This window comes from Linepithema humile, chromosome 7 (assembly GCF_040581485.1).
Source record: "Linepithema humile isolate Giens D197 chromosome 7, Lhum_UNIL_v1.0, whole genome shotgun sequence".
In the NCBI taxonomy this organism is placed as follows: domain Eukaryota; kingdom Metazoa; phylum Arthropoda; class Insecta; order Hymenoptera; family Formicidae; genus Linepithema; species Linepithema humile.
Window position 1 is genome coordinate 13198227 of NC_090134.1, and position 60948 is coordinate 13259174.

General features: G+C 35.6%; 2 protein-coding genes and 1 long non-coding RNA gene across 3 annotated transcripts; 2 read left to right on the forward strand and 1 right to left on the reverse strand.

Annotated features, from left to right (window-relative positions):
• The first annotated feature begins 30855 nt into the window (after positions 1-30855).
• LOC137001013 (uncharacterized) lies at positions 30856-33728 on the forward strand. The gene has a single exon (XM_067358909.1). It carries the CDS (start codon positions 32768-32770, stop codon positions 33494-33496), a length of 729 nt encoding a protein of 242 aa, XP_067215010.1. The 5' UTR covers positions 30856-32767; the 3' UTR covers positions 33497-33728.
• A 140-nt stretch (positions 33729-33868) lies between these two features.
• Positions 33869-43297, forward strand: LOC137001014 (uncharacterized). The gene is made up of 3 exons (XR_010891174.1): positions 33869-35283; positions 38719-38814; positions 39083-43297. It is a non-coding gene; the product is annotated as an uncharacterized lncRNA (long non-coding RNA).
• An 8349-nt stretch (positions 43298-51646) lies between these two features.
• LOC137001202 (protein FAM200A-like) lies at positions 51647-60427 on the reverse strand. Its single transcript, XM_067359582.1, has 4 exons — positions 60423-60427; positions 59369-59503; positions 58232-59270; positions 51647-52114 (listed from the first exon to the last, which is right to left on the reverse strand). The coding sequence occupies exons 1-4, from the start codon at positions 60425-60427 to the stop codon at positions 51647-51649; spliced, it is 1647 nt and encodes a 548-aa protein (XP_067215683.1).
• Between the last annotated feature and the right edge of the window lie 521 nt (positions 60428-60948).

A 60948-nucleotide genomic window follows, 5' to 3' on the forward strand; every position in this document is an offset into this window, starting at 1 on the left:
TTTCGACGGGTCGTATACTGGAACCGAAAAAGTGGCACGAATCAGACTCCTCGGTAAACATTGTCAACGTAAACATTATAAGAGTGGAATACAGCATTATCGTGGGTGCGTACGCCAACGACAAGTCGATGCACACGATACACGAATTTTCACCGAACGTGCCTTCGGGATATAAAGTCTCGGAAACACCGGCGCAAATCAGTTACCTCCGGGTCATTGCGAGGAGCGTTACCGATATCACCTTGCGTGTGGTGGATCAAGACGGACGATTGATCGATTTTCGCGGAGAGGAGATTACCATCAGACTACACTTGCGGCGACGCGGTGCGAGGAAATGCTCGTGTTGAATGAGCAGCGAGTGATTGAGAAAACAACGAAAATTGAGAAAAAATCGCCATTCAAGAGGCTCAGTACGACGAACGTAAACTTTTTACAATCGTTGGAATTCGTTGTGAGAAACGCTTAAAGAGATGGATATACTCAACATCGCTGACGAGCCCGTCTTCGACCAACGTATCGTGAAATATGAGATGCACACGTACAATCCGTACGCTAATATACCGGCCAACACCACCGCCTATTGTCTCATTATACACGATCGACTGGTCGAATATAATCCACTGAACAACATTGTGCGCAGACTCGTGTGAAAAGTTATAAATTAGACGTGTGCGAATGGGAACGTTAGTTTTCCGACGATCGTCAACGATGTCGAACGTACCAATTTTTGTCGACTTGCAAGGTTACGCGTTCAACAACATTTTTATTGTGAAAGAAGCAGCGGTACTTTGAGATGGCGAAACGCTATCTCATTACGTATTTCGTGAACACTTATCGTGGTATTTGTTGACGAAATCGGAAAAATCGCTGGTGTGTTGGTTACGGATACACCATCACGGCTTCCGATGGGAAGATGGACACGTCTCGTACAGTCGGATGAAAAGCCTTATCAACAATGCCATTGGTACGGAACCGCCTCTGATATACGTGAAAGGACTCGAGAAGAAAAAGTGGCTGCGTGAACTGTTGGATGAATTCGTCGAGATTGAAACAATAGATGCGGATTACGAAGATATCGCACGCCTGATGAACTTGGATGTAATCGGAACCTTGCGCTGCGGGTATCACACGAGTCATTGCGCTATGCGGAATGTTTGCAAATTGTACAAGTGGTGGTTTGAGCGTAACAAACGTGTAAAACAACAATGATTTATATTAATAAAATGATTTATATTAATAAAATGATTTATATCGTATGACTTTTATTCCACCTCAGTTATACGATCCTCATGACATATGATCTGTCGCTTATCTCGCAGTAGGATAGGACGTTGAATAGGATGGGGAAAGAGTCTGGTAAAAAAAAAAATCAAAAATTAATTTGTTTAATATGAATAATATTTATTAAAAAAATGAAATTTCCATCTTATAAACACTTTCATAAATGTTTTAGATCTCAAATAAAACATCTACTCAACACTTCAGCAAACATATGTATATATATATATATATATATATATATACATTTGAGCAAACAGAATTTTTTCAATTGCATAAAATGTTCTTCCGACGCCTTTCCGTCGCCGCCGCTACCGCATCGATATCCCTCCACTTGCCTCGTTTCCTCCTCCTCCTCCGTTCTTTCCTCGCGAGGAATCGACTGGCGAAACCGACGACTTCGAAAGCGCGCCGCAGGAACCTCGCCCGACCAAGTTTTCCTCCGACTCTTCTTCTCCACCACCACCTGTTTAAACTGCAAAGTCAAAATTAAAAAATTAATGAATTAATTAAAAAAAAAATTTGAGTATGAAAATATAAAATCGAAAAATTTGTAGTGTTAAATCAACTCACCTCTCGATTTTCTTCTTTTTATTTTACTCCCCCGTTTGATAATTGTAATCGGGAGAGTAAGACATCACAGGGGGGCTGTATCCTGTGAAAATTTTATTGTTTAAAAAATAAAATTTGAGCATAAAAGTAACTGTAAAAATTTTTAATCTTTCTTACCTTTGTCACCCATTCCTCATCCGTCTTGCGTGTGGTCTTCCTCATCCCCTCCTTCATAATACCTTTCCTCTTCCTCAGTCTGTATTTCCTCTTCCTGCTCTTCCTTCTCGCAAAGTGAGCTCGTCGATTCGTCGCTCACGAGATCGACGAGCTCAGGCGTTAGAATAATTCGAGCGCGAGCTGAAACATTAAATTTTTTTTTTGAAAAATTTCCTAATATAAAATCGATTGCTGTTATTTTATTTCGTATAAATAATGTATACAGCGACTTACACGAGGGTTCGGCCTCAGGCGAGGTATCTGCTCGACGTCTTATCCCGAGACGTTGAGTAGCTCGCTCGTCATGGTTTTGACGCGTACCACGCGCCACACCCTCCACCACCATGGTTTTTTTCGGTGTTGGATATTGTAGCGTTCCTAAAAAATAATGATTTTAATTTTTTAAAACTTTGTTTTAATATTCATAATAAAAAATAGAAACTTACCATTTTTTACCGCATCATTATAGCAATGCAACAGCCTGGCGATATAGCCTCCCGCATCCTCTTCAGCATCACTGAAAATACGTCTCATTTCGACAATTTCCCCAGCAATAATCAAAAGCTGGAGATAATTCGAAAAATGTCCCAACCGAAATAACACAGCGAGCACCGCGCTAGGGCACGCACCCGTAAACTTTGCGAATACCGTATAATTATCATCGTCGTTGTCGGACAACGACGATAAATAATTATCAATGCATAGCCCGTTTAAGCTACGCGCCAATCGCAAACACGAATCGATCATTTTCCGACAACTAGACATTTTTAAACGAATAACTAGCTCCCCAAATAATTTCCTACGTTCCACTCGAGCCTTGAGAACAACGAAGATCTATTATCGATGCAATAGTTAATCCCGGCTTATATACCCTTACATCAAAGATGCCGCTAAATCTTATTATAATCTTATTATATTCGTCGCTAACTAACATTCGTATCAATATCCACTATAGTTTACAACAATATAATTCTTTATAATATGCCGAAGACGAGATGATTCGCTCGACAGTAGCATTTCCTTTTCGAGGAATAGTAATCGCGGATCTAAGGTTTCGCCAGGACGATAGGCGCTAAGCTATTTGTCGCTAACTAACATTCTTATCGATATCCGCTGATAGTTTACAACAATATAATTCTTTATAATATGCCGAAGACGAGATGACTCGCTCGACAGTAGCATTTCCTTTTCGAGGAATAGTAATCGCGGATCTAAGGTTTCGCCAGGACGATAGGCCAGCGTATGATATTTCCATCTATTCAACGTCTATCGTACGTTTTTGAACGTCTCTCGTACGTCTATCGAACGTGTATTGAACATCTATAGAACGTTTTTGAACGTCTATCGAACGTCTATAGAACATCTATCGTACGTCTTTGAACGTTTTTGAACGTCTTTGAACGTCTATCGTACATCTTTGAACATCTATCGAATGTATTTTAACGTCTATTGAACGTCTATAGAACATCTATCGTACGTCTTTGAACGTTTATCGTACATCTTTGAACATCTATCGAACGTCTGTGAACATCTATAGAACATCTATCGTACGTCTTTGAACGTCTTTGAACGTCTATCGTACATCTTTGAACATCTATCGTACGTCTTTGAACGTCTATCGAACGTCTTTGAACATCGATCGTATGACTTTTATTCCACCTCAGTTATATGATCCTCATGACATGATCTGTCGCTTATCTCGCGAAGAGATTATTCGTAAGAACATTTATCGTACGTCTTTTTAAACGTCTATCGAACGTCTTTGAACGTCTATCGAACGTCTATCGAACGTCTCTCGTACGTCTTTGTGTTGAGCTGTATATAAAGTGTGCGGAAGAGAGAAATTTATCTGTTCAAAGTGTGCACGCGGTGGAGAAAAAAGTATAGAAAATGGAGCGTGATCAGAATAGAAAAAATTCCGAATACGAGAAGTATAAAGATTGCGGAGTGTACCACAAGCCGATAGCTGTGGTCGAGCCTCGTCCAAGGATGACTCAAGCGCCTCCCGTCCCCCCTCGTAATCGTGAAAGGCGTTAGAGGCTCAGTTGAAACAATTTTTTTTTTTTTCATCTATGCAACATCTTTTACAAAAATATAAATAAAATTTGTTAATATTAATCTTATTGCGATTTTTTTTCCTTTCACCTCCCATCCTTAAATTACATATTAAGCTTAGATTAGAGTTCCTATTAAATTTATATTTTACCGCGGATAATTTGTATTAAAAAAGAAAACTTGAAGTATATTATTGGTGTTTAGAATAAATGTATAACTTAATTATTTCACTCTATATTATTCGTCGTAAATAAAAGAAAAAAATGATTTATATCGTACGACTTTTATTCCACCTCAGTTATACGATCCTCATGACATATGATCTGTCGCTTATCTCGCAGTAGGATAGGTCAGTGAATAAGATGAGGCACAGGAATAATAATTCAAATTATTTTATTTAATATGAATAAGTTTATTTTAATAAAACTTTTGAAATTGTTTATTTAAATGGTCCGCTACAACGGTGTAACTTGACTCGCGCGCTGTAGGATAGGTCGTTGAATAGGATGGGGAAAGATGGAATAATAATTCAAATTATTTTATTGATAAATAATATTTTTATTAAAAATGATTAGGTTCGCATACATGGTTCAGTGCTGCATACCCCGTTCTCCCGGTTCTACAAAAACATTGTTCATTCTTTTCTTGCACCGAGGTGTTGCATATTCCGTTCTCCCGGTTCTGCAAAATGTGGACGATCGATGTTTGATGTTGAGGAGTTGTGTGTACTTTGTGTGAATGTATCGCTGTCGGCACCTTCTCCGGATGCATTTTTCTAATTTTTTCAAGTATCGCGGATCTATACTGCTTCGGTATCGTATAATGTATATAGTTATAGTAGCTTGAAGATATCGTTGATTTTAGACTATCCTGAGCACATAACGAGCACAACTTTTGCATCAATATCGGTAGGATAGATTCTCTCAAAAACACCGAAAATTTCTCCTCGGAGTCTTCTAGTACACTGTCGTCAATTTCACTCGTCCATTGGATAAATTGTTGGCGAAATATAGTATCCGGAATATATGGTTTAATGAAGGCGGGAAATGTTGTATACTCTTTTCAATTATTTCCTCACTGCTTTTATACTTCTTTCTACATCCCCGACATGTTGTTAACCAATCTGTTAGAGTACTCAGATTTTCCTCTCGTAAGGTGAGACTGTCTTCCATCTCTGTAACAAATAAAAATTATTAAAATAAAAATATCCAATTAGTTATTGCGCATTCGAGAAATGTGTATTAAAGATATTTTAAAAATGTGTATTTTACCTATTTGAGTTTGCACTGAGTGCAGTCTTTCTTGTACGGTGGGGACCTGTCGATGTGGTCGCGCTGCCACGGTTGGTTGTAGTGCAACGAGCACCGAAGATAACCTTGCACTTCCGGATCCGCTCTTAAATGTTCCGGTAGCCTATCCCACAGACACTTAACGTACCGAGCAAAGTTTTGTATAAGAATCACTTTCGGCACGAATTCTAATTGCTCCGCTGTCAGGCTCAGAATGTCACGTTCGTCCGATAGCGCGATGAACATTTCGACTGTTACCTCGACTTGGTCATGATGGACCTTATATACCCGTTTGTTGCACACAACGCCAACTATAAACATAACGATGATGCATTCTGACAACATGGCGCTCTACTTTGATGCGTAGAAAAAACCAAAGGATGTAAACAGTTCTCGGAATCCTTTAACAATGATACATTCTGACAACATGGCGCTCTACTTTGATGCGTATGTTGTGCCCTTGGTGATAGGGCACGGGTTCGGGATCTGCCAAGGAGTTAGGCCGGGAATCCGGGAATAATCCTTTGACGTTTTTTTAATAAAAAACAGTCTTCCACATATTTATTGATCTCTTGATTCATTACAAATTCCCTTACTTCTATGTAATCTAGGTTCCGTCAGGAATCCTTGCCTTAGTGTAGTATCACGGAGCCCCAAGTTACTCTTATTCACTTTTAACGAATTGTTATAATTCGCGTTCTTCTAGATTTGTGGTCCCAACGGACATACGTCCGTTTCTTGTGACTGATAGTTTTAGACCCGCCGTCGTGATCTCGCGACGGCGATTTTATATATGTGAAACTGCACTTGATTGCAGTTTTAACGATCTAACTTGCTGACGAAATTCGATCGTTCGTCAGCATTGTCGCGTAAAAAGTGAATTAGGTTTTAATTTTCGCTGCGCGATTTATCCGGTGTCTTGCATGAGCCGGAAACTGAATATTAGATATCTTAATCTGATATGCAATAGATATTTTCTTATATTTTATTAATATATATATATTTTATTATTAATAATTGGTTGTGGTTCTTTGGACCCACAACATCCTCCCCCCGTTGAGAAAAGAAAACGAGGAGATACGAGTTTTCGTAACCTTGAGGCTCCATTTATTTATTCTAAAATGGATTTCGTTCTTTCCATAGTTTTATTCCTAATATAATGGCAAGTATTATGGCAATTACAACAGCTATGCTACTTGTTGTCATAGGATAGACAAATGCTTGTTCTGCGAATGGATTTTTTAGATTGTCGTTAACATCTTTATTTATTTCCTCAAGTTTATTACTGAGGTCCATTAATTCTTTCGGATCTTGTATAATTTTTTTAAATTTTAGTCCTTGCAATGGACTTTTCTTATTTTGTGTATTCTGATCTTTGCTAAATGTTAAATTAAAATTTGGTAAATAAGTTTGTATATTCGCGATTTGCTCAACGTTTTTTGTTTTTATTGTCATATCTGTTACAATTACCTTACAGTTTTCTTTTAACGTTATTTTTCCTGTTCGCTTAATTACTACAACAGTTTCTTTATTATTTTTACAATGTATATATATTTGTTGTTCCTTAAGTGTAGAGTACAACCATGTATTTGGTGTTTTTAATGCTATCCATAAAGTTTGATTACTCTTAATTTAACGCTTATCGCAATTATCCGCATTTTTTGTTATATGTGAGTACGTTTGTATTTCGCAAAGAGAATTTGTGTTTACAATATAAATAGGACTATAAGGTTCGCATAAATATGTATTGTGTACATTGATACATTTATTTAAGTTTTCTTTTGTTATAGTCATGTATGTCGGTCCGTCTGTACTTATCGCGATTATATGTTGATTTACTTCAGTGAAAACGAAAATATTGTCATGGTCATGTATAGGTAAAGGAATTATTTTTATTATTTTGTATTTAGGAAATGTTATCAAAGGGAATTGTAGTATAGTATAAATATTTGTATTGTCATAGTATGCGCTTGTGGTAATTAATTTTTTGATGGTATTCCATTCTTCTATTTTGAGTCCAAAGGGAAATTGTGTTCCTTGAGGCAAATGAGGCGTCGCTTCTTTTAATTCAGAAATTATTTTTTCTATTGGTGTTATTTTTGGATTTAATATTCCGTTTTGTATTTGTGTCAGAAAATCCATAATATCTTGAATGTCTCTCTGCAGATCAGTTAGAATTGCATTTATTATTAGAAAGTGTTCTAATATATCTTCTCGTTTAATTTCATCTGAGATTCGATTGTAAATATTTTTTGTAGCGTTTTTTAATAATTTGTTATTATGTTCTAGTGTATCTTCTAGCTTATTTATGTGTGTAAGCGTTGTGTTTAATATTTTTATTTGCGTTTTTGCGGCGTGTTGTGTTATTTGTTCGTTATTTTTTATCAAGTGTAATTGTTCCTTAATATTTTTCTCGTCATCTGCGTCCATGGTTCCAAATAGAGTTTTAGCGATACTACCTATCCCGTTTATTAATCCGCGTCGTTTGTCGGAAGGTTTTTTATAAATGGTATTTATATTTGTTTTATCGATTCCGTCAATTGATTAATGTTCTTTTCGATTATTAACTTCATGTTTCGGCATGGTTGTTTAGTGGATTTATTATTAATTTCATTACAAATTTCATCCGTATCTTGTATTTTTTCCTTAATACGTTTAAATCTTATATTTATTGCCGTAATATCTAATTTTATTACTAGTTTCCATTTTGTTTCGATGAGATTTAGTTCTCCTATTTGTTCATAATATAGCCCTGGTTCTTGTGAGAAGTACTCTATCTTGACTGGGGATATTGTTTCAGTTCTCACCTTGATTAGTTTATCCTTTAGTATAGCGTACCTGGAAGTTTTATGCTACGTGTTATATTATATCAATAGTGTAGGGTGTTACGATAATTTTTTATATGTGCGTGTTCTGCATTTTGTCCTTTGAAAGGGTCTTATGGTTTGTGCGAGTGCTACTGTGCATCAGTTTTCGTTCGGCGTCTGATTTGTTACCGTGTCTACCATTATCATGGAGTTCGAGAATTTAGTGGTTGTTTTACGGTCTGAGACCGATGATAGGGTAGTGATGCGACGAGAATTTTCTCTTGCGGAGATATTGGAAGAGTTGGTGCCTGCCTTCGTGCAAAGTTCTCCTGAGAGACTTGTCATACAGCGACAAAGGAGAGCCCTTTGTCGTCAGCTCCTTGTTGGGCTGCGCCGTGCTGTGTCGCGGCAATTTCGGCCATTTAATGGTCGCCGTCGCCGGATTGGACATTTACAGTGGCGACGTGTTATGTTACTGATTTCGGAGATGACCTGTGTTCTCAACCGGGTGCAATGGCTCGCGGAGGAGGAGAGCGAGATCGAAGAATATCCCGATTCTCCATAATGTGGTAATTCTCCATAGTGTGATTTAATTTTCGGTAAAATGCTTAATGCGGTTTGCATGCACCAGCATTGTTTTTCGCCCCTTTTTTATGATGTAGTTAACGCTTGATTTTTTCTCAATTACTATGTAAGGTCCTGTCCATAACGCGTCAAGTTTTTTCGAGCGTCCTCGTCTTAGTGTTTCGTCGTATAATAATACCTTGTCGCCTGCTCTAAACGTGCTTATATTAGCCTTTTTGTCGTAGCATTCTTTTGACTTTGCTTTCTCCTCTTGCATGTTCGCTTTCGCTACCTGGTGTGCTGTACGCAATCTTTCTTTGAACTCGGATATGTAGTCATCATACGTATACGTTAATTTCGGAGGACATGTCAGGGCCGTAGGGAGCGTAACCTGGTGTCCGTACAACAGTTCAAATGGCGTATAACCTGTCGCTGTATGTGGTGTAGTATTGTATGTAAACATCGCGTAGGGCAGCCATTCGTCCCAATCGGTCTGATCTCCGTTTATGTAGTGTCGCAAGTACTCTGCTAGTGTCCTGTGCGATCTTTCGAGCGCGCCGTTACTTTCCGGGTGGTACGCGCTTGTACGAATCTTCTCAATTTTTAACAGTTTGCAAGTGCTCTTAAACACTTCGCTCATAAAATTCGTTCCCTGGTCGGTGAGAATTTTATCAGGCACTCCGTATTCCAAAATTATTTTTGTAACGAATGCCTTCGCTACTGTACCAGCTTCCTGATTTTCGATGGGCATTACCTTGCTCAATTTCGTGAAATGATCTTGGAATGTTAGTACGTATTTGTTTCCGGTTAGAGTTACGGTTAACGGTCCTACTATATCTAGTGCGCATTTTTCGAATGGCCTATCCGGAGTATCGGTAATAATCATTGGCGTTTTACTTCGCCGTTTTAATTTATTCTTTTGGCAATGCTCGCATTTGGCGATGTATTGTTTTACGTCTTTTGTTAACCCTTTCCAGTTGTGAGTTAAACGGATTCGATTTATGGTGCGTTGCACGCCTTGATGCCCGCCTATCGGTGCATCATGATACTCATATAATATTTGCTGTTTCTCTTCCTCCGTGTACCTTTTTATCTCTTTTTCGCTATCTCTTTCTTCTTCCTCTTCGTCACTCTCTTTCTCCTTGTCGATTATATGTATAGCGTGAGCGACGTTGCGACTTAGTGCGTCAGCATTTGTATTGTATTTTCCGGCTTTGTGTACGATTTCATAGTCGTACTCTTCCAATTTCAGTTCAATTTCGCAATTTCAATTTCAATTTCCATCTAATTAGACGAGATCCTGGATCGGTCACGTTAAACAACCAAATTAGCGGTTTATGGTCGGTGACAATTTTAAATTTGGTCCCGTATAGGTACGGTCGAAAATGTTTGACCGCCCACACAATCGCGAGTAATTCTTTTTCCGTCGTGTTATAATTTTGTTCTGCACGAGAAAGAATTCTGCTAGCATAAGCTATTGGTCGGTCTTGTCCTATCATTCCTTGTGACAAGATACCTCCTATCGCGAAATCCGATGCGTCGGTAGTTAGTATAAATTCATCGTTGAAATTTGGGTACTGCAAGACGGGGGCGGTAATTAGTTTCTCTTTTAGATTGTCAAAAGCTTTTTGCTGCTCTTGTGTCCACTCGAATTTTACTCCCTTTTTAACTAATTTTGTGAGTGGTTTGACTATTTTCGAAAAATTTTCGATAAACCGTCTATAATAGCCCGCCAGTCCTATGAATGATTGCACATCCTTGACTCGTTTTGGCGTAGGGAAATTCTTTACTGCCTGGATTTTTCCAGGGTCAGGCATAATTCCATGTTCGGTAATTATGTGTCCTAAATATGCCACTTCTTTTCTAAGAAATTCACACTTGTCCGGCTGTAATTTCAGATTATTGTCGCGTATTTTTTGTAATACTTCTAATAGTCGCCGGTTGTGGTCTTCTAAACTAGCGCCGTATATCACGATGTCGTCTAAATAGACCAGACACCGTATTCCTTGTATGCCCGCCAGAATAGTATTCATTAATCTTTGAAACGTTGCCGGGGCATTCTTTAGTCCGAACGGCATCCGATTAAATTCATAATGCCCGTAGGGCGTTGAAAAAGCCGTTTTTTGCTTATCTCTGTCTGCCATGGGTATTTGATGATAGCCCGATGCCAGATCTAACGTTGTAAAATATTTCGAATTCCCTAGTTGGTCCAAAATATCTGTTATATTTGGCAGTGGAAAAGAGTCTCCGACTGTTAGGTCGTTTAATTTTCGGAAATCGACCACGACTCTCATTTTAGGTTTTCCCGAAGCGTCTGTTTTCTTCGGTACCACCAAAAGTGGTGCGTTCCATTGGCTCGAGCTTGGACGTACGATATCGTTTCTTAACATTTCCTGTACCTGTCTATTTACTTCGGCCTTATGCTTCTCCGGTAATCTATACGGTCGCGTATTCGCGGGTGCCGTACCGGCTCGAGTTACGATCTCGTGTTGCAGTGCCTCGGTGCAGGTCAGGGGTTTTCCGTCCAAATGGAATACATCATCGAAATCTTCGCAGATTTTAAGTAGAGTTTTTCGCTCTTCGTTATTTAAGTGATCGAGACGAAGCGCCTCTTTAATTCGTTGCATGCGTGACAAGGGAATTTCTTTCGGTATATACGTCTGAGCTATTAATATCTCGGCATTTTCTTCTGTCTTTACTTCTTCAATTTCTACTACTGGAGCTTGCATTTCTATTTTAGTTTCGGAAGTATTTATTATGCTAATCGGGCAACTATTATTTTTTGGCTCGACTAGGCAATTTCCGATAAATATTCCTGGTCTAGTTTCCACTGCTTGGATTATTCCTGCTGTGTTTTCTTTAGTTATGGCTGTTATAATAGTTTCGCTTCTAGTTTCTAAAGTAAACTTTTTGCATGGGAAAAGCGTAAATAAATTTTTATCGATGCGTAGTTTTTTGGTAGTATAGTCCCAAGATGCTTGATATTTTTGTAGGAAGTCGGCTCCGAGGATTTCGTCATATTCGATAGGAAAGTCGTCTTTTATCACGTTTAATTCATGTTTAACATTTCTTGTTTTTAACGGAATAGTTGCTTGCATTACGCCTATAGTATCCGCTTTGTGCCCTGTTGCGCCAATAATTGTTATCTTTTTATCGTATATTATGGTTTCATCTTTCAATTTATTCAATTTTATTAGACTCATGGTAGCTCCTGTGTCGATCAACATATTTATTTTATCGTCAATCACTTCATTCATGGGTAGTGAAATCAGATCGAGCTCAGTGTGTGCATGATTTATCTCATCAGCTGTTAGTACCTTATGCTCTCGTACTGTCTTAGCTGTTGCTTTAATTGTTTTCCTTTCTGCATCGTCGTCCTCAGTCTTGCAATGCTTATTAGTTTCATTTATGGTATTTCGCGTGTTTGATTCTTCATTTATTTTCTTATTTTTAGTATATTCCGGTTTTCCGTTTAATATCCAACATTCGGTACGGTTATGTCCGGATTTCTTGCAATAATTACAATGTTTATCCAGCGTATTAAATCTTGATCCGCTCAGTTTAGGCAAAGTGAATTGATTACCGTAGCGGCTCGTTCGGCAATCGCGACCGTAATGTCCTTGCTTGCCGCATTTATGGCATTGAATTGCCTTAGGATTATTAAAACTTTTATTCGCGTTGTACGCGGAATCACGTGGTCTCTTTAATTTTTCCTCTGCTTTGGCCCCTTCGATGGCTTCTTGCAGGGTTGCATATCGTTGCGCGCGTATTATCATTCGTATATCCTCGCGCAGTCCATACACAAAGTTTTGTAGCGCTTGCTGTTTAACTGTATCTAATATAGTGCGTTTATCTTGCGGTGTCTTTCCTGGACTGTCTGTTAGAGATTCGTATAGTTGCATCGCTAAATGGTCTGCTCGTGCCCCATATTCTACTGCACTTTCTCCGGGTCGTTGTTTCAAATGATTAAATTCAATTTGAATCGATGCAGGATTTTTCTTAGGGTAGTAAAAGCTTTCCAGTTCGTTTTTTAACTGTTCAAACGATCTGATATCTTTGATCTCAAAATTTATTAATGCTCTGCCTTGCAATTTAGTCGACATTATGACGTCGAGTAGCTCGTCTGCGAACTCGGGCTTTACATACTTCATTGCACATGTACAAGCGCTTAGAAATGATTTTAAGTTCGTTCGTGACGTACCGTCAAAAATAGGTATTAAATTTATCGCGTTTTTTGATGTCATGTAGCGTTGTGCGTCAGTGGATTGTCTGTTTCGTATGTCTTCAGTAGTTCGACCGTATGAAATGTCGGTTTCGCGTTCTTGTCGCGGATTTCGTTCGTGATGATGCGCATGAAGATACTCAAATAATGTCGCGATCTGTTCGCGCATTTCGTGCATTGTTTCTTCTAGTGCTGAAATCTGATTTTTATTTTTTGGGCGTGTTCCCGTTCGAAGTCCGCTGGCTTCGTTTTCTTTTGTATTTTGCTCCATTAACGCGGATATTTCGTTTTCTATTTCGATGTCTGCCTCACTCTTCCTTCTTTGAGACATTTTTTCGTTTCTTCTTTCACGGATTTCGTCCGGATCAAATATGCTACTATCGTATGATGTTAGCTCAAACTTGCTGTAATCTGACACGCGGCTTGGTGTTTTACTAATGTTAGGTCTAGTCTTTTTAGTTTTTACTTCTATCACGGTATCGTTAAGAGCGGGAATTAAACTCGAATCGATATCTTCGAAAGTGTAATCTCGTTTAGTTTCTATGTTTGCATCTAATTCGTCGTCGGTATCACCGTCCGAGTTTGTGTATTGTAATGTACGGCGTACGTTATCGCTTATGTCGCGAGTCGCGTCTTCGATAACGCGTATCGGGTTTAACGCTGTGCGGATTGCGTGTCGCGCTTGGTTGCTTAATAGCCACGACCTATTTCGTATGGGACCGGGGTCGCTTTCGCTTTTGTACATTCACGCGTTTTTATATTTTATATAATGGTTCGGACTTACAGTAGTAGTAGTATGATCGCTCGCATGTTGCCTCGTCCTTAGCTGCGGTTCGCTGTCCGGCTGTAGATCGTAGGCTGTAGGTGTAGGTCGCTCGGCTGCTTTCTGCGACTGGCTCCTATTTCGCTGACTCCGCTCGGCACTGCTTGGCTCTGGATAGTCTGCTGCTGCGCTGCTACTCTGCTTACCGTTGCGTTGGTCGGGGTCTTCTCGTTTCAATAGTCTCCGTATTGAAACTTGTCCGCCGACTATTTTGCACTCAATTTTCGGCTGCTTACTGCTGCGTTGGTCGGGGTCTTCTCGTTTCAATAATCTCCGTATTGGAACTTGTCCGCCGACTAATTTTCACTCACTTAAATTTTTTTCTTTTTGTTTCAGGCTCTGGACGTTCCGGGTTCCTGGTCCCGAAGGAGAGGCAGATCTCACCGCTGCCACCAGAATTTTGTTGTGCCCTTGGTGATAGGGCACGGGTTCGGAATCTGCCAAGGAGTTAGGCCGGGAATCCGGGAATAATCCTTTGACGTTTTTTTAATAAAAAACAGTCTTCCACATATTTATTGATCTCTTGATTCATTACAAATTCCCTTACTTCTATGTAATCTAGGTTCCGTCAGGAATCCTTGCCTTAGTGTAGTATCACGGAGCCCCAAGTTACTCTTATTCACTTTTAACGAATTGTTATAATTCGCGTTCTTCTAGATTTGTGGTCCCAACGGACATACGTCCGTTTCTTGTGACTGATAGTTTTAGACCCGCCGTCGTGATCTCGCGACGGCGATTTTATATATGTGAAACTGCACTTGATTGCAGTTTTAACGATCTAACTTGCTGACGAAATTCGATCGTTCGTCAGCATTGTCGCGTAAAAAGTGAATTAGGTTTTAATTTTCGCTGCGCGATTTATCCGGTGTCTCGCATGAGCCGGAAACTGAATATTAGATATCTTAATCTGATATGCAATAGATATTTTCTTATATTTTATTAATATATATATATTTTATTATTAATAATTGGTTGTGGTTCTTTGGACCCACAACACGTAGAAAAAAACCAAAGGATGTAAACAGTTCTCGGAATCCTTATCTCTTTCAGGAATCCTTATCTCTCGATGACTCATGTTTGTATTAACAATCCTTATCTTATCTCTTCCGGGAATCCTCCACTTCCAGGAATTATTGTTATCTGATACCCCCCCACCACTCCTAAATTACCCCCTCTCCTTTAAAACGATGACGTCATTACCCCCTCCACTGTTATCTGATACCTTCCCTCTCCCCCGCACCTCCCCTCGTCTTCCCCACTCCTATGTAATCCGATACCCCTCTTCCCCCGCACCCCCCTCAATGCTGCTGGGTTAGAAACCCCATAGCTATACTACTTATGTATGTATGTACAGAGCGCTTTCTGTAAGCGATTATTTTAGTTGGGCGCATTTAGCACACCGACACAATAATTGTGTGGGCAATCAGTAATTATTATCTGTGATTGAAGTATACCATTAAAATATGAAAGATCTGATAGAATATAGTATACAAAATGTATAAAAAAGGTGGGAATAATTCACGAAATATTTTATACTTTAATTTGACATAATTTTACATAAACTATGAAATATCTCGTTAAATATTTATTTTTCAATTATCTTACCTCAACATTTTTATGCACATTTTTATGCACAAAACAATGAGAGAAATCAATTAGTGTAGAAAAAACACATAGTTGTCTCAAAGAAAAAACATGTAGCTAAAATTATATCATATTATATTTTTTCTTCAAGACAACTATGTGTTTTTTCTACACTAATTGATTCCTCTCATTATTTTGTGCATAAAAGTGTTGAGGTAAGATAATTGAAAAATGAATATTTAACGAGATATTTCATAGTCTATATAAAATTACGTCAAATTAAAGTATAAAATATCTCGTAAATTATTCAATTTTTGGCCATCTTACTTCTATAACTTTTTACGCCAAATATTGCGAGAAATCGATTTATATAAAAAAATTAGAGTGGTTCCATTTGAAAAAGTGAAGATGATCTTTAAATCTCTGAAACGCCTTCACCTAAGATCAAACTGATAAGATCGGTAAATAGATCTTTTTAAACCCTACAACTTTTATCTGAAACATTTTTTTACAAAAGTTATATTTTTTGAGATATTCTGGAGTTTCCACCATTTTTATACACCCTGTATACTGCAATGGCTGACTACGGTCACATAAGAATTTAATCTCTCTCCCCAATTGCCTCCCCAGTTGCCTCCTTAATCCTTACCACAGGGGAAAAAACCCACCCCCACTTCTCCAAAGCTCACTTCATTATGTAACGTAGACCATTGTGCAAACTACGTCAGTGATATAGTTTCGTGAAAACGACTTACTTTAGACGAGTAATTAATTAATTAATTAAACGAGAAAGTAATGAATATGACTTAGCGACTTGGTTAAGCTCGTCGCCATATAATATTATATCATTAATATGTGCCAACATGTTTATTATACACGTGCCTCGGAAAAATTTGATGTTTAAAAGGAAAAGCAGTTTGAGGTTATAAAAGTCTTACATTTACATCTATTTATATACTATTTATATGCATGTGTATAATATACCGGGTGTTTTAGACCACCCGTCCCACCCTTTTAAAACGTAGGGATGTACTTGTACAAAACAATGGCTCAGACGAAATTTGCATGATTTCGAGGGATCTATCTGAGGGTGACCTTGACTTTGGCCTCGCAGTTGATTTTCAAGGTCATTTGAAAGTCAGAATAATTTTTTTAAATGGAAACCCCTATTTTTGATTCCAAAATCTAATAGCTGGTGTCAAGAGCTTTTCAAAACACTATAATAAAGTTATTTTTCATTAAGTACTTTTTGAGTTATGAGGCTTGTAAATTACAGTATTTTGACATAAAATACAAAATATCTTGTAAAACATTCAATTTTCGGGAATCTTACTTTAATACTTTTATGCATAAAATAATGAGACGAATCAATTGGTATAAAAAAAAACACATAGTTGCTTTCAAGAAAAAGTATGCAGTTGCATGTTGCAAACTACATATTTTTTCTTGAAAACAACTATGTGTTTTCTTTATACCAATTGATTCGTCTCATTATTTTATGCATAAAAGTATTAAGGTAAGATTCTCGAAAATTGAATGTTTTACAAGATATTTTGTATTTTATGTCAAAATACTGTAATTTACAAGCCTCATAACTCAAAAAGTACTTAATGAAAAATAACTTTATTATAGTGTTTTGAAAAGCTCTTGACACCAGCTATTAGATTTTGGAATCAAAAATAGGGGTTTCTATTTAAAAAAATTACTCTGACTTTCAAATGACCTCAACTGCGAGGTCAAAGTCAAGGTCACCCTCAGATAGATCCCTCGAAATCATGCAAATTTCGTCTGAGCCATTTTTTTGTACAAGCACATCCCTACGTTTTAAAAGGGTGGGACGGGTGGTCTGAAACACCCGTATATATATCAATACTTTACCGGCGAATGTGATTTAATCTTATTAATTCACATATCTATTAAAATGAAAATATTTATTTAAAACATTTGCCATTGGGTAAAAATTGGAGAGTAGAGTCTTGTAATAACAATGACTCAATTTTCGAAAAAATGATTTAACACAGTTTTAATAACATATATTTAATAATATATATTTTATTATATTTTAGTTTATTTTAGTATATTTAGTTTATTTTAGTATATTTGCTTAAATATTTTTTTATTTATATATATATATTTTTTTTCTTGTTTTTTATTCTTTTTGTTTTATAATTTTTGGCTTTGTTTTGTTTACACGTAAAAAAATATATTTTCTTAAATATTTTTTTATATACAGGATGTCTGGCAATAATCGCCCCACCGGTCATATACAGGTAGAGGAGGTCAAATCGAGTAGAAAAGTCCTTTACCATTTTTTAATTTTTATAATAAGTACTGAGTAATTAACGAAAAAAGATCGGCGAATCCGCGCGAGTAAAGCGCGCGCGGTGAGAAGGACGTCCCACTGCTACGCGATCACTAGGACACAAGGATCTAGCGTTACGCGCCGCTCGTATGTTGCCATTGTCATTTGTAGAGCGCTCCTCCCAACGCTTCATCGCGCGCGTAGTGATCGCATAGTAGTGGGATGTCCTTCTCGCTGCGCGCGCTTTACTTGCACGGATTCACCAATCTTTTTTCGTTAATTACTTAGTACTTATTACAAAAATCAAAAAATGGTAAAGGACTTTTCTACTCGATTTGACCTCCTCTACCTGTATATGACCGGTGGGGCGATTATTGCCAGACACCCTGTATATATATTTTTTTCATATATTATATATTTTTCGTTTTTATTTTTTGTTTTATTTATACATAAAAATGTGTGAACAATTAAGAAAAAAACCAAAGAGAAGCTTTTTAGAAGCTTGGCTTAGTGATAATAAATACACATCTTGGATACGTAAAGTATCCAATGATAATAATGTTGTGTGTCGAAAGACCACAACGTAATAATTATAGGTTAATTAGGCAATAACAATAATAAACATTTAGAAGGCCATTAATCGAGGCCACTTCTCGAGAATCCTGTGACAAAAGTTATTTAATTATTAAACAATTAGGCGCTGACGCGAGCACTCGTTCTTAGAAGCCCGAGTGTCACTTGCGTCTAAAGTAGGTTAAACAGATCAGCATTTTGGTAACACAATGGATCGATATAGTTCAAGTCTCATTGTGTTCCGAATACTGATCCGTATAAATTAAGGCGGCACACAAGGCGCCGCGGGTTTTTATCAGCAAAGTTCCGGACGAAGCACGACACGTCGCGTACACGCGTAACCACGGTAGTACGGTCGCCGAATAAGTGAGGTGACAAGTGTAATAAGAAGATACCAAATAAAAGCTATTCTACATATATTCAGAAGTGCCTAATTATTCTACACTCTCCGAGCCAAAGCCCCCTTGACCAGCACGGCGAATCCCGAATCAATACGCAGCGCCTACCGCTACCATAGTAGGCGCAACAAATTGGTGGCAGCGGTGGGATTCGCCATCTTTACCGTTTACCTGGATGTTCTGAATACCCTGATGACCTGGGCACGGCTGCAGCTGGACCAAGAAGCCTAACTCGAAGAGTTAGAAGCGCAGGCGCCAGAGCTAAAAACAACGCAAAACGAAAGTTAAAGTGTTGAAACTGGTGACCAAGAAAGTGACAAGGCCGAAGCAACCCGCAGCAGCAAGCAGCAGAGGGACAGCGTGAGCCTAGCAGAACGCCGCAGGAGCTGAATCAGCGCAACCTGAGCAGAGCGGCCTTATCGCAGAGACGAACCGCGACCTGCCTCAACAGCCGACAGCCGGACGCAGAAGACAGCCCGACGCAACGGCACGAGCAGCGATTCAACATGCGAGCGATAATAATTCTGTAAGTTACTGACAAAAATTGTACACTAAAAGTTAAGCGGCGTTAATGTCCGAGGAACGCGATAACCCCAACGTGCAACTTAATCGATCCTGGCTATTCAGCAGCCAGGGCCAACGAGCGATAAGCGCACTTATAAACCCGAGTCAGGGAACACAGCGTGCGACACGCGGAAATCGCGAACTCAAAACACAGAGTTCTAGTACCGAAAACGCGAGCGAGAATCCGGAAGTCCACGAGAATATAGAAGTAAATCGACACTACTCTTTCGGGGAAATAGATACTAGTCTAATACCCAAAAGCGAGGATAGGGAAACGCGTCGAAACAGACAAATAGGCAGTAGAACACCGAGTCGCGCGTCAGCAAATAGCGAGTCCGAACTGACCTCATACGATAGCAGTATATTCGATCCGCGCGAGATAAGATACCGGAGCACGATGGCCCAAGCACCGCGCAACATAACTGCCAGCGCGATAGACGAGGATATAGAATCGTTACGCGAACAACTAAGTAACGAGGGCGAAGAGACCGTAATAGAGGCTGGAACGCATAGAAATCGCGAAACTGAGCAGATGGAAATAATGGTCGAATTTATGAGCGACATGCGAGTTCAACTACAAGGGATACAGGAACACTTCCACACGCAAATACTACGCTTACAAGAGCAGTTCGTCGATCTACAAGAACAGCAACGCGATATAAGAAACACGATCCGACCAGTCGCGTTCGGGCCTGATAATAGGGCACAGGTTTCACCACGACGTGTAACAGAGACGAACGTGACATACGGACGTGGCCCATCCGATATACGAAGTAGGTCCCTACCCGCGACCAGCTACATGCAATTAAAAGAGGCGCGGAGTATAATACCGGAAATTGACGGTACCTCGCAGCACAAAATTCAAGAATTTGTAAGCGCAAGCACATATGCAATGGAAAGCATAAATCCTACAGAAGAGTCACAGTTACTCAAGGCCATATTGTGCACTAAGCTAAAGGGAAAGGTCATGCTCGATTTCCAGACGCGAAACATACAAACGTTCGCGGAACTGAAGCAAGAACTCGAGGTATGCTATACGACCCGTAAAAGCATTGCTCACCTGCAGTTAGAGTTTAACACACTCAAGCAAAAGCAGGGGGAGGGCGCTCAAGCATATGGCCTGCGAGTGGATCAGCTCGCAATGAAACTCTATGAGTCAACGATTGAAGGCAAGGGACACACCGTGGCCGAAAAGAACACGATTAAGGGAACAATACAAGGCCAAGCCCTGCAAAATTTTCAATTAGGATTGCAGGAGGACATAAAAATAATAGTCCGATCGCGGAACTACAGCAATCTGCAAGAGGCGATAGCAGTGGCTGCCTCAGAAGAAAAAATGAGAGGCCCAAACGCAATGAATAAGCCTAATTACAAAGCGGTAGGTACCACGCGAGAAAAACCACCGCAATGTGCAAAATGTGGCAAATGGGGCCACCACGGACGCGAATGCCGCACCAGTCGCTTCGCTAACCGATTCAACTTACCCAAGGCGGACGGACAAAGAGTAAACGCTCTTGAAAAATATTGCAAGCATTGCAAAAAGACAGGACACTTGCGCGACGAGTGTTGGCTGCTAAACGGCCGACCCGAAAAGGGGGCCAACTCAAACGATAATGTACGCCCAAGAGCCATTAAATACACTAAAAGTGATAAGGGCAAGGGCGACGATAGCGACAACGAGAGCGAGGTCACTGCCAAGAGAACAGCTCGACCAGCAAAAACTCTACAAGTCGCACATACTGATAAAATAGCGCAAACAAACACGGATTTGGATCTAATTAAAATCCCTGTTAAAGAAACAAAAGGAGAAATATCTACCATGCTAGTGGATACCGGCGCTACATTAACATTAATAAAGTTAAAACATCTGAAGGGAGAAACGCTAATCTATGACGAAAAAATTACATTAATTGGCGCCACCGGAAGAAAAACGGAAACTTTGGGGATAATTGAAGCCAATATACCCATGCGCAACAAGCGCATAAGACACAAGATACATGTGGGAGATGATTTCCCCATAACACATGAAGGAATTCTGGGCGCAGATTTTTTGAAACGGCATGTGACGCATTGGGAGTACCCCACTAAGCGATTAACCATAGGAGAAACTACATTCAAGCTGTTTCCTTATAAGAAAATAACATTGGCACCACGAAGTGAAACAGTCGTGCAGGCCACGACAAGCGAAAACGCTCTAGGAGTCGTGCACGTATTGGAGACACGACCAGGGGTGATCATCGGCGGTTGTTTAGTAAACGCCAGTGACTATAGCTGTCCCATAAGCGTAATAAACACCACCGACGAAGAGATCGAAATACAAGCCCCACACGTCGATATTGAGCCCATAGAAAATAAGGTGGAAGCACAAATCTTAACCACCGGAAAATGCAAAGAGGAAGATACAGTACCTTTATCGCGTATTGGAAAAATAAAGAAGTCAATAAGGACCGAGCATATGAATTGCGAAGAAGAAAAAGCAATATTGGCAATCTGCGAAAAATACAGTGACATATTCCATTTGGACGGAGAACCCCTGACCTGCACCGAGGCACTGCAACACGAGATCGTAACTCGAGCCGGTACGGCACCCGCGAATACGCGACCGTATAGATTACCGGAGAAGCATAAGGCCGAAGTAAATAGACAGGTACAGGAAATGCTAAGAAACGATATCGTACGTCCAAGCTCGAGTCAATGGAACGCACCACTTTTGGTGGTACCGAAGAAAACAGACGCTTCGGGAAAACCTAAAATGCGAGTCGTGGTCGATTTCCGAAAATTAAACGACTTAACAGTCGGAGACTCTTTTCCACTGCCAAATATAACAGATATTTTGGACCAACTAGGGAATTCGAAATATTTTACAACGTTAGATCTGGCATCGGGCTATCATCAAATACCCATGGCAGACGGAGATAAGCAAAAAACGGCTTTTTCAACGCCCTACGGGCATTATGAATTTAATCGGATGCCGTTCGGGCTAAAGAATGCCCCGGCAACGTTTCAAAGATTAATGAATACTATTCTGGCGGGCATACAAGGAATACGGTGTCTGGTCTATTTAGACGACATCGTGATATACGGCGCTAGTTTAGAAGACCACAACCGACGACTATTAGAAGTATTACAAAAAATACGCGACAATGATCTGAAATTACAGCCGGACAAGTGTGAATTTCTTAGAAAAGAAGTGGCATATTTAGGACACATAATTACCGAACACGGAATTATGCCTGACCCTGGAAAAATCCAGGCAGTAAAGAATTTCCCTACGCCAAAACGAGTCAAGGATGTGCAATCATTCATAGGACTGGCGGGCTATTATAGACGATTTATCGAAAATTTTTCGAAAATAGTCAAACCACTCACGAAATTGATTAGAAAGGGAGTAAAATTCGAGTGGACACAAGAGCAGCAAAGAGCTTTTGACAATCTAAAGGAGAAATTAATTACCGCTCCCGTCTTGCAGTATCCAAATTTTAACGATGAATTTATACTGACTACCGACGCATCGGATTTCGCGATAGGAGGTATCTTGTCACAAGGAGTGATAGGACAAGACCGACCAATAGCTTATGCTAGTAGAATTCTTTCTCGTGCAGAACAAAATTATAACACGACGGAAAAAGAATTACTCGCGATTGTGTGGGCGGTCAAACATTTTCGACCGTACCTATACGGGACCAAATTTAAAATTGTCACCGACCATAAACCGCTAATTTGGTTGTTTAACGTGACAGATCCAGGATCTCGTCTAATTAGATGGAGACTGAAATTGGAAGAGTACGACTATGAAATCGTACACAAAGCCGGAAAGTACAATACAAATGCTGACGCACTAAGTCGCAACGTCGCTCACGATATACATATAATCGACAAGGAGAAAGAGAGTGACGAAGAGGAAGAAGAAAGAGATAGCGAAAAAGAGATAAAAAGGTACACGGAGGAAGAGAAACAGCAAATATTGTATGAGTATCATGATGCACCGATAGGCGGGCATCAAGGCGTGCAACGCACCATAAATCGAATCCGTTTGACTCACAATTGGAGAGGGTTAACAAAAGACGTAGAACGATACATTGCCAAATGCGAGCATTGCCAAAAGAATAAATTAAAACGGCGAAGTAAAGCGCCAATGATTATTACCGATACTCCGGATAGGCCATTCGAAAAATGCGCACTAGATATAGTAGGACCGTTAACCGTAACTCTAACCGGAAACAAATACGTACTAACATTCCAAGATCATTTCACGAAACTGAGCAAGGCAATGCCCATCGAAAATCAGGAAGCTGGTACAGTAGCGAAGGCATTCGTTACAAAAATAATTTTGGAATACGGAGTGCCTGATAAAATTCTCACCGACCAAGGAACGAATTTTATGAGCGAAGTGTTTAAGAGCACTTGCAAACTGTTAAAAATTGAGAAGATTCGTACAAGCGCGTACCACCCGGAAAGTAACGGCGCGCTCGAAAGATCGCACAGGACACTAGCAGAGTACTTGCGACACTACATAAACGGAGATCAGACTGATTGGGACGAATGGCTGCCCTACGCGATGTTCACATACAATACTACACCACATACAGCGACAGGCTATACGCCATTCGAACTGTTGTACGGACACCAGGTTACGCTCCCTACGGCCCTGACATGTCCTCCGAAATTAACGTATACGTATGATGACTACGTATCCGAGTTCAAAGAAAGATTGCGCGCAGCACACCAGGTAGCGAAAGCGAACATGCAAGAGGAGAAAGCAAAATCAAAAGAATGCTACGACAAAAAGGCTAATATAAGCACGTTTAGAGCAGGCGACAAGGTATTGCTATACGATGAAACACTGCGCCGTGGACGCTCTAAGAAATTAGAATCTTTATGGAGAGGACCGCATACAATAATTAAACAAAATTCCGACGTGAATTACACTATAAAAGCGGGGAGGAAAAGCATGGTCGTTCATGCGAATCGTTTAAAATTATTTGTGGAACAATAAACACTTACCTCTCCGCCTCTCCTTGCTTCTCCATGCACTTTATCATATGCGCTACCGGCACGCCAAACCGGAAAAAACCCCCGGAGAAAACTTGGGGGCAACTCTCCCTCGAACTTCGCCGTCACGTCTATTAAATCCTTGCGAAGCGGGAAAGGCTTCCGCGGTAGACGGAGGCGAAACACGCGCCGCGTTCCCGCGATCGTATCAGACTCAACGAGGAAGGTCTCATTCATCGTCGCGAATCGAAACAGTACTAAACTACGCGCCACTCGCTCTATAACGACCCACTGGTAAAAAAAAAAAAAAAAAAAAAAAATGCTCATTCATATCCAATGTAACTTTATAACCACCTGATAACAGGTATCTAATTCTCCGGGAAGCGCTTGCGACGCAACCTGAGACAAACCTACCCGTCACCGTGGACCGATTCCAGCAAGAGTTTGGGTTATATTTCGAGGAGATTGGAGACCTGAACATTATAGACTCTACCTGGAAACTAGTAATCAAACTCGAAATATCGTCGTTAGGTCAGCGTCATGAGCATATCAGAGAATGGGTCGAGCGAGCCGAAAGCGCGAGGGACACGATACATCCAAATCGTCCAGAGAAAAGCAAATTCGCAAATCTGTTAGAATTAATAAAGAAAGATGAAGTTAGATTAGCTGCACTAATAGACAGATTAAACAGTATCTATAAGGATTCATCAAATAGAAAGCGCGGACTGATTAACGGAATAGGTTCGCTAGCTAAATCGTTATTCGGCACTATGGACGCCGACGATGAAAAACAAATAAACGAACAACTGATGCTAATACAAAGTAACCAGAAGACGCTTACGCACGTAACGCATAACCAATTAAAAGTATTAAATACTACAATAGCGCATATCAGTGATTTAGAAGAAACCATCGAACAGAATAACGAAAGATTATACGATCTAGATAAGCGTATCTACAGCGGCACATTGTTAATTATCAAAAGCGAAGAAATAAACGAATATTATACTATTATTAATAAAATGTTAACCGATCTACAACGTGACGTACAGAACGTATATGACTACTTGTCCTACGCTACACACGGAATTATACACCCTAGGTTAGTTCCGGTAGAGCAAATTTTTAGCGAATTGCGGGCGATAACGCCACACTTGCCTCAAGGGACGCACTTCCCCTTTGCCCTCGAAAATAGTGGATGGCCGTTACTAGAGAAATTGACCACTGTTAACGCATATTATGCGAACGACACTGTGTACACTATATTAAGATTTCCACTTGTATCTTATCCTAAATATAAGTTAATAAAGATAATTCCTCTACCTGTCCATAACCATGGCGAACTATTTACCTTTACGGAAATAAACCAACATGTAATTGCCGTTAATCTGGAATTACCCTCCTATGTAACCATGACGGTAGAAAATTTAAGTAAGTGTGTAAAAATCGTAAATCAATATATTTGTAAACCAGACAGTCCAGTATACTCTATAAATCCGAGAGCACTCTGTGAAGTACAGTTGTACGCGGGACTAGCGAAAGAAAATGCGTGCGACGTTAGATATATTAAATCTAACCAAACGATTTGGATAGCTCTAAGCAAAGAAAATTCATGGCTGTATTCGACTAATAAAGAACAGGAAATAATTATACAGTGCAAAAATAAAAGGGATATGCGAATCAAAATTGAACGCACCGGTAGAATTACATTAGTAAATAATTGTAAAATAATTACGACGGACATGACCATCAGGACTTTAACGTCAACAAGTGACACTAGCATTCAAGCCTTTTTGCCGAAATTTAATTTAACTCTAATAAAAGAGACGGTCATAAATAAGCCAGAGGAGGCAATCAGACCAATAAAATTAAAGAAAATCATCCAGAGCCCTAAGGAACTCATGGATTTAGGAAGAGAAATAAAAGAAATTAACAAGGAATTAGAAGAAAGTAATGTTGTGCAATTCAAAAAGCCAATATTTATTTATCCTATGGTCACTAGTTCTGTAGCCATCGTAGTTATTGTGTTAACCCTATTAATAGGAATGGTAATTGTTCTAGCGAAAAGAAAAAGGGAAACTCGAGAACTCTCGCAACCCCGGAATGCGTAAAATTGTAAATCATTATAACATGCACTACTCAGGCTACTACTGAGACAACTGCACTAAACAAACGAAAACTTCGTACCTCCGTTTTCTTCTTTTAACGGGGGAGGGATGTTGTGTGTCGAAAGACCACAACGTAATAATTATAGGTTAATTAGGCAATAACAATAATAAACATTTAGAAGGCCATTAATCGAGGCCACTTCTCGAGAATCCTGTGACAAAAGTTATTTAATTATTAAACAATTAGGCGCTGACGCGAGCACTCGTTCTTAGAAGCCCGAGTGTCACTTGCGTCTAAAGTAGGTTAAACAGATCAGCATTTTGGTAACACAATGGATCGATATAGTTCAAGTCTCATTGTGTTCCGAATACTGATCCGTATAAATTAAGGCGGCACACAAGGCGCCGCGGGTTTTTATCAGCAAAGTTCCGGACGAAGCACGACACGTCGCGTACACGCGTAACCACGGTAGTACGGTCGCCGAATAAGTGAGGTGACAAGTGTAATAAGAAGATACCAAATAAAAGCTATTCTACATATATTCAGAAGTGCCTAATTATTCTACACTCTCCGAGCCAAAGCCCCCTTGACCAGCACGGCGAATCCCGAATCTATACGCAGCGCCTACCGCTACCATAGTAGGCGCAACATAGTCTTTTTCATTGTATTATGTGCAATAAAGATTTTTCATGCAATACTCGTGTTTCAAGTCATGCGAATTCTGCATGTCATAAAAAATACGTCATTATTCAATAATAACGATGTAAGTTTAAATACAAAAAAACGTAAAAAAAATTCATTTCGACAACAATGGTTAGATATTGAGCAATTTAAGCCATGACTGTGCGAGGTGTCACATAATGAAAATTTATTTTTTTGCTTGTTTTGTAAAAAAACTATGATTGGTGACTTATCGCACATATATGATCACTCAGAATCCAAAGCGCACAGGAGGATATCTGAAAAAAATAATACAGAAACCAAGAAAACGAATGAAACTAACAACGTGACAAATCATGAATCACTTTTAACATTTGAAAAGCAAAAAAAATCAGCAGAAATTCGATTTGCCGCATTGATCGCTGATAAAAATATTTTGCATCAAACGGCAACAGATATTCTTAGTTTTTTTCAACAAATAGGAAAAGATTATAACATATTAAAAAGTATGACTATGGGTCGAATAAAATGTAAAAGTATAATTTCAAATGTGTTGTGTCCGGTTGAAACGAACCGTGTGGTAAACATAATTCAAAATACTAGATTTTCTTTTTTTATTGACGAAACGTCTGATATTTGTAATGAAAAATGGATGACGTTTCTTGTGCGGTATGTTGATCCAAAAAAATTAGACATTCGCTCACAGTTAATAAAATTAATTAATATTGATGCAAAAAATAGTAGCGCAGAAAAATTATTTAATGCATTTAAATCAGAAATGTATAGTCTTAACATTCCATTTTTAAATATTATTGCCTTGTCATGCGACAATGCATCTGTCATGATAGGAAAAAATTCATCATTTAAAACAAAGCTAGCAAAAATTTGTAAAAATTTATTAACATTTCCATGTCCGTGCCATTCCGCTGCATTAATTGCGCATAATGCATGTACAAAAATACCCGAATATTGCGAGGAATTTCTAAAAAAAATCGCAAGTTACATTAACGGTAGTCCCAAGCGTTTAGCTATTTTTCAAGAATTTACGGAATATTTTCAGGAAACAAACCGCAAAATTTTAAGATTGGCTGATACACGCTGGCTTTCTCACCATACGTGTGTGGAAAGACTTCTTGAGTCTTGGGGTGCTATTAAACATTTTTTGATCGAAAGAGTTGTAGATGAAAAAACAATATCTGGAGAACATTTATTAACCATAATGCAAAAGTTAGATATCAAAGCATATTTCTTATTTTTGAAACATATTTTATATTTCTTTAATTTATTTAATGCATTCTTTCAAGCAGTGGAAACAAGAATCCATTTATTACAACCAAAAGCAGTAGAGTTTTTGACTACAGTCTGTAAACACTTTTTAAAATCCGAGTGCTTAAAAAACGTATGCAATAATATCCAATTTTCTGAAAAAAATAATCAAAAATTTTTAAGCGAAATAAATTTAGGATTAGAATGTGAAGAATACCTAGACGAATTGACAAAAAACGGACATGCAGACCTAGTTGCGAATGTCCGAGAAAATTGTTTGCAATTTTACGTAACAACTGCCGAGGAAATTAGTAAAAGATTACCAATTAATAACAAATTTTTGTCAAAATTAAAAGTTTTTGATGCAGATATTGTTTTATTTGATTTTGACAGAGAAACATTATTCAATGATGTTTCTTTTATCGCTCAAACTCTCGGAGGTTTTGACGAAAACGGTTTAAAGAAAGAATGGCTTATTGTACATCTAGATTTTACAATAACAGAAAAAACAAATTTAAAAGAATTAAATTTTGATGACATGTGGAAACAGATTTTACAAAGTAAAAACTCCAGAAATACTGATAGATATCCCAAACTCAAATCTCTTATGAATGCTGTTAGATCACTTCCAAATTCTAATGCCGACCCAGAAAGAATGTTTTCAATTTTATCAGACTTAAAAACAAAAAAACGAAATAGCCTTTCGTCCGCTCTGTAAATGCCACTTGCGTTTTGAAATCAGCTTTAAAAGCTAGAAAAAAAACTGTTTTAGACATGGAGATTAATGAAAAGCACTTATCTCTCATGTCGACAGACAACTTATATACACATTGTCTTAAGAAACAGAAAAGTCTTCTTAATCTATATCCTGCAGATGTTAATGATATAGTTAGTCCCTCGACATCTAATACGCAATAATAATGTTTAAAATAAATTTAATAATATTTTTTATATGATACAAGAAAAGTAATTGTGTGCTACTTTTATTACAGTGGTATAACAAGTATCTTGTCTGCAAATGACACCACATTTATAAACGACAGGAATGTAACAAGTATCTTGTCTGCAAATGACACCACATTTATAAACGACAGGAATGTAACAAGTATCTTGTCTGCAAATGACACCACATTTATGGTCGACAAGTGTATGATAAGTATCTTGTCTGCAAATGACACCACATTTATAAACGACAGGAATGTAACAAGTATTTTGTCTGCAAATGACACACTTTTAAACGATATGTAACAAGTATCTTGTCTGTAAATGACACCATATTTATGACCGACAAGTGTATGATAAGTATCTTGTCTGCAAACGACACCATATCTATATAAAGGTAATGTATAAAGAAAAATGAAAAGTGGTACAATAGGGCTCCTGGCGAAGATCCACTTGAAAAAAATCTAACGCACCATTAGTGGAACCTCTTGGGTGGTGCGGAAGACCACTATATTAAAATGGTTAAAATAAAGTTAAAATACTAAACTATCCGATGTATAATCACATTGATATGCTTTGTCCAGATTACTTTTGTGTTAAATAAGATAGTCATAAATATTTTTTAAGTAAAAACATGTTTCTTTTATTTTCAATCAATTCTTTCCTTTACTTCTCAATGTATCTTGCTATTTACAAAAGATATTATGCATTTATAATGTGATTTTTCACGTTAATGTGTAAAATTGGAACATATAAATAAAATAATAATATATTAAATGTTACTTGTTTTGTTTATATATTGCAATATATAATTTTTATTACTTTATTCTTATTTTATACATTAACGTGAAAAATCATATTCTGCAAATACACAATGTTAAAATATTTTATTAATATGAATATGATATATGTTTCATAAAAGACTGTAAATCTCAGAAAAAATATCGCGTCGAGCGAAAGCAACACGCCGCTAGTCGACTTAGTCGCGTGGAGCGAAATTTGGGAAAGCATTTTCGCTGCCAACGCTTGGCAGAAGAAACGGTGCGAGCGTCAAAACCGGTTTTTATGCTAGGCTTGGTGGGAAAAAGATACAAGACATAGGTCCGCCCACTTCTACCGTCGACAGCCGAGCGCACACGGACACGTGACGTCAGCGGGTCTCGGTTGTGTGCGTGTGGAGCTCTCCGGGGAAAACTGGCAGCTCTGGGGGTCGATTCTCGAAATGTGTGAGAAATTTTATTTTCAAGATTCCCTAGATTTTCACAAATGACTCTCGGAGCACTATTCTCAAAAGTCACTGATCATGTCACATGCGAGATATCTCGTGAAATTCATCTCGGATGCTTTCGTGTCAGTGAGATGTGAAAAGTCACACGTGAGATAGAAAAGAAAAACAATTTTGAAGGTTAATTGCTTCGTTTTATGACACCGATCGATATATTGCGTAAGTATATTTGGAATTATTATTGAAAAAAATATATTTAGAATAAATATTGATAATGCATGTTAAAGTAAATTTTTATTTACATTAAATTTGCATTAAATTTTACATTACATTAAATTAAATTTACATTAAATAATAAGATATTTTAACTACCTTTCTAATTAATATAAATTTTATAATTTTAAATAAAAAAGTGTTATTAAATTAACGAATAATGTTAAGTGAAAGCGTTATATTTATCACTAGTAACATTGCTTTATAAAATATTACATTCTTTTATTATTTCAGTGCACTTATACTACAATAGCAAATGTCGAATATTATCCTGCATTAAACATGCTCAATTTAGTTGCTCTTCAAAATTTACAAGAACATGCTATTCGGCGAGATGTACCTTACAGAATGTTAAATCGAAGACAAGATCAATTTGAGTTGCCAGACCCTCTATTTATAAAACTTTATCGTTTGAATAAACAACGAGCCTCAAATTTATTAGATGTAGTCACAAATTATATCCCAGAACCAACAAGAAGATCTGCTTTGGATGCCCAGATCATAGTAACAATATTGCAAACATAATTGAATATAATTGATAATATTTAATTGAATTGATATTAAATTGAAACAATGCTATTATTAATGGAGGTAAATAAAATGTTTTTTAGCTATTTACAGCATTGAGATTTTATGCGGGTGGTAGCTATCAAGTGGATGCAGGATTAAATATTTTTAATGGTGTAAGTCAATCCTCTACAAGTAGATGTATAAACACAATAACAAATATTTTAAATGAAGAGGAGATTCAACGCGAATGGATACATTTTCCAGAAAATTTTGATGAAATGAACTATAACAAGAACCGGTAATATATATAATTTTATTGATTTGATAGATACAGGGTGAGGCAAAAGTATGGAAACCCCCGAATAAGTTTTGAGGAAGGCATTTTACGAAAAAATGTTAAATACAAAAGTTTTAGGAAATTTCTCTGGCTTTTCAATGGTGACCTTGAATTTGACCTTGACTGTGACCTTGAAGGTCATATGAAGGTCAAGTCCATTTTTTTAAATAGGAACCCCCATTTTTCATCGTAGATTCAGAAAGAGCGGAAAATTTTACATCGGAATATGACCTTGACCGTGACCTTGAAGGTCATATGAAGGTCAAGTCCATTTTTTTAAATAGGAACCCCCATTTTTCATCGTAGATTCAGAAAGAGCGGAAAATTTTACATCGGAATATGACCTTGACCGTGACCTTGAAGGTCATATGAAGGTCAAGTCCATTTTTTTAAATAGGAACCCCCATTTTTCATCGTAGATTCAGAAAGAGCGGAAAATTTTACATCGGAATATGACCTTGACCGTGACCTTGAAGGTCATATGAAGATCAAGTCCATTTTTTTAAATAGGAACCCCCATTTTTCATCGTAGATTCAGAAAGAGCGGAAAATTTTACATTGGAATATGACCTTGACCGTGACCTTGAAGGTCATATGAAGGTCAAGTCTATTTTTTTAAATAGGAACCCCCATTTTTCATCGTAGATTTAGAAAGAGCGGAAAATTTTACATTGGAATATAACCTTGACCATGACCTTGAAGGTCATATCGAGGTCACGGCCATTTTTTCAAAAAACGAGAACGTCTATTTTTATCGTACATTTGGAAAATTTTAAGGTAAATGTCACGTTAAGCTCCCCCCCCTCCACAAACAAGAGGGAGATATGTTTTCCTATGTATTTTGACATGTTGATTTCAAATCTGGAGCAATTTTTTGGCACTGTTCAGTAGGTTCCGAGAAAAACGTAAAAAATACCAAAAAAATTCCTAGAAGGCCCTTGTATTACATGTCAATTTAGTATGCCAAGGGGCCTTCTAGGAATTGGGACAAGTGGTTATCTATTGGTACTTTGGTCATTGGCGAAGTGCGAAGAAGTTCTAAAATTTATTTTCACGATAATTGCATAGTCCTCCAAAAAGCAGAGTAACAGTTCTTGTCAGGGTACCATAGTTAGTGAAGAATACGACACAGTAATTTTTGTAAGGTCCCTTTTGGGTTAATAAAAGATCACTTCAGTGTGACATTTTCTGTTTCCTTACTACTGTCTCTGGTAGTTTACTTCCAAATGGCTTCTCTAACAGAGCAAGAAAGAATTTCTCTTTTAATGATAAGAGGTTGGGGGGACAGGCAGAGATCGTACAATGAAGTTGTGGATTTATTTAATGCGACGTTCCGCGTTGGCGAAGCAGGTATTTCTAAGGGAACTGTTTCTAAAACTATTCGGCGATTTAAAGAAACTGGAAGTAATAAAAGTCGTCCAAAATCTGGACGGCCGAAATCCGAAACAAACGAAGAACATCAATTTGAAGTAGCCCTATCATTCGTTGAAAATCGTAGATTATCTATTAGAAATGGAGCTCGACAGCTTGGAATGAGCCAACGTTCAGTTCTTAGGAATTTAAAACACGTAAAATTTCATCCTTACAAAATTCATCTTCACCAAAAGTTAAATGAAGATGATTTTGACCGTCGAGTGCAATTTTGTGAAATTATGATGGATAGAATTCATCAGGATCCTAATTTTCTGCACCTTATCGCTTTTACAGATGAATCCACATTTCAACTTAATGGGGAAATTAATCGTCATAATTTCAGGTATTGGAGCGATAAAAATCCTCATTGGCTACTTGAAGCTCATACACAAACACCACAAAAGTTGAATGTATGGACAGGCTTAATTAGAGATCGAATAATTGGGCCTTTTTTTCATACAAGGCAATTTGGATGGAGAAAAATATCTGGATTTGCTCATAAACGACATCGTTCCAGCTATACAAGAAATAACTGGCGATGATTTTAATGAGGTTTGGTTCCAACAAGACGGTGCACCACCGCATTATCGAAATATTGTAAGAGATTACTTGAATGTTACATTCTCGAATCGGTGGATAGGTCGGAGAGGAACAATCGAATGGCCAGCAAGGTCCCCTGACCTGGCTCCACCTGACTTTTTTCTTTGGGGTTACATAAAAAGTAAAGTTTACATAACCCAACTTCGTGATTTAGCAGAATTAAGACAGCGAATCGTAGATGTTTGCACACAAATACCGCCTGAAATGGTGTTCAGTGCTATTGAGAATTTTTATATTCGACTAGGGCGCTGCCAAATAGTCGATGGAAAACACTTTGAACACTTGCCTTAAGAGTGTCCTTAAAGGCATCGATCACGCCACGGTGGTGGGTTTGAAAGCTTCAGACCGGAAACGATCGCATTTTCACACACACACACACATACACACACACACACACACACACACACACGCACGCACGCACGCACGCACGCTGGACAAGAGTTCACCTTCACGCGGTGTCCGGTGATAACAGGCATCCTGGTTAACAAACTCACTTACATACAATTTTTTTGGTATTTTTTACGTTTTTCTCGGAACCTACTGAACAGTGCCAAAAAATTGCTTCGGATTTGAAATCAGCATGTCAAAATACATAGAAAAACATATCTTCCTCTCGTTTGTGGAGGGGGGGGAGCTTAATGTGACATTTATCTTAAAACTTTCCAAATGTACGATAAAAATAGACGTTCTCGTTTTTTGAAAAAATGGCCGTGACCTCGATATGACCTTCAAGGTCACGGTCAAGGTCATATTCCGATGTAAAATTTTCCGCTCTTTCTGAATCTACGATGAAAAATGGGGGTTCCTATTTAAAAAAATAGACTTGACCTTCATATGACCTTCAAGGTCACGGTCAAGGTCATATTCCGATGTAAAATTTTCCGCTCTTTCTGAATCTACGATAAAAAATGGGGGTTCCTATTTAAAAAAATGGACTTGACCTTCATATGACCTTCAAGGTCACGGTCAAGGTTATATTCCGATGTAAAATTTTCCGCTCTTTCTGAATCTACGATGAAAAATGGGGGTTCCTATTTAAAAAAATGGACTTGACCTTCATATGATCTTCAAGGTCACGGTCAAGGTCATATTCCGATGTAAAATTTTCCGCTCTTTCTGAATCTACGATGAAAAATGGGGGTTCCTATTTAAAAAAATGGACTTGACCTTCATATGACCTTCAAGGTCACGGTCAAGGTCATATTCCGATGTAAAATTTTCCGTTCTTTCTGAATCTACGATAAAAAATGGGGGTTCCTATTTAAAAAAATGGACTTGACCTTCATATGATCTTCAAGGTCACGGTCAAGGTCATATTCCGATGTAAAATTTTCCGCTCTTTCTGAATCTACGATGAAAAATGGGGGTTCCTATTTAAAAAAATGGACTTGACCTTCATATGACCTTCAAGGTCACGGTCAAGGTCAAATTCAAGGTCACCATTGAAAAGCCAGAGAAATTTCCTAAAACTTTTGTATTTAACATTTTTTCGTAAAATGCCTTCCTCAAAACTTATTCGGGGGTTTCCATACTTTTGCCTCACCCTGTATATATATATATAATATTCTTATTTTATAATTGATTTTCATTTATTTTTGATTTTGCAATGAATTATATTTATGTGCAGAAGAATTAATTGCTCCAGAAAATGTATGCATTCCTTTTACCTGTGATAATGTGAGCCAAATGTGCAATGAAGGAAATGTTGGTGATCCAGAACCATCACTTGGTAAGTAGACTAAAAAACTTTGTAATTAGGTACTTCCCTGACAGCACAGCATATCCAAAAGACGTCCAGAGGATATCCCGAAGACGTTTTTGGGACGACAGGACATCCTCTAGGCATCCTTTGGTTGTATTTTGGACATGTATGCTGTCTGGGTTTGATAATTTTTTTTTTTTTAATTAATGTTTTTGACGTCTCGCTTCAGATTTTTATATATGAAGTATTATATCAAAAAATACATGTCAATATTGTTTTATATTATATTGAAATGAGAATACATTTTTATAGAATGACATATGATTGACTAAACAGTTACGCAAACTACTATAAAAACTTTTCCTTTTTTATTAATAAATATTAGATAACTGCAAAATTTATATGCCGGTTATCCAATGATAGAATATTTGATATATGATAAATTATTTGATAGATCTTACACACAATTTAAATTTCATAGATACATCAAATGTAAATTGTGATGAAAAATTAACTTTTGACAGCTTTGATATGCGAGGATTATATTCTTCTTTGAGAGATATCTAAAATATTAGAATCAATTATTTATAGATTATTTATAGATAAGTATCTCAATTTAAATAATGATTGCATCGAATAAGAATGTGAAATCTATATACGTATATATAATTTTATAGTAATATTTATATTAATAAAACGTTTTTAGTAGTTAGATAATTGATTTATAAATATTTATAAGTAATATTTTTTATTTTTAAAATATTTCTTTTTTTTAAATGACACATATATATCTCTAATTTTTTAATTTTAATTTTACAATTTTATATTTTATTATGTCAAATATTATGAATATTTTTGTTTTCTTTTCATAAATATTTTATTGCTGTAAAATTATTGAAAAGTAGTCTGTAATATAACAGTTATTAGTTATTTAATTAAGAAGTAATTAATTTATATATATTGACATTGTTTTTTACGATCATTTAATGTATTTTTTGAAATAAAGAAATATTTTTTAGTATTATACATACATTCTTAATCAATTGCAAATATTATTTTATAAAAATGTATCTCTATTTTTTAAATTATTTTGCAAAAATTTTGTAATGATTTTTTCTATTCATATTTTTGATATTGTCAAAATGAAGAAATCTAGAGATAAATATTTATTTTGTTTATATTATTATTTATTTAGATGTTGAAACCGATAATCAAAGTAGTACTTCAGAATATATACCATCAGATTATATATCAGAAGATGAACAAAATTCGGATTATGAATTGCAAGAACAAAAGAGCACAAGCAAAAATCTACAAGAACAAAAATCTACACTAAACAAAACTGTATCTTCAATATCCAGTTTAGATAACTCACAAATTTGTTCATCTGCATGTAATGATGAATTAATGCACGTAGAAACTTCTAATATAAAAACATCACGGAAAAAGAGTTATTGTATTTTTTGCATAAAGTTACAATCGCAATTTGCACGACATCTTAAAAAAGTGCACTGCAATGAACCAGATGTAAAAAAGTTTTCTGTTTTACCTAAAGGTAATCCGGAAAGAAAAAAAATTATAGAAACTTTAAGGAAAAACGGAAATTTTAAATTTAATACAGACTCAAAGCTAAATGATGGACAACTTATCGTATGCAGACGTCCCAATGAAAAACGTAACAAATGTGCTACAGATTTTATTGCTTGCGCAAAATGCAAAGGTTTTTTTGCAAAAAGTACGATACGTCATCATTCTAGAAAATGTTTTAAAAAAGATTTAAAAAAAAAATAAATGTATTATGGTTTTGGGAAGAAAAATTTCTTTGAGATTACATACATCAGCAAATAATATTTTAAGAAAAACAGTTTTTCCCGTAATGCGGGAAGACGAAGTTTCACGCCTCATACGATATGATGAATTGTTAATTATTTACGCAAATAACTTATGTATCAAGTACAAATCACAACATCATCACGATATGATACGCGCTAGACTACGTGTTCTTGGTCGCTTTCTCATAGCGTTAAAAGAAACAAACAAGAATATAGAAAATTTTGAATCGCTTTATCATCCAAAATTTACGATGACTGCATTTGTGCAATTAATACAGTTGCAAGATATAATGACGAAAATCAAATGTACAAAGCTCCCGCGGTAGCGGCAAATTTATCAACATTGATAAAGCAAATTGGAAATCTTTTTATCACAAAGTGCATAAAAACTGGAGATACAGAAAAAAAGATACAAGTTAAAGATTTTTTAAAATTATGGATAGTGGATATCGCAATCAGTATTAATAGAACCGTTATGGAAACACAATCTACTCACAAGAGACGAAAAACAATCAATCTTCCATCACTAGAAGATATTAAAAAGTTATATCTACATTTGAAAGAAAAGCGTGTTAAAGCTTTTAAGGCATTACAGCAATCTTTTTCTTATATTCATTGGCTTTCTTTGGCAGAAACTACTTTAACTTCTGTTCATGTTTTTAATAGACGACGGGCAGGAGAGATTGAAAGAATCCTCATAGAAGATTTCAAAAATCATGAAAAATTAAATAAAAATATGTATAGCGACATTTATAAGTCATTAAGCGACAAACATAAAAAGATTGCTGAAAAATATGTGAGATTTTGTATCAGAGGTAAATTGGGACAAACGGTGCCTGTTTTGTTGACTAAGGATTTATTTCAATGTATAATTTTAATTTTAAAATTCCGGAAAGAAGCGAAAGTACCTGACAAAAATTCATATATTTTTGGATTACCCGGTATTAGTAAACGAAGATACAAATATCTGAGAGTCTGTGTTTTAATGCGCAGATTCGCAAACGAATGCAATGCAATGGATTCTACTACTTTACGTGGTACGATATTGAGGAAACACGTAGCAACATATTGTATTCAATTAAATCTGAATGATATTGATGTATGAGATCTTGCTACATTTATGGGACACTCAGACAAGATACATAAAGACCATTACAGGCAACCGTTACCAAGTAGAGATATATTAAAAATTTCGCAATATTTAGAAGCGGTCCAAGAAAAAGTACACGGATTAAATGATGAATCTTCAGATAGTAATATGGAAAATAATGAAAACTTAAAAGACTATTCAGATAGTAGCCTTATTGATATGGTTGATGATGATATGATTGATAATGATATGAACAAAGAAAATATGTCTTTTGGTAATTATTTTAATATTTTTTATTATTTCTTTTTAATTATCAATTTTATTATTTTTCAAATTCTCAATGTGTTATATTCTTTAATACGAAAATATGCTTGTTCTTGTTTTTTTATATTTTATTATACTTTGTTTTTATACGTTGTTTAGATAATTTATTTTACATATATAGTTTAGTTATAATTACTTGTAATTACTTATATTACATATATAACTATCTTTAATTATTAATTTTTTATAAATATTTAAATAAATTATTTGTTTTAGATACATCTGTGCACCATACGTCTGATGATCTCATAATCCATAAACAATCCAATGAATCCAATAAACAAGATACTAATAAAAAGCAAAAACGATCTAGTAAGTATTTTATGAGTTTAATTAAAAGAATATAGATTATTGAATGTGCAAAATATAAAATATAAATTATTTGACTTAATAATTTTTGATAAAGTACCTTTATATAAAAATGTTTTTTTTATTACATATTTAATTTTGTTTAAGCTACTTTATTTTATATGTATCATATAATTTCACTTTTCTTTCAATTTTACCAAATTTATATACATATTTATAATTATCATTTTTATGCAACTGTTATAAATTTTATTTTATCAATATTGTTTAGCTTTTCCTTATGGGAAAACAAAAAGAACACGTTGGTCTCAAAAAGAAAAAAAAACTGCACTTGAGACATTTTCACAATATATGAAAGATTTGAAGTTACCATCTTTACGAGAGATACAAACTATAAAAAAACAGTATAATATCCTTTCTAATCGTACATCGCCCCAAATTAAAACATGGCTTCACAATCAACAAAAAACTTTACGACAATGTAAGTATTTATTATTATTTTTTAGTATTAAAATTAACATTTCAAATATAACATTCAAAGAAAGAAGTAAAATATTTAGCTTTTTGTCTAGTATTTTTAATTTTTAATATCTTTAATTTTTTAATTTTTTTATGCTTTTTTTCAGAATGAAGTCAAAATGTGTCAAGATTTTAAGACGTTCAGTAAGAATATAAATATAAAAGAATACGGCTGAATAATTGTCAATCCAGAGTGTAAGGCATTATTGATGTCTGATATGCATACATATAATTGTTACGCGAATTATTTTCATACGACACAACTTTAATGGTTACGGAGTAATATCGTTCAACTTGATGTTGAATTGAAGTAAAAGTTTAAGTGATAGGCAAGCAAAGTCAGTCATTTGATAACAATCAGTCAAGAATAAAACTGATTATGAATAAATAGAGGTTCTTGGAAGAAAGATCTGTTCAAATTGAAACAGAGATCAGAAATTGCTTTGAGGAACTGGCAAAAATTCTTCGATTACTTCGATTACTTAAAAGGTTATAAGGCTTTATATAAAAAAAAGTTAATATTCTAAAACTGTTTTTTTTTTAATTTAAAAAAATTTTTTTTTATTTGAAGATTATATATGTATGATTGCGTTTAGTTGTTTTACAATTAATTATGTTAACAATACTTATAAAAATGTTTCTATGACTTATATAATTTTTATAAGTTTTAAACATTGCAAATAACATAAAAATTTTATTAAGATAAATATTATATAATATAATATAATTTTATTAAGAACACAAACGACGACAAACGCCGACAAGCTGATTTTGTTAAAACCATGATATAACGTATGACATATGCATTTAAAATACATTTTTTTTTTTATTACAATATTACTACATTATACTTTAATAAATTTTATTAAGTTGTCTCGTTTCTTAATTTTGTATTATTGTTTCTTTTATTTAAAATCAAATAAATGTGGAAACTAATATATACAAATTAATGTACTCTGTAAAATTTATGAAACAAAAAATATAAAAAAATATTTGTAACAAGTCTGCAATTGCTATTTTCCTTTATCAGAAATATCAATTAAATTAATAAATTAAATACGTATCTTAAAAATATTTGAATTGAATATGTCTCTTAAAAATATCTATTAAATTTATATTAAATGCAATTACAATGTATATGTGGAAATTAATTGAATATGGTGTAATTTAAAAAGTAAAGTAAAAGTTAAATATTATCTTTTGTTTTTACCTTGATTTTTGACCTTTGTTTCTTTTTATGTAATTAACACTGCAAATTATAAATTCATCGAAATATCTTGCATAGTTGTTAAGAGATAAACTCAGTAATTAAAAATTTTTATGTATAGCAATGAGTTTTTTAACATAATCTAGAGTACTGAGTAATTGTATTATACATAACAGTACGAGTTTCCTATCTTTCAACTTTTATGGCACCGGCCTAAGTTACAGCTATTATAAACCAACTAATTAAAAATTTGCTCAATAATTCTCCCCAAAAGAAAAAATCTAAAGTATCAGGATACTTTAAAGATTACATATTAAAATTTGACCAATAGAAACAAAAGAAGTTAAAAGTTCTTTGTCTAGATTGATCAAATTTCAATTTTCAATCACAATCTTCAATGCGGCTTTAAGCCCGTATCAGACGACGCATTGAAGATTGAGATTAGAGATTGAAAATTTGACCAATCAGAAAGAAGTAATATCTGTTTGTTTCTTCGTGATTCGTCAAATTCCTAATCTTTAACCTTTAATCTCAATCTTCAATGCGTCGTCTAATACGAGCTTTACGGCTCCAGCTGACCACAGCGGTGAAGCGGCGAGCAGTAATCCAATGAATGCGTCGCTTCTCGCCGCTTTTACTATTACGCATATGTAAATTTTTATTCTATGGCTATCATAATTTTTCTTTAAAAGTGAAAACGTAGAAAGTGAAAATTGATAAATTCGACGAATAATCTTCGAATTTATGTAGAAATTTTCACTTTTTACGTTTTCACTTCTAAGGAAAAAGTACGTGATCGATGCTGTATAAATAAATTTTTAACACTACGGTCAATTTTTAATACTATAATCAAGATATTCTAATGAATTCAGAATGATTCAACACAGTATCAAAGAGAAGACTTTGAAAATACAAAGGGTGTTTACGATAATTCAAGTTCGAGTTAGTTTTACTAGGGCCGAAAAATGAGATAGACATAACCATCTAGAACCTTTATGATTCATGACAACTCGACGCTGTCTTGTATTGCTTGAGTTAAATTCATTGAATTTATTGAGTTTATTGAGCAAATTTTATTGTAATAGAAAAATGTCATTTATTATTATTATTAATTATATTATTATTAATTTATTAAAGAGGTATACCAACATACATACCAACATTATTTGTTTCTTTCATAGACTGATTTGCAGTTGACATTTTTCTATTACAATAAAATTTGCTCAATAAACTCAACAAATTCAATAAATTTAACTCAAGCAATACAAGACAGCGTCGAGTTGTCATGAATCATAAAGGTTCTAGATGGTTATGTCTATCTCATTTTTCGGTCCTAGTGAAACTAACTCAAACTTAAATTATCGTAAACACCCAATAAGTTGTCAATCTTTTAGCTTTGAGTCCGTATTAAACTTAAAATTTCCGTTTTTTCTGAAAATTTCTATTTTTTTCGGATTACCTTTAAGAAAAGCAAAAAACTTTTTTACGTCTAGTTTATTGTTTCTAAAAGGAATGGTTAAAAAGTAAGAAGTATTGAAATAAAAAAAATGCATCTTATAGGGGATAAACAATGCATTCATGATTTCTGATCAAAATTTCAAGATAATATTAATCTTTTTTACAAAAAAAATATCAAAAATCGCGAAAAAACCCATTTTTTATATATCAAACCTCAGTTATTAGGAAAACCTGACGTGCTAATAAAATTTCCCTACGAAAAAATACTATTGACGTGACGAAAAAATCATACGTAACTATATAAAAAACTATCGTCATTCTATAGTTGCATGTAGTTTTTTCATCGCGCCTGTAATCTTTTTTCTTAAGGGTTGGTTTGCGGCATCGTTTTCGACATCCAAAAATCTATAAGAAACGCCTTGTTTGATTTAAAATAATTTAAAAAATTTTTTTTGTAAACTAGTGTTATTTTTATAACATTTCTGTGTATATAATATAATGTGTATATATAAATTTTTTTTATTTCGTACAAGCATTTGTTGATATTCTGTAATCTTATAATAAATCCTATAATAATCTTATAATAAATCTTATAATAAATATTGCGAAATATCAGCGATATAGTCAAAGATTATTCTCTGCTTCAGTTTGTGTCTTATTTAAATAAGAATTCTTTGAAAACAAATTAGGTCAAATCACTTATGAACTTTATGTGTTAAGTATATGTGTAAAGAAAATTTGATTATTATTGAATTTCAATATTTAAATGTAGATCAAATATAATGTAACTTTACTAAATATGTATGTTAAGGAATATCCTGCCGATATAAAAAATACATTGAATTATAAAAAATATATTAAATTATAAATCCTGAATATTCTACTTTCATAGTAATTTATACTTTTGTTTTTTCTTCTTTGTTAAAGAAAGCTTGTTAAGTTTATTTATATATATTTTATCTGTTAATTAAATGCCAAAAATTTTACATTTATTTTATAACACATATTTTATTTAAAATGGCATGTTTTATATTTGCACATGTTACATTATTTTTCTTAATTTTATATTATTCAATTTTTACAATATTTTATACATTATAATTATGTAATTATTTTTTACATTATAAATCTACTTCAAGTTATTATATATTAAATCGCAGTTACAAGAAAATGGGAAAAATAAAGTTTTAATATCATCCGTGTTTTATGAAACAGTTTTTATTTACTGCCGTCAAAATCGCCAATTTACCATTAAATTACACATTGTCGTCAAAATAATCATTACATTGATAAAGTTATTTTGACGACTGTCGTCAAAGTATACGATCGACTGAAAAAACTTTGACGACTGTCGTCAAAATAGCCAGAAGTCGTCAAAATAGCTAATTCGTACTAAAAATTGTCGTCAAAGTAGCCGATTGACATACATATATGTATATATATATGTGGTATATATTCAATTGTTCATAAGTTATACATTCACTAAATTTATTAACAAAACAAACATTTATATTTCCTACATATACATAATTCTTGTCATTTTTCAAAGAACTAGTTATTCTTAAAGATGCATGTATTATGTTACCTTGTTTATGCCATAAGTTAAGAATATTATGTTACCTTGTTTACGCAATAATTAATGATGACTTAAATATTAGTATCTATAGTCTTTTTTTTTACTGTAAATAAGCAAACTCTTCCAGCAATATAATTTAAAACAATAATATTGAATCCTATTTTTACTATACCATACTATACATATACATAGTATTACATACGTAAAACTAACTTATTTGTAAAAATTATATACATATATATATATATATATTGTTGTGTGTCGAAAGACCACAACGTAATAATTATAGATTAATTAGGCAATAACAATAATAAACATTTAGAAGGCCATTAATCGAGGCCACTTCTCGAGAATCCTGTGACAAAAGTTATTTAATTATTAAACAATTAGGCGCTGACGCGAGCACTCGTTCTTAGAAGCCCGAGTGTCACTTGCGTCTAAAGTAGGTTAAACAGATCAGCATTTTGGTAACACAATGGATCGATATAGTTCAAGTCTCATTGTGTTCCGAATACTGATCCGTATAAATTAAGGCGGCACACAAGGCGCCGCGGGTTTTTATCAGCAAAGTTCCGGACGAAGCACGACACGTCGCGTACACGCGTAACCACGGTAGTACGGTCGCCGAATAAGTGAGGTGACAAGTGTAATAAGAAGATACCAAATAAAAACTATTATATATATATATTCAGAAGTGCTTAATTATTCTACACTCTTCGAGTCAAAGCCCCCTTGACCAGCACGGCGAATCCCGAATCTATACGCAGCGCCTACCGCTACCATAGTAGGCGCAACAATATATATATATATATATATATATATATATATAATTGTGCTATAAATATATATATAGCACAAAAATTAATATAAAATATATAAATAAAAATTGTAGTAGTGGTGTTCTACTAACCAACATCTCTCAAACATAACCTTATTTATGATATATATAGAAAGATGACCTGCATATGATATAATAATTTTAGATTTTAATAATTATCTGTCAATTTAATAGTTCCTGACGCCTTATATTATCGCTTATGCGCCTTTTTCCGTTTTTTAAGGGAGAATCACAGCACAAAACTCACACTTCACTGCTTGCGTTAATCTCAATGTTCACCGATCTACGACATTAGAATTTTATTCGAGTTGTCGATCCGAGAAAGGTTAGGTAATCAAAAAGCGGTAATCCTATACAGTGATGGGAGAAAGTTCCGTAACGATCAAATATCTTGGAAAATAATGATTATGGAAGAAAATATTTAATACAAAAGTTTTAATATATTAAGTGGTTTATTATAAGGTTATATTGAAATGACCTTCATGTGATCTTGAAGGACACCGCGAAGGTCAACTTTGAAATCTTAAATAGAAACTCCTATTTTCTATTACATATTCTTAAAGCTGGTGTCAAGACGTTTCCGAAACACTATAATGAAGTTATTTTTTATTAAATACTTTTCGAGTTATGAGGCTTGAAAGTTACAGCATTTTGACATAAAATACAAAATATCTTGTAAAACATTTAATTTTCAGGAATCTTACCTTAATACTTTTATGCATAAAATAATGAGACGAATCAATTGATATAAAGAAAACACATTGTTGCTTTTAAGAAAAAATGTGTAATTTGCAACATGCAGCTGCATATTTTTTTTTAAAAGCAACAATGTGTTTTCTTTATATTAATTGATTCGTCTCATTATTTTATGCATAAAAGTATTAAAGTAAGATTCCCAAAAATTGAATGTTTTACAAGATATTTTGTATTTTATGTCAAAATACTGTAATTTACAAGCCTCATAACTCGAAAAGTACTTAATGAAAAATAACTTCATTATAATGTTTTGAAAAGCTCTTGACACCAGCTATTAGATTTTGGAATCAAAAATAGGGATTTCCATTAAAAAAAATAACTCTGACCTTCAAATAACCTTGAAAATTGACTTCAAGGTCAAAGTCACTAACACAAATAGGTGACCCCCATTGTGCTGAACAACTTTTGTTTGAACCATTTTTCTGTATTTGGCTTACTTACGGAGTTATTTGCGTGGATGGATTAAAATGGCCCACCCTGTATAATCCTTGTTACTTCGTCCTCCCTCATTACTGAAAATACTGTTTTTGCTAATGTTTTATTTGCCAAATGGTGTATTCTGCGAGTTATTTTTCTGCCCATAATTATGATGCACTTATTTTTGCTTAAATCTTTTTTAAGGCACTTTCGAGAATGATGTCGTATAGTTTGTTTTGTAAAAAAACCTTTACATTTTCCACATGCTATAAAATCTGTAGCAGACTTATTATATTTTTCGTTAGGACGTCTGCATACGATAAGTTTTCCATTGTTAACTTCTGAGTTTGTGTTAAATTTGAAATTACCTTTTTTTCGAATAATATCTATTATTTTTCTTCTTTCCGGATTGCCTTTAGATAACATGGCAAACTTTTTAACTTCAGACTCATTGCGGTGTACAGTTTCGAAGTGGCGCGGAAGTTGTGTTTGTAATTTCGAACAGAAATAACAGTAGTTTTGTTTTAGCGCTTTTGTATTAGACTTTTCTACACACATATCTTTATCGTTGCATGCAGATATAATATTTCCTGTCGAGATATCTACACTTGATACTGAAGACACAGTTGTATTTAAAACTACTTTTTTTCTGTTGTAATTTTTTGTTGTAATTATATTCCAGTGAACGTAGTTCACCTTCGGATGGCAAATACTCCGATTCACTGCTATTTTTCTTGTCAACGTTATCTAAGATATAAAAGTATATTAAGTGAATACATACAACTGGGGATAACATATAGCAGTAATGTCCTTGATCTGGATGCACTTATAATAGCAAAAATATTAATATTTACTTATATTTTTATCGTTCTTTCAAAATTTTTGAAATATAATATTGTAAATGTGTTACAAAAATTTTACAAGAAACTATACAGGGTGAGTCATTAAATGTTAGCTCCTTAAATAAATCTTAAAATACTTGCTATATGAAAAAATTGTTCTACAAAAGTTGCATACCCTATCCGGTATAATATTTTTTTACTCAGCGTTGGATACTTTATCGAAATCCAGAAAGGAATGTTGGGCATTCCATTACAAAAATCGAAGGCGACCTTCGTATCTTTCGATAAAAAGCAAAGTAGCAAAAAAATGACTATTGTACTATATGTATTTTTGATACCATGCAACTTTTGTTTGAACAAGTTTTTCATATAGCAAGTATTTTACGATTTATTTAAAGAGCTAACGTTTGATGATTCACCCTGTATGATAGGGTGTCCCATGAAAAGTTGTTGAAACTAATTAGCTATTATTTTTAAATGCATATAGAAAGCAGGAAAAATAAAATACCTTCTAACAGAGGACATTTTGCAGTTTTATCTACATATAAACTAAAGACACTATTTTTATCATTAAATAAACGTTTATAAAAAATGTCAAATATCGCTTATTTTAACAATATATATTTTTGAAATGTGCACTGTCAGAATTATAACAAAAATAAAGTTATAGTTTTTCTTCCGGAAACTATAACTGAACCTGTAACTTTTGTTACATAAAGTTTTTTATAATTTCCAAAAGCGACTTAATTTTTCTTACAATTCTGATGGTATGCACTGTGACGTGACGCTTTTCGAGCGCCGTCACAAGGGCGATAGCCCGGCCAAGGGAGCAAAGAGTCCTGGAGTTGCTCCTCGCGTGGAGAGAGCAACCTGCGAGACTCCACAATCTTTGCGCGTTGTTTGTATTGTCATTCCCGTTTTATGTCGTTAATATCGTTTTTTAAGTTGTAAGGCGAGACCCCGTGCGGGCGGCGTTGCGTGTTTTGTGCCTCAGGGCGAAGATGCAGCATCGCCAAAAAGACCGGACGCCGGGGTATCATCGACGGGTGTCACGCGTTAGTGACCCCACAGCAAAAGGTCAGGTACCGCGATTCCGTCGCCTCCGCCATCCAAGCCCTATCTAACTCCGCTCTGGTTTTAGCCAAAATCAAAGAAGCGCAGAGACACGCAGCAGCGGACCTCGCCCGGCTGCAGACGGCTTCGAGGGCCCCGAAGATGCTGCACTCGGAAGGACCGGAGTATGGCCCGGCCAGCCTAACCAGTCTCTTCCGGGAACATCGACTCATCGACACGCTAGCGGCCGAAGGATTTGAGGAAACCACAGTGAGCGGGGAGGGGGGGGGGGCGCCCTGGATAAACTGTGGGCGGTTCTCAGGGGCCCCCCTTTTCGGAAAATCGGCAGGATGCGCAGGAAGGCGACGCGGATTTGGAAAGGACCTACATGCAGAGCCGAGAAGAGCCACTGTTCGGTGTGCCGCAAGTGCGCGAGGACGACATCCAGGACTCAGCCCGACGACACCGAAGACGCCGAAGACGTCCACTCATTGTAAGCCGCCTCTCGGGTAGCCGCAGAGTTCCGTCCGGTTATGGCTGGTAGCGTGAGTTTGTTCTATATTTTGTGTCTCTCACACCATTAACCGTAGTTTTGATACCGTGAGCGCTCAATTACGCTCAAGTACCGCATGTCCAGCCGGCTCCGGATATCGCGTAAAAAGTCTCTCCGACTTGCGGGAATTAAGCGCCGACAGTCTCTTCTCGTTGCCGTTTCGTTTGTCGTCCGTTTTGTTACCGTACCGTTCTTTTGAAGATACCAATTGCTACCGTCGTTCCGTTACCGTTTCTTTTGAAAGTACCGATTATTACCGTCTTTTGGTCGCGTTATCGCCGTACCGTGGGTGAATGTCCGCGGGCGGATTTTGATTCGGGAACGTTCTCCGCGAGACTGCTGTTACCGCAAAGTTAGCGTCTCGGCGAGAAGCGTGAGAGCCCGCGAAAAATAGCCGACCCGCGACATATCATTTCTGGCCGTTAGGCTACCGTCGTTTAAAGTATATTTATTTGGCCTTCACCGGCCGTATCGGATGATCAAAATATAAGTCCTTCGTTGGCTGTATATAGTCGGATCAGCGGCGAATTATCGTGATCGCGTTCTCGAGATTTTATGTAGGCATCGAACTCTATTCTTGTTACCGAATTTATAGGGCGAAGGGCCCTACCATCGTATCAACCTATTTTCGCCGTATCGGCTCCGGCCGAATAGTTTAAGCATCTTTACCCTTGTAACCAAATCACTGAAATACATCATTGTTAAATTTTAATTATTGAGTTGTCCTTGCGTTAGCCTCTCACTCCAGATATCTAACGTTAAACAAAAGAACTGCGCCCCTCTGCCATATACTGAGCGGGGAGCGGCCGAGCAATTTTGAGAACTGTTAAAGTTACCGATACCGCGGTGCGATTACTCGCACCTGGCGCCCATTTCCGGTTACCGTTATCGCGTGAGTTACCTTGTTCCCGAATTTTGTGGAGTACCGCAAGTTACCGAATCGTGCAGTTATTGCCGATTTCGCGAGTTACCTTGCTCCCGACGAGCGTGGAGTACCGCGAGTTACCGAATCGTGCAGTTACTGCCGATTTCGCGAGTTACCTTGCTCCCGATGAGCGTGGAGTACCGCAAGTTACCGAATCGAGCATTTATTGCCGATACCGCGAGTTACTGATTTCCATTGGGCGTGCTCCCTCGGATCTGGCGTGATTCCGAGACTAGTTCACGTCGCAGCACTTCAAAAATATACACTATTAAAATTAACAAAATTTGACATTTTTTAAATAAATGTTTATTTAAGAGGATGCTGGAGTTACCGGCCGGACATTATATTTTTTTGAACAAGAATATCTTTTTATTGGTTGCATAGAATTGTAAATCCTTTTGCAGGATTAAAGTGTACACAAAAACGGAAATCGGGCTGCTCGACTTTATTTGAAAAAAGAGAATTAATAACAAAATTTGTTTCTATTCATTAATTTCTATTCTGCTCTTAGGATAACATATTGTATAGGGCTATCTATTTTTGTTTTTTATAAAAGTTTAATAGTTTTAAGACGCTAAATAAGAGCAGCCCGAATTGCGGACTGCAGAATAGAATGTTATGGAACCATTAAAATTGGGCTGAAAAGTTTAATGTAAAAAATATTCTTGTCCGACTATTTTTACATACGTGTGCGTCCAATATCGGTATAACAGATGAAAAAATAACAGAAGATTAGTTCCAGGATAATATCAGAGAGGCGCTATACAATAATATGCGAATATATACACGCACCACACATACGCATACACAATACATTCATACTTAGATTTGAAAGATGGCAATGAAATTACTTGATAGACGGCGCCAGCTGACGGCAGCCAAAGTATCGAGCAGCGCCTCGCATTTATCAATTCTGCGCGGGCGCGCTCCCGCCCCATATTTTAAGAATAACACTGTATCCGTTTATCTTTTCTAGAATGTTCTTAAGAGGTGACTTGTTAGAGAGATGTAAATTGAAAAATTACTCTCTAACGTCGGGTCGAAGGCATAGGTCGCAAAGTGAAATATATAATAGAGAGACAGTCGTGAAGTTCGTCGACAATCAGAACTTGTAAAATTTGGCGAAGTCAAACTTAGAAAAATTACCAATATCATTATTTAAATTAAACATTAAAGTGTTCAATCAAGTAACAGTGTCGATTCTTTTTTTTTATAAACTGTCGTTCCTGACAATACAATAACGTTTGCCGGAATAATTGCGAGTATAATAAATAAGGTCAGAAAGGACGTAACAGTCCTCTCGTTTCAAAAATAGTCGTTGCCAAATATTTTAAAAATTATTATATATTTATTTAAAATATTACAAACTCTAGTAAATATCTTACAGATTTTTTTTCTCTCTCTCTCTCTCTCTCTCTCTCTCTCTCTCTCTCCGCATCATCGTTACACTCATGTTACACGCATTACACATACGCACAGGAATCGCGTGTGCATGTGTGGTACGTGCAATGTGCATGTATGTATGGTAAGTATAAGTAACGATGATATAGCGAGCGAAAGACAGAGAGAGAGAGAAAAGAAAAAAAATCCAAGTGTGAATGTATTGTGCATGCGTATATGTGGTGCGTGTAATATAAGTGTAAGTTTCAATGATGCAGCGAGAGAGAGAGAGAGAGAGAGAGAGAGAGAGAATCTAAATGTGAATGTATGTATTGCGTGTGCGTATGTGTGATGCGTGTAATATGAGTGTAACGATGATGCAGCGAGAGAAGGAGAGAAGTTATCTCCGAGAAGAGGACTGGATAATACAACATAAAAAAGAAAATATTGTGTAAGCTTTTTATGGAATAGTTGCTTACTTTGTCAGGAGGAATCACAGGGCGAAATTGTCTAAGAACAGTTGTTAATTAAACAGTCTTTAATGTCTCTTGAATACAAAAGAGGCACGCGGCATTAATCGAGCATTTACGAACACCGCACAGCGGACAAACGCACGAGAACCGCGTGTCTTAACTAATGACCGATAATCGGTCCGAATCGCGAAGAGCAATCAAAGAAAGACAACTTTTACTTTCGGTAGCCGAATATCAAGTGTCGTTCCGCGAGTACGCATTTATTTCTTCTTCTTCATTATATCTTAAACGCGAGACATCTATTTTCGCGAGCGCGCGTCGCTCCGGATACGCGTTGCTCCGACGGCGCTGACGGCGCAGGTAGCGCTCTCAGCTGGAGCTGCACAATGTATCGGGTGGCCAGAAAGCTTACAGCTCGGCCATACTGACTTTCCATTCGTCCTCGAATGGACACTAAAAATTAATACAGTATTATCAATTATAGTTATGATCGGGAAGATCCCGATCCGAATCACACAAAATAACAATATTTATTGTAGCTGTTTAAGTATAATTCTGAGTCCATAAATTGATCTTATATCTAGCTGAAAATAAACGCATTGCTTATAATATACCTATATTTTTTTCTTTGGGAAACATGAACAGGTGCATGAGCGTAGCTTAAACTTACCTTAATTTTATCAACAAACAAGTATAAACTATACCTAATTCCAAATTTTTTTTTTTTTTTTTTTTTTTTTTGAATATTATTAACAACTAACTTGGTTACAAAACTTAATTCTAACTCTTATGGTTAATGCTTATGAACGAACCGAACGATTGAACTCACGATGCGTGACTAGTTATTAGTATCCGTATATTTTTCATCGCTCGGTGGTTTAATCCATGGTTTAAACTTGTCGGGCGACAAGATCGTGTTGTACGGTCTCTGTGTAATATTGAAACCGGAGATGTCCTTCACGACATAACGATTCTTGTCGAGGCATTTGGCAATAACATAGGGGCCTTTGTAATTTGGCTTTAGTTTATTATTCTGACCGACTTTCTTTTGAGCATCACGAACTAAGACATAATCACCTTCGTGATACACTGTAGGTTTCTTATGATGTTTATCATAATACAATTTATTATATTGCCGCAGCTTGTCATTGGCTTGAATAGCTACATCACGAACTATGTCACTTTGTTCAATTGAAGTGTTATAAGTTTTTGCGAGTTCTTCTATTAACAACTTCAAATCTCTATCGGAATGCTTTCGTTGATCGATACCGAAGAGAATTCTGGAAAACGATGCTTTAAGAGGATGCTGGAGTGGCAGCCGAACTCCGACGCGAAAGCGCCATCATTTCGATGGTACTAAAAATGAAATGACATTATCGGCATAGCCTACGCCGCGTAGGTCCGTGTGTACGCATTTGTTTGTAGTGGTAACTCACTACACTGACTTGTGGTCTGTGTACGTGTGTCATCGGAAGTTTGTAAACAAACGATGCTTGTTCTTGTTTTCTCGACTGAAATTTCGTCGCAAGGCTACAATATAATGTCCGAGAAGACATAGGCGTATACAAGGTGTCAAATAAATATGAACTAAATACACAAAATAATAAATGAAAAATGTACATATAATACTATATATATCACTGAAGAAAAATGTCATATATACTTTTCTTATTTTTATCCTTATGTAATAAATACAAAATAACTAATTAATCAATTAATATATATATATATATACACATATATTGAATAAACAGTTATCTTTATTTTGTATTTTATGTGATAATGACTGAAATAATGAGAGTATATATAATTTTAGTTACATAAAATACAAAATAAAAATAACTATATTCAATATGTATATGTATGTATTGAATAATTAATTAACTTATTTATTTATTTTGTATTAATTACGTAAGAATAAAAATAGGGAAAGCATATAACATATTTTTTCAATTAGATATATAATATTATACATAAATTTTTCAAATCAAATATTTTATCATATCTAATTTATATCTATTAGACACCGCGTATAAGTCTATTTCGTCTCGTATGTACATCATACAGCCATACAATAGAATTTCAATTGCGAGAAAAAAGGTTAAATGACCTTATAAATTATCCGATAAAACATAAACAGACTACACGTAGTAAATTACTAACTAAAAAAAATACGTATTTCTTAAAATCTGCCAGTTTACGAATAAATCGTCTTTAGCTCTCTTTTTTCTAAACTGTCAGCTGACGTTAGATCGCCTCTGACAATATTTATTAAAAATTGTTAGCTGACGTTAGATCGCTTCTGACAATATTTCTTAAAATCTGCCAGTTCACGAATAAATCGTCTTTAGCTCTCTTTTTTCTAAACTGTCAGCTGATGTTAGATCGCCTCTGACTATATTTATTAAAAATTGTTAGCTGACGTTAGATCGTCTCTGGTTTTTGTAATTCTAAATTGCCAATCCACGAGAAAACCGCCTCTGGCTTGTCTTATTCTGTATTGTCAGTTCACGAGAAAACCGCCTCTAGCTTGTCTTATTCTGTATTGCCAGTCCACGAGAAAACCGCCTCTAGCTTGTCTTATTCTATATTGCCAGTCCACGAGAAAACCGCCTCTGGCTTGTCTTATTCTTTATTGTAAGATATTTTAATTACGTCATATGCTGTATATATATAATGTATATTATGTGCTATATTATCTATATTCATATCAAAATATCTTTTTAAAATGACATTATTTTGTATACTCTTTTTACAATAAATGTATATGATATATGCCATATTTTTTATTTCTAAAGCATGAAATATAAAGATATTTTTAATTTCTTGTGCCTATCATTTGTAAAAAAATCTTGATAAAAGAAACAACATTAATTTTGCGACTTGCAATAATCTGTTTCAATATATGCTTCTTTTAAATACTTACAATTAGCCTTATTTTACGTGATTAACTTGGTATTTAAAATACGTATCAAAATCGAAAATGTATTTCTATTACAGTAGAAAAGAAACATTCTTGTTTTACAACACAGAGAAATGGCAAAATATAATATTGTCTAAAGTATAGTCCAATAAAAACTGTTAAAATTGAACATTTTATAAAACCACTGTGATTTATGAAAAATCAGAACTATTATTTTAAAAATATAGACATATTTCGACTGTGTGTTTTAAACTGTACTACACATTCAAAAATCAGAAAATAATTTTATTTCTGCAAAGTTGTGCATAATGTCAGTGGAAAAGTGATTTATTTGTTATTGCATATACATGATATTTTACCATTCTTCTATGGTGTAAGACTACAATGTTTTTTTTTTTACTGAATTAGAAATTAATTTTATATTTTGATGCGTATTTTAGATACCAAGGTAAACGCATAAAATAAGACTAATTGTAAGTATTTAAAAAAAGTATATATTGAAACAGATTATTGCAAATAAAAAAATTAATGTTTTTTTTATGAAGATTTTTTTACAAATGATACATACAAGAAACTAAAAATACCTTTATATTTCATGCTTTATAAATAAGTTATATGACATATACATTTATTATAAAATATATACAATATACAAAATGATATTAACTTTTTACATAGATACTTTGATGTGAGTATATATAACATGGAGCATATAATATACATAATATATACACATGAAGCAGATAAATAAAAGTATTTTACAGAAATTAGAATATAAATGTATGTAACTAAATAATGTAAATGTTTGCAAAAATGTTGCAAAATTTATGTATAATACATACACTTTTTTTATCCTTCAGAGTGCCTTCAATCCATTTTCTTCCGGCCGGGTTTCCTAGCACATAACACACATACACGACTAACACACACATAACTAACTTTAAAGATTCTGATGTATATGACAGATAGCACTAAGAACTGTATAGCGCCTCTATGCCAAAATCCGGGAACTAATCTGCTGCTCTTTTTAACCTTATTATCGTCTATATTGCTCGCATCCTTTGCATAATTGTAATTTGCGACGCATTTTAAAATTACATCTCTGAACTCAAATTGAAAGGTTTCTTGTTAATCTTTGATATACTCTTTTTCGGCCAGCACACTTGTTTTGCATGTACAAACTGTATAATTTTTATAAAAAATAAATATTTATATGCATCGACAGCTTGTCGGTAAAATTTCCAAATTTTTTTCTTTTTTTCGTTTTAAAACTAGTGCTTGCCGATGTATTAGAGTGTGTACTTTAACCACATAAAAGGATTTGTAATTCTATTAAAGCAATAAAAAATGCCGTGTTAATTACAAAATTGAAACTCGATCGGTAAGAAAGTGTAAATTCAGCATCCTCTTAAGAGGATGCTTAAGTCCTACTTTATCGACCGGTATTTTTAATTTTCTAAAAAGGGTGGCGTTTTTTATTGCTTTAATAGAATTACAAATTCTTTGGTGTAAATCAGCGCTCGGAATTAGTTGCACATTTCGGCCCGATTTCTGAGTCAACGCCTGCTGTTCCCCCACTACCGCTCGGCCGAGCCGCCGATTGCTCTGGCTCAGGAGCGTTTCATATAAGAAATAGGCTGAGGCACCTCTAAAAAAATAGTAATATTTTCTTTGCTACATAAATAATATTTATTATCATTAATAATTAAATATATATATATATATATATATATATTGTGACGTGACATTTTTGACGTCCGTCACAAGGGCGAGAAAGCCCGATCGAGGAGGGAAATTTGAGGTCGGAGACCCCACCGCGGGGGGGGGGGGGGGGCGACGACCTCTCCCTCTTAATTCTCTTTTGGAGATTTTAGATTTTGCGTTGTAGCGAATTAAGCGAGTCGTGGTGAGTGGCCAAACTCCCATATTGTGAATTACCGTGGAGCAGCCTTCGTGGGACCTGCGAGGGACTCAGCAGGCAGGACGACGGAGGCCCGGACGGCGTGCAGACGGATCCAGGATAAGGGCAAGTAAAAACACCCTTGCAAAAATCATTCGATTCCAGACACAGTCGCTACCGCAGTTACGATTTCAGATACGGAGCATATCGAGGCCGGTGAACGCACCGAGAGAGATGACGCCCGAGAGGGAAGCGCGCTCTCACACGTCGAAGACCCGGGGTGGAGTACCCGAACAAGGAGCTGTTGTAACGAGCCGGGAAAGAGGAATCCGGTCGGAACCTGGCCAGTTCACGACCGATTCAAAGAAGGTTCGGATCTGGAAACGGAGAAGGCCACGAAGGGCGTTAACGGCAGCTGCCAAAAGAGAGAGACCGGGGTCACCTCGGAAAAGCGTCACCGAGGGCCGAAAAATCGAGGAGCGACGCGAGGATCGAGATCGCTAGAGATATCGAAAGATCAAGTAGCGCTAATCGATAGCGCGGATCTACATGCGCAGGACGATGCGCGGAATGTCACCGCTGCCGGCGAGCCTAGCTGTCGTCACTGTTCGGCGAGTCGGCAACCTAGGCGGAACCTCGAGGACCACTACGGGCGTACCAGCGATTTGTAAGGCCACCACTTCGACTTCGCGGTAAGAGCGGTATCAGCAGGCGGCCCGAGCCTCGCGGACTTAAGAACCCGCATATTTTGCGTAACGAATATAGCTTATCTCGAGATGCCTCGCGCTATCATGTGAGGTTAGATTTTGGCCGGGCCCCGCTGACTACCGTTTCTGTAAATTAAGATTTCGCCATGCCTTCTTTCCTCTCGGGGCTGCCGAGCCGACAGTCGCTTTATACGGAATAATGTCTTTTTGTGAGTAACAATTTTGCGTCGGTTTATGTGTTGCTGTACCGAGCGTTAAAGTCTTGGAGTTAGCCTATCGCGTATCTCTCGCCTCGGCCTTCTGTCGAGCGTTTACATTCAGAACCGTAAGAATAATACTGAGATAGAATTTGTATTGTAGGCTAACCGTTATGGAAAAAGATTGAAGTAGAGCTAATTGTAACAACCGCACCGAATGAAAGTTACTGAATTTGTATGCCGAATATTATACCGCGTGAGACGGAAGTACGCGGATTTCCGCGAGTTGAACAGTGAAATCATAACGCCTCTCACTGAGATAAAATATGTCTCCACTTCGCGGGATTGTTAAGACGCCCATCACCCGGCGTCAATCTCACTTAATCTAATTTATAATTAAATGTTATTTGTTACTGATTAGTGTGTTCTTAATAACCGTTTATTTCAGACTCCTCTCTCCAAACCGGGTTAGCATCTCTAAAGAACCTCGCCCCTCTGCCATTTGTAGAGTGGGCTAGTCGCGCTTATTGCCGTTGCTCTTTAAAGAAAAAATTGACTCTAACGTAATTTGTTCGTGTGGCGCGTTAATCCGCGCCTGGCGCCCAACTATAAGTTTTGCAATAATTACTAAGATCTATAAAATAGAGCAACGAGGTTTGACACGCATACCGGCGGGTGTACTTCTGCCCGACGGAAAAGTCGTCGCAATATATATATATATATATATGTTACATACATTATACTTATACATATATTATAATATACTTTCGCAATAATATATAATAATTAAAAAATTACAATTTTTTTAAAAAATTTTGTAATTTTATAGCCAAAAATCAATAGCTTTCCACATTACCCGTGAGGTACTATTGTGGATGCGTTTTTTTTTTAAGTGGTTTCCCCAGTAGACCTATTCCACTAAAAAATAATAAAGATTATGTAATACCTATGTAGATATGGCTTGGCAGGAAATTTTATATATGGCTTGGAGGATATTTTATATATAAGAAAACGAAAGAGGAAAAAATAAAAAAATTAAACGACTAGGAAGAAATCGAAATAATTAATTAGTAAAATTTTTATTAGATCTTTTTGGTCGTTTGCACGATTCTACTAAGGATGGTATATCCACAGAAATAGAAGAATAACTAGTTCGCATCAGAGAGGATAATGATGCATCGCTCAAAGAAGAACGTCTTTCCGATTTTATCAATTTCATTTTAGAGAAAGAACATTCGCACAAATATGTGGACCCAAAGATGGAGAAAATTTTAAGACCGAAAGTTCGAAGACGTGGATAACACGATGCATCTAAAATTTTAAAAAATTCGATTCCCTTTTCTAATCGCGCCTTTAAAGTAACATCAGATTGCAAATCACAAAGTTCTTCCTGAAATTCGAGACTTTGTTCTTCGATTTGCACAGTAAGAGGATTCTCAAAAAGTATTAAATCCTTTCGTAGTATTTCAAAATCACTGAAACGCTTATTAAATTGACTTATTAAGGAATCAATTAAATATATTGGAGTTTTAAAATTACATTTGGTGCCATGTTCTTCAAAAATAATCTGGCAAGAAAGAAAAAAATGAAAAATATTATTTTCTAGATGATTTTTAAATAATTGCAGTTTTCTGCAAAAAGAATCGATATGACTTAATAGTTGAGAAATAATTTGGTCAGTCTTTTGCAACTTTACATTTAAAATATTTAAATGATTCGTTACATCAGTAATTACAGCAAGTTCGCACAGCGAGTCTAAATCTTCGAAAAAAAATTTAAATTCATTATATTTTATAGGTAATTGTTCTTGCAAGAAAAGGAAGATCTCTTTTCTTATTGCAAAGAACTTTTCTAAACATTTTCCTGCACTGAGCCATCGAACTTCGCAATGCAAAGGTACATCTGTATAAACAGCGTTATGTTCCTCGAGAAAGTGTTGAAACTTTCGATGAGAAAGGAATTTATTACCGCCTTTAATTACATTCGTAATTTTTGTCACGGTTTGCATTGCAGTGCATAGTTTCACATCTTTCCCACATAACGCTTCTTGATGAATTATGCAATGAATAACAGGGAATTTTAAATTTCGTTGCTTTAACTGACCGAAGAATCCATTTTTCGAACCTATCATTGCTTTTGCGCCATCAGTAACGATAGCTGAACATTTTGAAAAATCGATGCCAAATTTTTGTAGGGTTTGGTTAACAGCCGTAAAAATATCAATACCCGTTGTTCTGTTATGTAGTGGGACAAAATCTAAGAGCGCCTCGACATGTGAAAAATCGTTTTGCACGATTCGAGCAAAAATATTCAATTGACTCACATGCCGATTATCGGTGCTTTCATCGAGACATAACGAGAAGAAAGAACAAGATTCTAATAAAGATTTTAATTTTTGTTCTAACGAAGAAGCAATATTGTCTATTCGAGATTTTATCGTTTTGTCAGTTAAAGGAATGCTAGTAGCTTCTTCAAGAGTCAAGGAATTTCCAAATGACTTCACTGCTGCGATGAGGCATTCTTTTATAAAATTTCCTTCACAAAATGACTTAGAATTTTTTGCGATGAGATTAGAAATAGCATACGATGCTGCAAGAGCTTGTGCCGAAGGCGTAGCGTTATCGATATTCGAACTACGACCTTCCTGATAAATTAATTTTAATCCTTCTATTAAATTAGATTTCTCCTCGTCCACATATTTTGAATACTCATTAGAATGTTTATTTTTATAATGTCTATAAACAATAAACTTTTTAACAATATCGGGTTTATAACCACACAGAAGACAGGTGGTTTTATTATCAATACAAGCAAAAAAAACTTCTTCCCATACCTTATCAAAAAATTGATAGTATCTCTGCTTGCCATCCATTGCTTACAATCAGTATCACTAACACTATCACACTCACTATCACAATCACTATCACAATCACAATCATTATCACAGTCACTATCACTATCACTATCACTATTATGCAAATACCACTTATTGTTTTTTCTAATATGGATCTTTAAAACGCTCACACGAGACTTTTAACTCGCATCACTGGCTATCGTTGAAAAACAACCGAGGAGACAATAATAAAACAAATGCACATCAATGCTACCGCAGTAGGAGTATGCGCTTAAAGTTAAGTCGCGGAATTGAAAAATCCATATTAAATTAAAAGATCCATATTACAAGACAGAAAATGCTATTTGCATAATAATGATAGTCATTATGATATTGATAATGATAGTAATTGCTGGATTTACTTGAAAAAAGTTGATAATGAGTAAAGATTCGTGTAACTCTTTGATAAGATATGAAAAAAAATTTTTTGCTTCTATTTGTAATAAAACCACTTGTTTTCTATGAAGTGTTATCAATTCTCTCTTGTTCAAAAATATATTCTTTATAGATATAAAAATAAACATTGTAATGATAATTCAAAACATGTGGACGAGAAAAAATCTAATTTAATTGAAAGATTAAAATTAATTATCAAGAAAGTCGAGTTCGAATATCGATAATGCTACATTTTCGGTAAAAGCTCTTACAGCATCATATGCTATTCCTAATTTTATCGCAAAAAATTCAAAATTATTTTGTGCAGGAAAAATTTATAAAAAAAGCCTCATCGCAGCAGTGGTCATTTAGAAATTCTTTAACTCTAGAAGAAGAGTCAAGATGCAATTATAATAGTTCTATTTCTGTGGATGTAATCGTCCGATTTTTTTATTTGTTCCTCTTTCGTTCTCTTATATATAAAATATCCTCCAAGCCATATATAAAATTTCTTGCCAAGCCATTTCTACATACTTAGATATTACATTATCTTTATTATTTTTTAGTGAAATAGGCCTACTGGGAAAACCACTTTTAAAAAACGCATCCACAATAGTACCTCATGGGTGATGTGGAAAGCTATTGATTTTTGGCTATAAAATTACAAAATTTTTTTAAAAAATTGTAATTTTTTAATTATTATATATTATTGCAAAAGTATATTATAATATATGTATAAGTATAATGTATGTAACATATATATATATATATATATATATATATATATATATATTTTAATTATTAATGATAATAAATATTATTTATGTAGCGAAGAAAATATTACTATTTTTTTAGAGGTGCCTCAGCCTATTTCTTATATGAAACGCTCCTGAGCCAGAGCAATCGGCGGCTCGGCCGAGCGGTAGTGGGGGAACAGCAGGCGTTGACTCAGAAATCGGGCCGAAATGTGCAACTAATTCCGAGCGCTGGTGTAAATAAAGTACATATGCTAATCTTTCGGCAGTTGGTCAAATTTAAACCAAAAAATAAAAAAAATTTTTGAAAATTTACCGACAATGTCACCTCAAAGAATTATATTTTTTATATCAAAATTATACTGCTTTAATCTGCAAAACAAGACCATG

What these genes read in the sequence shown, in the direction of transcription:
- LOC137001013 (XM_067358909.1), top strand. Translation starts at nt 32,768, where the DNA reads ATGGCTTCTCTAACAGAGCAAGAAAGAATTTCTCTTTTAATGATAAGA.
- LOC137001202 (XM_067359582.1), bottom strand. An exon ending in ACTATCAATTTTTTGATAAG is followed by an intron (nt 59,271 to 59,368) that starts GTATGGGAAGAA and finishes TATTGTTTATAG; the next exon opens with ACATTATAAAAATAAACATT. An exon ending in ATCATTTAAATATTTTAAAT is followed by an intron (nt 52,115 to 58,231) that starts GTAAAGTTGCAA and finishes CTGCCACTCCAG; the next exon opens with CATCCTCTTAAAGCATCGTT.